The 72,089-nt window shown below is 44.1% G+C and overlaps 1 protein-coding gene across 1 annotated transcript; it reads right to left on the bottom strand.

The window, feature by feature from the left end:
- Nucleotides 1–51,638: 51,638 nt before the first annotated feature.
- On the bottom strand, nt 51,639–53,877 carry LOC306959075 (cystatin). Its single transcript, XM_079550763.1, has 3 exons — nt 53,647–53,877; nt 53,164–53,277; nt 51,639–52,029 (listed from the first exon to the last, which is right to left on the bottom strand). The coding sequence occupies exons 1-3, from the start codon at nt 53,872–53,874 to the stop codon at nt 51,952–51,954; spliced, it is 420 nt and encodes a 139-aa protein (XP_079406889.1). The 5' UTR covers nt 53,875–53,877; the 3' UTR covers nt 51,639–51,951.
- Nucleotides 53,878–72,089: the final 18,212 nt, after the last annotated feature.

Genomic DNA, 72,089 nt, shown 5'->3' with positions numbered 1-72,089 from the left:
CACATTCTAGCCTGGACTCCCAATTCACTGAAGCACTTGAGCGCATTTGATGCCACTAAATACTGGGACATCCTTTTAACTCCAGTTAAGCTAAGCATGTGCTTAAGTGCCATTCTTTTGCTGACATAGGGCTGGACAGAGATACTCCCAGGGACTGTGTTCAGAAGCAATCTTCCTCCCTAAGTTCCACTTGTTTTCTCTTTCTCATTCGTTATTAGTGACATCTAGTGACCAGAAAGAGTCATGCAGAGAATGAATGGAACCATAATTAATAAGCTAGACTCAACCTACATGACAAAGAAGGTATGTGGTCTATTAATTTAGCAAGTATTTCTCACAGCCACCAGTAGAGGAATCAGCCATGCAGGCGTCTGATGTTTAAAATGATCCTCTTTCTGTTCTTTTGCTCTTTGAAGGATGCCAAAGGCTGCCCTAGCTCCTGCAGAAGATCCTACAAAGACAATCCATAGCTAAGATTTCCAGAGTGTTTTATGATCCAGATAATAGCCTTAGGACTTATGTTTGAAGTGTTTTAAAGGGCTTGATTTTCTGGTGGTGGGTTTTCAGCTTTTCTCACAGATCAGGTTTGTCAAAGAAATCTCAGCTGGGTATTTGGTAGAACTACTCTTCTGATGAAATAAAATTATTCAGTTGCTCTGTGTATTGTCACCAACAGCTTACACCCCATGTGACAGAGTAGTGAATGTCTCTGAAGTCATCAAGCTTGTTCAAATAGGAAACTACACAGAGCAAGGTCCCAGAGATGTTTTTGTTGAAAGAGAGGCTGCAGCAGCACTGAAACCGGAACTGGATGCTGACACATTCATCTGGGAGAGAAGACAAGTGGGAAAGACATTGTGTTCCTCACACATAGGAAAAACACCACTTGAAGTTCATGTCTTCTAGTACCCAAGTCAATCTACTTTGAGGTAGAAATTTAGAAAAAAATGGGCTTGGTTTGGCCTTGTGCAAAGGCCAATTATTGTACTGCAAGAATAATGTGTACAAATAGCTTGAGAAAGCCTATGATCTCAGATCACTTATTTAAGGCTGGTACAGTGTGCCATGCAGGATATGAACACTGTCATTCTGTGTGCATACTCTACTCCTGACCATGCTACAGTGAAGGATATGATGTGGAACCAGAAGAAGTGGAGGGACCTGCAGCTGTTCAGCCAGTGCTTGTTGCTGGTGTATCCCTCCTGCTTTGGGAAGTCATTTTCACACTTTTTGGAGTGTGAAATGCTAGAGTAGAAGATGTCTACCAAATACATGGAACCAGAGAGCCCCAGGGAACATGGGGAGCTGAAATAAGATACAGCAGAGCAATGAGGAACAGTAAGCAGGGCAGGCAAAGACCAGTAGCAAGACTCATATTTCATTTTTCTCTGTGTCTCTGCTGTCCTGCTGAGTCCCCTGGGTTCACATTGACCTCAGGCTGCTGGAGGGGTGCATAAGGACCCTGTTCTACAGACCCTGTAGAACAGCAGCAGATCTGGCCTGCTCCAACCCGCAGGCAGGCTGGGTGAATGTCTCAGCATCATTTCCTCTGACAGATGCTGCAAATGATATGACTAGTAACAGACTGAATACAAAAAGTGTTGGAGCCTCGAGCAAACCCAGAGCTAAAATGGCCGCACCGTTACGCTATTAGTCAGAGCAGATGCTTGCAACAGTCGCAGTGACCTGAAACTGCTAATCTTGTTGCTTAGGGAGGGCCTTCAGCCATGGGGCTGGCAAGCACGGAATAAATAAACCAGGCTCTTTTTCCTTCCCTGAGCTGCCTGCCACATTCAGCTTTCACTTAAGGCAAAGAGAAGAAACAGTGGTGGCAGCTGACAAGCAGTGCCCTTCACAGCTAGCCCGCTGGTGGAAACAACTGCTGAGACAATTTTCAGGCCAAGTTGACTTAGCTGGGTCTCCACACTGAAAGGCTGCATCCTCCTGACAGCTCCAGTTTTGCCTTCTTAACTGAGGCTCTTCCTCTGCCTCTTTGTGAGGTTTCATTCTTCAATACCACCAAGCACTTTGGGGCAGTGACCCCAGGCTGTGACCTGCCTGTCTGCTCTCACAGGCAATTGCACAACTAGAAAAAGCTACCAAAGCTTTTCTGGAGCATGGATGCTTCACAACTTCTGCACAACTACCTCGTGCAATGGAATTAGGTAGCAGGTTTCGGTGCTGAAGGGAATGAGGTTACTGTTGAGATCTGGTCTAGCAGTAGTTTTCCACATATGTTTCTCAGTTAGGGAGCTGTATATCTGCATCTGTTGCTGTGATGGGAATAAAACAGCAATGCCTTTCCTGGTTAATCCCCAGCACTCTGATTCATGGGCTGAGTGCCTAGATGGAAACAGTTGCCTGTATTTTCTCTTTTAGGCCCACGGCTGCTCTAGGGCTGATGCACTTATGTAGTTACATGAAAACATCCAAACCAGTTGCAATTAAGATAGACTCAGCAACCTGAACGTGCCTCTATGTCCAGGGAAAGGGCAGCTAGAAAGATTATGCTTTCCCTTCTTGGAATGGAGGCAGAGGCAGTGTCTACAAGTCTACAACTCTGGGAGTAAAGTGGGGTCTGATGCAGAAATTCCCATCTTGTGGTAAGTTGGGAAGTGGTTATCCCCTTTACACTCCTATCCTTCATAGCAAGTGTCATCCAGGGTAGAATTTGCAAGGCCTCGTATAGTAGGTAGGGAAAGATCCTTCATGCTCTAAATAAATAAATAAATAAACAAACAAACCTAAGACTAATCCAAACCACTTTTTAGCCACACCAATTTCTCTTGAGCATGGAGAGACCTAGGAGGTTGGTTCAGATAGATGCATCATGCTTTGACAGATATGCTAACACATTTGTGCTAACACCGATCTGTGTGGATTTCCACAGCATCACTTTCAGATGCCACATGGGATGCATCTGCACGTGGCTTGCAGGTTGGGCTAAAGAACAACGTGGTTCATCAGCAGAAGTAGACTAGCCTTAATACATAGACAGGCTCTATACAAACAGTTGTCTGTCCTGGTGGACGTTTCATTTCAGTGCTGATCTCTCCTGTGTTCAACAACAGAATAAGAGGTATCGAAGTATGCGATAGCCAAGGCAAGTATCTGGAGGGTTGCATTTCTGAGCGCCTTCTTGCCAACTCGATCCCATTCCAGTTGGCTTGAGAGTATCTCAGAGCAGCAAAAAAGTGGCATGAATTAACTGAAGTGGTAGACCCAAGGACTTATTGCTAGCTGTTTTCAGATAGAGAAAATGTGTTGGTGTAGAGCATAGGGAAGAGAGTAAGCATCTTTCCAAGCTGTGCAGCCCTAATGCAACATGAGCAACATCCCAGGAGTTGGGCAGGATGACAAGAAACTCAGCACTTCCTAACATCTCACAGGGAGAACAAGGAGGGAGACAGAACAAGACTTCTGACACTGTTCTTTGCTGGGTAAAAAATGTGGGATAGATGAAGTTTGAGGATGTGGAAGATTCCAGATAGCTGCAAGCTTTGCTTCCTGCGTCCAAAGATGGCTGAGCAAGAATGGGGCTGTGAAAAGTGCCAGTTTAGAAGCATGCTGTTGAGAAACCAGGCAAGCTATAAGAAAGAAGGGAACAGACTGTCTAGCAGGGTCTGTTGTGATATGACAAGGGAAAATGGTTTCAAACTAAAAGAAGGGAGATTTGGACTGGATATAAGGAAAATGTTTACAATCAGGGTGGTGAGACACTGGCCCAGTTTGCACAGAGAGGTGGTGGGTGAATCTGGAGACACTGAAGGTCAAGCTGGACCTCTGAGCACCTTATGGAGCTGTAGGTGTGTCTGTTCACTGCAGGGGGGTTGGACCAAATGGCCCTTAAGGGTCCCTTCCAACTCAAACAATTCTATGATTCTATGATTTTAAGGAGAGAAGGAAGGGCTTCTTTTTCCATATTCTTTCTTTAAAGGTTTCTCTTTTTCTCAGTGTTTCAGTTCCTTGGAAAGCAAAAGAGTAACTTTGGAAACTTCCAACTATCCCCAAAGCTCTGCTGAGCAAATGGATACAGCTGTGACAACAGCATGACCACTGGAAAGTGTCATGGACAACTGTTGGCATCAAGAAAAACCAACTGGAATGGAAATTGAAATTTTCTTCACCAGTACCTCCCTGTCTCCCCATCTGCAGTTCAGGCAGTGGCTGAAAGCTCTAAGCAAAGTTGTAAAATACTTGGCTACAGCAGGCAGCATAAAAATGCCTTTTTGGTCTTCATTTAAACAATTCCCAGCCATATGACAGAGACGAATCTGCACAGGTATCTGTTTCAGAGGAGCTCTGACATATAGCTCTTGGCACGCATAGACGTTATTTTCAGACAGAAGGCAAGAGGATGTGTGGCTGGGAAGCAGGGGCTGCGGCAGGACCTTGAGCATACCTGAGGCAGTGGATGAGCAGATGCTCAGCTACACCTCCTGCCAAGACCAGTGTCTGGACAGAGCCTTGGGGCACTCTGGGAAACACTTGACAGACCTGCCGTGTTGTCATGGATGCCTGCATCCATAACCATGGAGAGAATTATCAAATTGCCCTCTCCCTGACATCCTGCCTGTAAAGCTTGACCCCAGTTTAAAATCCTAATATAAATAGGCAAGCATTTAAATGCTACCACTGCAACTTTGTCAAATTACATGGTTTATAATTACCTTAATTATTTATAATTGCTTCACATACTGCTCATTAACATGGCTGAAAAATCAATCAGACCAAAAAACCTTCTCATATTTTACTGTGTACATCAAGAATATAGCCTTATAACACACAAAGACAGCTTTTTACCCTGGTTGCCCAAGAAAATGTGTGTGTGTCTGCCAACAGCTACTGCTGTTTTTCTTCCCTTGAAACTTTCCCAGTGCAGTGTCTAAAGTTGGCATGATATGAAAGACACACCAAAAAAATGCTTAACTCCTTCAAATACCATGAAAATTAGGCAGGTGGGTAGAAGACAAAAAATCTACTGCTGAAAAGATTAGTTAGATTAGACCTTTGACAGACAGCAGTGTCCCTGTTAAAGAGGGCACTTCTGTATAAAACATCTCTCCTGGCTTTGCTGCTCCCTCTCTGTGATTACCCCAAGTGGTGGAAATGCCATCTGGCTGATGCCACCAGGGTCCCTTCAAAGGAAAAGGCACTCCTAAGAGCCCAGTGTAAAGCAAATAAAGCAGAAATTGCATGCATTTAAAGATATACAACATTCACAGACCACATCCTGGTCCCATGAGCTCTTCAGCTGCAGATCCACTCTGGCACCACATCCTTAGTTGACTGATGGCTTCCCAGGACTCAGTCTCTTCTGTTGGTAAGTTTCTTTTTCCTGGAGGAATAATATTTCCATGCATTACAAACATGCTTTCTTAAATCATCCAGATTGTTATGGATTCCATCCCTCCTTTTTTCATTCTTTACCTTCCTATCACTGCTGACAGCAAGGCAAACATTATCAGCAATGATTTCATGTTTGCTTAAAAAGCTATAGTGAGAATTTTTAAAAGTGTCTTGCACATCAGACTGGTCTCCTCCAAAGAAGTGTTGCGTTCCTCCTCAGATCAGAGGTGCTGAATTTTATCCCACTGCCTGAAAAAGGCACAATTCCCATGGATGGCAGCTGAATGTGCACCAGGGAAAATCCATATGGATTTGTATCTCTCCAGGTGCTATCATTTGCACAATGCACATGAAATTTCAGCTTGACAGGCTTACCAAAAATCGCAACTATTTTCAGGAGTTACTAGAAAATCTTCTTTCCTCCTTTACCCAAAAGCTACTAGATACTGCTACAGTACACAGAGAGCTCTGGAAAGGCTTTTAGAAACATCTGGCAAGATGAGGCTAATTTTCAGCCTGTTAAGCATTGTGTCTCCATTGGCATCAACAGGCCACATCTATTGACATCAGCCAGCATCAGGTCTGGCACTAGGAAAGTATTTAGCTTTATTTCTATGAGAGCTTAAGAGATACTTGTGGTTCATAACAGAATTTTGTGCCAATGCTGCCAAGCAAAACCCGATGTGTTAGTTTTAACATTATTAGAAAATCCTCAGCTCTGCTGCAGCAGCACTTTGTGGTTATTTAATACCTGCAGGGACAACTTTCTTAAAATAATAGGTGAAGGACTTGGACTTGAGAGCGTTGAGTGTGGTTCTCTGCAGTTCCAGACTCAAGGCTAGTTAAATGTGAACATGGCAATAAGTCTGAAGTGTTTCTAATCTTTCTAGGTAAGTTTGCTGTAGACACTGTAGGTGGAAAAGGAAAAACACCCCTGATTGGAAGAAAAAAAAAAAAAAAAAAAAAAAAAAAAAAAGAAAAATACCGTACATTTGCTAAAATATCTTTTTTTTTTTCTTCCTACTTCCTGCTTCAGCCTGAAAGTCTCTTTAACCTCTTCTTAGTCTGTTTCAGAGCCAGTGGCTGTTGAGAGCAATGGAGAGCATTGAAGACAGCCTAGCCATCTCCAAAACCCCCAAAAGGATCTGAAGTTGCCTTAGATCTCAGGTGCTGAGTGGTTAAAAAAGGACCAGGAATCAAATCCTGAGCAGAAACATCTTTTGGTCATACTTAGTTCACTTCTCGCTGCTTTTTCTTACAGGGTCCCCAGAATACAGCACAGAGACAAACATCCCAGGGTCTGGGCTGGAGAAAGACTTATTTCCACAGGGTCAGTGTGTCCCTGCTCATCCTGTGAGGGCTTGGTTTGACATCCAGTCTTTGGGGTCTTTACCCCTAAGCCTAGTGAGCACTGGAACACACCACAGATGCAAAGCTTTCAGACCTCCCCAGCTATTTATAACAGTGACTTTACTCACTGACTGCTTTTGTCATTCAGCTGTCCACACAGAGCCAATTTCCTTGGCAGGAAGAGGAAAATGTTTCAGAATAAGAATGTGATTAGATAAGAAGGTAATGTCAGGCAATCTGAAGGTGGGAAAGGCTACAAGATATTCAAGATCATTGTCAGCATTATTATTAAATCCAAAAGACAGCCTTCCATAAACACCTTCATTGGGTGTTTTTTTTCCACACAAGGGAAAGTGCTAATAGTGAGAGGATCTCTCCTTTCACTAATTACTATCAAACAACTTGGCACCAAGCTCTAGTTTGAAGATAATTATATACAGCAGACAGTATGAAACAATATTTATTTTCCACAGATATCTAAAACACCAGACACGTGGCACTAAAAATCCATCTGAATTTGATGGATAGATTCAGAACACACTGGACTTCCTACATACACTTATTTCTCAAATTGGATTTTATGAATACTTTTGTATCGCAGTCTTTCTTTGCCCTTTCTATAAAATGCTTTTATGATGACAACTTTATTGGTGCTGAAATTATTCCTTTCCTGACTTTCAGATCATAATAACCTTGTTTGCCTTTTGAATATTACCTGTTATTTTTTCCCTATCATAATGATATTCATTATTTCCCTTTCTTTTCTTATAGTTTTTTCCATAGTGACATTTCCTTGAGAGAAAGAGACACAATAATTAAAAGGATGGGATGTCTTTCAATGTCTCAAGTCTGTGATGTGTGAAATACTCAGAATTATTAAGGAGAACTTTGGCAAGTTAGCAATGTCTTTGAAAATACAGATGAGAATCTTCTGCTAAGTCTTTTTTACTTCCAGATAGCATTTATACATGCTTTCTAAAATAGCCTACTTTCTAATATATTCCCCCAGGGAGCTTAAATTTTCAGGTTGCCCCATATGTGGCTGTGGTGAGCTGCCTGGCATGGGACAATGGTGAAGCTCGGACATCTCCCAAGTCAGTCAGTAAAGGCTGCAACTGCTAGAGAACACAGGTGCTCAAATTGATATTGTAGAATCATAGAATGACTAAAGTTGGAAGAGACCTCCAAGATCATCAAGTCCAACCCCAACCCACCCTCACCATGCCCTCTATCCATGTCTCTTAGTGATACACCTCCACCTGAACACCTCCAGGGACGGTGACTCCACCACCTCTGGGCAGCCTGTGCCACTGCCTCACCACTCTTTCTGAGAATAAATTCCTGCTGGCACACAACCAGAATGTCTCTATTCCTTCCAAGTGTCTCCATTCCATTCATGGGTACCCGTCATTTCAAAATACCTCTGCTCCCTCCCCATATTTCCATCCCTCATCCCAATGCCGCATTTCAGCCTCCAGCCCTGGGATTTGTATCCAATGGACCATTGGGACCCTCCTGCCCCAAACCACTGCAAGCTCCTGTAACAAACTGAGGAACTCACATCTCTTGTACAAAGACAAGATCCATATATTTCCAATTTGGGGCAAAAAAGTAAAAATTGAAGCTCTGGGACTCACAGAGCCTCCATAGGGCCTCAGTAGTGCCTCCCCAGGGCTGCCCTCTTGCCACAATCCTGAGATACCTTCACATCCTTTCTGCCCAAACAGCAGTCCCCTTACAAGTCCCTTAAGGTAATTCTGCTTCTTGAATGAATGTCACAACCAGCCGGACAGGGATGGCATATTTTATAACCCAGGACGCATTTGGAAAGTTACTGTTGCACAGGAATTTCATTCTTCTTTTCCTCGGTGTGGATGGAATGGCAGCCCTTTCCTGTAAGTAGCTCTTTATAATTACACTGAACGGAAAGAGAGTAGATAGAGAATAGGTATTAGATTAATAAGCCTCCAACAAAGTAACTCAGGACTTGGGAACAGCGTCCAGCAAAGCCCCTGTGCTCTCCCAGCAATTAATTTCCACCACACTGAGTAACTGGCATGATGTTATTCCAGATTTGTGCAGAATTACAGATTGGCTTTGGATGGAGAGGACTTAATGCCCACCCAGCCTCAACCCCCAGCCATGGGCAGGGCTGCCCCCCCACCAGCTCAGGCTGCCCAGGGCCCCATCCAACCTGGCCTGGAGCACCACAGCCTCTATGGGCAGCAGAGCCAGGGCCTCGCTGCCCTCTGAGTAAAAAAAAAAAATTCTTCCTAACATCTAAATCTCCCCTATTTTAGTTTAAAGACATTCCCCCTTGTCCTATCACTATCAGACCATGTAAAAAAGTCAGTCCCCCTCCCACATATAAGCTCCCCTCGAGTACTGGAATGCTGCAACGAGGATTCCCCACAGCTTTCTCTTCTCTCAGCTAAACAAGCCCAGTTCCCTCAACCTTTCCTTATAGGAGAGGTGCTTAATTCAAACAAAATCTTAATCTTAATTGAAGCAGAATTGAAACAGAATCTTGACAGAGGAAGATTCAGCATTCAGCAAGTGTGCTATGCTGTGCTTTTCAGATCTTCTGAGTACTCCCAATTTACTTCTGGAACTCCCAGTAGATCTTATTCCCCTGCAGGATCTGCTGAGACAAGCCCTCAGCATTGCAACCAGTTCATCCATCCTGCTGGCTCTGGCAAAATCACTCCTCCTTGCTTAGTCTGGCCATTGGAAGATCATAGCTGTACTCACTGTGCACAAAGAAATACAGAACGAACACAACTCAGAGGCAAAGAGCTACAGAGAACACCACTTCTGAAGACCTTTGGCTTTTGTCAATTGATAGTAAAGGTTTTCATGCACTGGGGAAGCTCCATGCATAAAACTAGCAATGCATCAACAAAGTACATTTTTCCACAGTACTTGTAGTTTTTTTCCTTCTGATCCTTGCCTTGGAGCTATGGTAGAAGGCAATAACTTTCTTGTTTTTTAGTTTTCTAGCCTTAAGGCCACAGCCGAAGACTGACAAGATAAATCTCTAAAGGCTTAAAAGCCATTGGTAGGCAAAAAATTAACCTACATGCAGTCTTTTAAAAAAAATCTCACAAGTCATTTTGTGGCAGAACTCTGGACTCACATTATAGCTCTGAGAGCTGATTAAATTGTTCCTCTGGCCAGCACACATCTCTCTATTTAAAGTGACGTGGCTGGAATCACAAAACAGGAACCAAGGGGAGATGATGCTCTGGCCCTTAGCAAAGAGATGGATATGTGTTTCAAAGATAGCTCATGCATTTATAAACTATTAGACATTGCTTACGTTTGGCAAGCCGGAAAGCACTTCCTGACCCATTGTCTACTGAGCTTGTCACAAAAATATCTTTCTGTAGCCACATCTGTAAGTGATTCTGCCTTCACTCCCCTGCCTCCGTCTCATCTTCTCCAATCACATATTTAAGGCTCCAAAGGAATATTTATAAAGGAAATGTCCGGTTAGGAACTGTAATTTGGTCTCATTCTAGATTATGGATCTCTTCATGTTCAATTCATCAGCAGAGAGAAACTGTTTGGAGCACCCCAGTCACTCCCCGTGCTAGTGACAGTTCAGTCTTCTCCACCCTAATTCGGTGTGCCAAGGAGACCTTTGTTTCCATCATCCTTCTCAGCAAATGTAAACTGTGACTTCCATCTTAATACATTTAAACAAGGATGTAGGAATGAAGACCAAAGTAGGAAAAGACCTGGTTAAAGAATATCTAGAGAAGTAACAGTGCCCCAAGGAACAGCTGAAATTCTCCCTTCTACACTGGGGACATCCCCAGGCCTTCAGGAACTATCAGTATGAATTCCCTCTACCTGAGCAACTGAGGAGAGCAAGCAAAATTGTTCACCTTCCAGGAGACAAGGAACAACTCAGGAAATTGAAGTAAACTCATACTCAGAGAGACAGAAAAACAATTTTAAACAACACCTTTGTAGTCATCTAGGGAATAACAAGCTGATAAAAAGAGCCAGAATAGATTATTCAAGAACCAGCTCTCTCAAAGCATTTCTAATTTCACTCCTTGTCAGAGTAACCAGCCAAGTGGATAAAGAGGAAGCAGCAGATGTGATATTTCTTGAGTTTATTAAGAATATGAAATTGTCTTGCATGACATTCTCTTTGCAAAGAGGAAAATACAGCCAAGAGAGTGAACTCATAAAACTTGTGGATGACTCTGTCTCAAGAACAGTACCAAGCACTTTGGGGGACAGGATGGGCTGTGTCTGGATTAGCTGGAGAAATAAAATAAAATTAAAAAAAAAAAAAAATTAATGTAGATAACTTCAGTGAAGTGCAAAAAAACATGGGCAGAAATGGATGGCTTCCATCCTCCACAAGATGAAAGTTTTTGCTGTGGCAGTTCTTTCAGAAAATTCTGTCCCATTGCCAAAAACAAATTGTTTGGGGTTTGGGGTCCCTTCTCCCTCATTAAAGGTCAGGGGAAAAGTTCAAAACTTCCAGGTTGCATTTCTCCAGAAGAAAATCGAAATTCTCCACGCTGATCTGTTTCTCTCCTCAATTATTTCAGCCCCTAACCAACTACAAATTTCTAATCTAAGCCTCTAGATCTCATGGAAAACTGCATCATTAACAAAATCAAACTCTCCCATGCCAGCAGAAACAATGATGTCTTGGAAGAAATATTATAGAGCATTCAGTGACATTCTCCAGTGCTAAGGGTCCCCACTTCTGATCAAAGAATGGAAGAAGGTGAATTACCATGGAGTTATATATTTTTTTTTTCTTTTTTGTACTGCTGTAGATACAATCTATCCTCTGCTCATTTGCTAAGGATGTTGTTGCACTGTGCTACTGAAAGAGAGGATGTTGTGAAAATTAAGTACATCAACCAGTAAGAAAGTCTCTGGCTTCAGTAGGACATTATCAAAGAGTTTAAATACTGAAAACACTGATTTGCTAACAAAGCTATATAAACTCTTACTAAAATATGTTACAAGGGCTTAGAACATCTACAGGGGAAAAAAAAATCTGTAAAAACTAAATCCTGTAGCAGGTAGCTTGTCTGGAAGACAATTAAGCATAAGGCGATTTCTACAGTGCTTGTGTTAGCACTGTATAAAGGGGTCAACCAGCATTGCAGCTGAAGAGGAAAGAATGCGACTCTAATTTATTAACATCCCAGGAAAATGCCTGCAGAATACCCAAGGCTCTGTATCTGTGCATAGAGCTGGAGGTACAGATGCTTAGACAAGCCCATGTGTTCAAAGCCATTCCCAACCTGCCTATCATAAAATAATATTGCATAGAGAGATTAAAGAGAACGCAAAGAGAAGAAAAAAAGCACAACTGTAGGAAAAGACATATTTCAACAACTTGAACGCTTAACTGAAAACCAGCCCCCAGACCAGCACATTCTCTGTGACTGAAACATTCCTTCTGACCTGTTTGCCCTGTTGCAAGTACAAGAGTAACTGCAGTTGCAGGTAAATCCAGCACGAGGTACAAGGGGCAGCAACAACAGATGCATCTGAAGAGGAGGGATGGTGAGCTGAGTTCTGTAAATGTGGCTTTCATCAGGTCTTGCCCCTGGATTTGGAGACTGCTGCTTGCAGACCCAGCATGTTTCCAAGCTGGCAGCTATGTATGGTATGTGTATCATAAAATGTTCCTATGCAAAGTTTACACCTTCCTTCCTTACTACTGCTGCTGCTTAAAGACATAGAAAGCAACAAATGCAATTGATTGTAGAACTATACTTCTAAGGGAAATATTTAGATAAAAACCTTCATATTTTTTTTACCTCTGTGCCTTTCAGTAGAGGAGGGCAAGGAAGGAATGTTGCAGGGGAACATGGAAATTGATTATCTAGTGTTTGATATGTTTTTGATACATCAAAACCACAAATAAGAAAGCCTAACTATTTCAAAGGCTATGTTCCATTAAAAAAAAAAGAAACAAAAATTACAAACAGGCACCAACACTATGACTAAGGAATTTTCTTTTGAGTTCCATAAGGGTCATTTTAACATTAACCAGGAAAGGCATACTTTTTGGTTGCTGGACCGCCTGTTCTTCATTTTCTTTTGTGGAGAAGGTAATAGCCCTGGAAATCAGTAGTGCAGTGATATAAATAATACTTGCTATGCAAGGCAGAGGCATTCTAAATTAATCCCTTCCAAACACTTGGAAAAGCATAATAAAATGTTGCACTTCAAGACATTTTTATTATGACATATCTAGACATAAAAACCAGTAACTCATTTTTAAGTTTCCAGCAGCGCACACATCGTGGAGCTCAGGTTAAACACATAGGCTCTGCACGTGATTTCCTGTATGAATTGAAAACTTGTTTTCATCATCTTTTTTCTCTCAGGGCCTTTGAAAAGTTAATCAAGCCCAAACTCATTTTCCCCGGCTTTCTGCCAGTATTGCCACAGTAAATACAATAAAAAGGCATTGGCAAACACTTTGCACTGTGAACATGCCAATTTTAATATGTCAATAAGTTATTTGCCTGGAATCATCATTCGAAGACACATTCACAAAAGCTGATTGATGTAGATGAGATGCAGGACCTACAGCTGATTCATCTCTAGTTCAGGGCTATTACAAAAAGCAAGGTATCTACTCAGATTCAGGATATAGCCATGACTTGCCTTGCTAATTTCACATAACACCAAAAGCAGGATATTGTTCCATGACAGGCAGCTGAGAGTAAACCTGTGAGCATCTTCTGCAACTCAATTCCATTTCATGAGAAAGTATTACCATTCAGAGGACAAATTGACCCACGTTACCTTCCCACATCTGATTCTATGATACTTAGTGGAAGCTGTCTTGCCCAAAGATCCTTTGCAGGTCATGGAGAAGGCAGACACTTCAGGAGGTTGATTTGCACCGTTTTTCCTCATTGTGTCCCAGGATGGAACAAATCACTCTGTGGAGGAGTTAACATCTCATGACAACTATAAACAGGACAGCCATTTTTCAGCTAGATACCCTTTCTGTGTTAGGCCCATCTGGTAAAACAGATAACTACCTCTGTCTTCAGGAACCCTGTCCAAGTCAAGACCAGTTACGCCTAAGGGTGGGCTCCACACAGAAAGGAAGAGAAAGAGCAACATCGTATGCTCACTGCACTTGCTTCCTCTGGATCCTGAGGTCCCATGATATTCCCACACACTCTGTATCCCAGCTCACATATCTGCATGTTGCAGGCTTCCAGCCTGTACTGTCGCACTCAACAGCCTGTGGCCCAGGGGCTCATGAATTGTCCTTGGGTCACCTAACGCTTTCCTACAGCAGGACATATCAGTAACCTCCTTTCTTTCATCTCATTACATTCATCACCATGGACAAGATGTCTCCCTGAAGGCTTGCCCCAAAATAACTCAGATAACAACTCAATTCCTTACCAAATTATGGCTGAGTTAGATGCTCATTTCCCACCTTTACTTCAGCGTATTTTCATTGCTGCTCATACCTATGTCAGCTACACTCTCATTTGTCAGCTTTGCAATTTCTTTGTCAAAAATCTCCTCCGCCATTTCAAGGTCAAAAGTGTCCCAGTATCACAGCAGTTTGTATGTCCAAGAGAATGAATTGTTCACCAGAAAGATGCCAGAATTCCTGAAGCACAATTAACCCTTGTTGTTTCCTGTGCTGGGCCACGTTTAACCAGCCCCAGATGAAATTCACCTGCTCTATAAATCCCAGTTATGCTAACATTTGATGTTATAAATGTGTGCAGTCTGACAGGTGTATTTCTATTATGCTGGGTACAATCTCCATTTGCATGGTAATGAAGCCTTCCAAAGGGATTCAGCAGGCAAGATGAAAGATGACTTCCTTCCATCAGCACCACTACCTGCACCTTGTGACCAGTGGCATTTGCCAGAAAAAGGAAAAGCTTATTAAAAAACAAAAAAAAAAAAAAAAAAAAACACCACCAGTTACAGTAACACACTGTTCTGTTACCATTATAGTACAGAACTCTTCAAAACAAACTTTGAGCACAGAGCTAGGACCTGCCACAGCCAGAATATGCTGCTGCTGAATCTGCTTGTGGGTTACCCAGCCCAAAAAGATCTTATTATATATTACTTCATACTCACTGTTACCTTAATACTGGAGAACTTTGCAGACCTTAGTTGTTTTATGCTCTAGCATGCTGCCTTCTGTAGGTGACTCTAAGTCTTCAAAACAAGAATTTTCCAGTACCAGACATCAGAGTTAAACTCCTTGTAGCTGTGAGGCTCGCTTCACGGGCAGCACCTAGCATCAGTGCAGTGGAGACTGCTCTAAGGCAAAGCTCAGACCAACAAGAATAAACTTCTACAGCAATACCTACATCCCAGCTGTGGGGCATCATTTTAAAATAAAGGCAACAGAGAGATCTCGTTAAGTCTATTTTGAACCCACATTGGCTCCTCATTTGATTTGTTGTTAATTGATGCAATCAGGGATGCAGCTGAGGCACATCGGATGTTCAGCAATTGTAATGCAACAATTTCTGACAGCACATCAGTAGGAGTGGCAAGGGTAAGCTCTGCGTCCTGGATATGGCCTGGCAGTGGGGAGCTTCTCAGGAGTGTGTGAGAGGTTCAAGCTGCAAACAGCAAAATTACCCATGTGTATGCAGCTGGAGAATCCCCTCTTTGGCTAGGTGTGAGAGTAGACATGGGTGAGATCCCTGCATCTCCTTGGGTCAGGCCAAAAGTTTCAAAACTGCTGTCTCCAGATTTCTTCCCTTTTTGGCCTGGTGATGTAAGGGCAGTCTAGCAGGCCTCTTCTGGTGCAGGACTCAATATCAGCTGTTCCCTCTTGGCAGAACCACATGTAAACCTATGTGCCTGGGAGCGCTACCCACTGGCAAAGCATCCTGGCACTTCTCTGGAAAATGAAACTTTCCAAAAACCGCTGCTTCTTCCTTTTGGGATTCCTGCTGCCCCAGTGCTTTGGAGGACAGATTTGAGGTTTGGCAGAACAGCTTTTGTGTTGGAAAGAACATCACCTACTTCCCTGTGAGAAACCACCTGCATTTGTCAGGAAGTCCCCAGTGAGAAAGCGCCATGTTGGCTGTATGGCGAGGGGATATTTATGGCTGGAACTGAACTAACCAAGCAAAGACGAGATCCTCACCAGGCTAGCATTCAGCATTGTGCTAGCATTCAGGCAGCTTGCATGGATTTTCACTTGTAGGGAGCTCCATTGGGTCCTGTCAGGCTGAGCAGCGTGGCCAGGCTGAGGGGCACCACCAGGAGCAGTACCCCTGTGTCAGCACATGCAAGTGCCACGTGGCATTTCTTTCTGAAAATATCCCATTAAAAATGTTTTTCCCCTGAGTAATTGTATTTTAAACACGTAACCACAATAAAAGTAATGATGTTCCTGGCATTCTTTTACTAGACTTTGCGTAACCATCCTCCTTCAGTGTTTTGAGATGATTTCCGACTCACCAAAGAGACTATTTTTACATGCTAACCTAGTTTCCGAAGCATCCAGAAATACAGAGGTGTTATTTACCGTGAGTAAAAATTTCACGTTTTCTGATTCTAGCTTGGTTTTTCATCATCTCAAGCAAAGCAACTTAAAAGCCCGTCATAACTTTAGTAAGAAGAGTAGACATGCAACCAGAAATAATAAGGAGCCTATTTAAACTAAGCTCTGGTGGGCTCTAACCCCACTTTCATAATGAGACAGAGTTTGCACACTGCATACCTTATCTGCCTGTCTGCCTTCTCACAGTTATTACTGAAGCGCTTGCCCAATTTAAAGCTCGTCAGACATAATTTGAGCTCCTGAAGATAATTAAACTCCTCTAAGTTGTGTGAAAGTGCTGGCTGGATAGAAAAATGCAAATTGAGCGTGTTCTCTGAGGGAAAATTACCAGGAAGAACACAGCAGTTATTTTTATTGCTGGCAAGTCCATGGGCACAAAGGCTCCCACTGGCCACCAGCGCAAGTGGAGCTCAGGTCAAGCGGAGGAGGTTGTTGCCTATTACTTCCCTATGCACTGCCCGGCCCCAGAGAGGAGCTGTTAGATGGTGTCCAAGGTGCAGCCTAGCAGGAACCTCCATCCAGTGCCATAAAAACAGTGTTCTCTGAACCTTCTTCATTCCTTCTTTAGCAACTTCTATCACTAGATTTATTTTGCCCTGCATAGGTGGCATTTGTCCAGGCATCTTCTAATGCTGTCGTCACATCTTTCCTGGCACTAGCGCTGGCCACTGGATGTTTTTCCTGATTTGAGATGGTTCAGAAGATTATGTTTCAGCCTCTTTTCACAGTGTGTGGAGATTAGGCCAGACCCATGGCTCCCATGCATTCTCACTGTTTCATTACATTATGTTGGAAGTTAAATAAAGATGTAACATTGCACTGAAATCCCTTTCCCCAGACAGTGATTGAATTTTGCTGATGTCATAAAAGGATTTGTTCCTCCTTTGTTTTCTGTAACATCAAGTAATTCCCATTAAATAGTAAGTAATTTATTTACCATGTTTGCCCGAGGCTTTTTTTAAAAAAAGTAATTGATTTATTTAGTCATTGCAATTACAGTAATGCAATTAACTAAAAATAATGCCAAATAATTAATTTACCTAGTATTTAAATATTAGAAATTGCCATGAATGACTACAAATTACTTGCAGACAAGGCACATTTTCTTATCACTTGCAGGAAATGGTATGATTAATTTTAAAATGTTATTTATATGCGCTGGTTTTGGTGGTTTGCCACTGCTGTTCCACCTACTGAGCAATCCACAGGGAAATCCACTGACAGAGGCTGATCCCAAAGGACTGGTCCCACCACCTCTCCCTTTCCAACCTCTTCTCAGCTGTACATAAAATTCAAATGACCCTTAAGAGAGGAGTCTGGGTACCTTGCTAAAGGGCTTAATCTCTCATCTGCAGATTCTTTGATGCTTAATAAATTTTAATATGTGAAAGTCCAACATTTTGGCTTGCCTGGGCCATGCTGAGTGAAGAGGAATTGTCTTGAGCCACATATACATGGGGTACCCCAAAATTAATACCTCCTATTTATTTCCATGGAAATGACAACAGATACAAAGAGCACAATAACACTATTTACTAGAGCACATTCTCAGTTACAAACTCTATTTTTGACCATGGTCATCATCATTAGCTATGAGTTTTCACCAGAGATAAACAAGAGCCTGCATGCCACACTCACAATAATCTGCACCAGTGGAGGTGGCCCACTGTCCCTGTCACCGCTGCTGACATGCAGCACCCACCACCTCACTGTGCTCACGTTCACTGTTTGTTCACCAGAAACGTTCAGCAAGTGTCAGTGAATGTCAATGTTTCTGCATGGGGGAATAAAATTCTACATCTTTGCTCCAACACTAAGTCAAACATCATTGTGTTGGACTGCCCCTCTGCTGCCATCAGTCAAACGGAAACAAAATGCAAAGTGATATTGGTGGAAAGGTTCAAACTCTGTTGCCATACCACCAACATCCGCCTCTTACACCTCGAGCCAGCATCTTAAAATAAGAAGCATTACTTTTGGAGCAGATCTCTTAAAATATGTAACATCATTCATGTGTATAAATTACAAAACTTGTTTTAATCTTGGGGTGGCCACAGGTGGGCTGGGCCAGGCCTTGGCTTGGACATGCCTGTTTTCACTTCACATTTCTGTTGTTCCACTGGTGACTGCTCCTGCAATGTCTCGCTATATGGCCATCTCACTGAAGGGGTAAAACTTTGCTTGAATACTGTGAGATCTCTTTCCTACTCTTAAATCTGGTGGAAACCGGCTAGGAGAGTTAGAAAGTGATGGATAGAAAAGCGAGACAGATGCCACAAAAGCTGCACTATCCTTGCTGCTGTGAGGAACCGTGTGAATAGAGAGATTTTGTTCCTTTCATTTCCTAAGATGCTGAAGTACCTCAGCACTGGGGAGGATGGGATTAATGGTGCGTGCTGCTCCAAAAGTGCTTCATTCCTAGCAACCTGTCCTTAATTGCCACACCTGCACAGCAGAGATAACAATTCATGCACTTGGCTGTCACAAAGCAACCCTCAGCTGGTATGGCACCAGAAAAAGAGTGACATAGAGAGATCAGTCCTCCCTATTGGCTGCCTCAGTCCTTTGGAGCAACCAATAACCATTAGCTATATTTAAGGATATTACTCTGCACACAATGTTTCTTGAGGAAAAATCCATGCTTCCATCCAGATTGTATTTCTTTAAAGCAAGTAAGGAAATATAATTCCTGGAAATCTCTCTATGAGGGAAATTTGTGTGCTTGAAGATGGAAGCATCTGAGATACTCATTGGAGGAGAAATATAAGAGATCTAGCAATGGGATAGTCCTGACATGGGCAGGGAAAGCAAGCTTCCCTCCCTATGATTGTTAGGTTACATTTGTGAGGTATTTAACTGTGATCAGAGGGTAAAGAGCCAAAAAGAGAGAGGTGAGATGAGTCAGTGTGGTATGACCTGAGGACAGGTCAACCAGGGGATTTTCCAAAGGCAGCCTAAGTAGACTGGAAAGAGCACACCTATGGGCTATCTGGGGACTCTTCCTCCTTTCTTTTCTATATTTATTTTAAATATTATTGCAGTTCCCTTTGGAAAGTTCAGCAGATGCAATCTCACACAGAGATTTGCTCTTCCCAAGAGGATCAGCAATGCCATGAAACTAAAAATAACAACTAAAAAATGATAATGTTCAGGCACCTTTCAGTGTCTTCATTTCAGTTCAGTGTGCTCATAGAGTAGGGATCCTCAGCACCAATCATTTCGTACCACAGAACCAAGTCACTTTTATGTCTCATTTTCTTTCTTCTTTGGGATACTTGTCATTTCGGTGGTCAAACACTAAAAGAGATGTCAAGAAAAGTGAGGAAACTTCACCACTGGAGACATTCAAAACTCAATGAGAGACAGCCCTGAGCAACCTTCTTCATTGGCCCTGCTTCCAGAGAGCCAGAAGTTCCTTCTAGCCTAAATTATTCAGTGGTTCACACACATGCATTACATATTAAACCCTTTCTGCCTCAAAAGGCCCAGTAGTTGGTATATCTCAAAATTTCCAATCACAAGATTTCTCCCTCTTCATTTCATCTGCCGTGTGCTTATGGGGGTGTTAGAAATCCAGATTCATTACTTCATTTCAGCACGTCTAATTAACTCTAATTGCACCATTCTAATATTCTCACCAGTCTCACTGACTCCTTAAATTGGCTTAATGCCTTCACGTTGGAAAGATGCTCAAGGTGGGACAAATTGTGTTTAGAGAAAAACAAACCAGAGTAGTAAAAACTCTGCATGGATCGCTTGTCATTCTCTCCCTGTTCTCTCTGTCTTCATAAAAGCTTAAAATAAGAATGCAAGTGGGATTTTGTGGTCAGACCAGAAGTGCACCTGATGCAGCACACACTCTCTTGCACTGAGAATACAGATGACTAGGAAGAAGGATAGTAGTCAGATGCACATGCAGCAATGCTTTCCACCAATTTCTCTTGCCTCCAGCCTGTAGCAGAACCTTTCCTGAGACAGAAGTGCCATCTCTATGCTTGACCACCTTCAGGATCTTTCCTCCCACTTATTCACCCAATTCCACTTGGAATGCATACTGCATTTTGCCACAAAACTACCAGCCCACAAAAACTCATCTTAGAAGTTTTGCTTTTAGTGCAATTTCCTGAATGCCAGCAACTGAGGGCCATAACATTTCCTCCTGCCTTGCTAACAGGGCCTATATACAACATTAAGAAGAGCGTTCAGATCTCTTCCCAACAAGAATGGTCTTAGTATTTCCAACAAGCATGAACATGTTTCTATTATTTCAATGAAACACTGAATCAACAGGGAAAAGATTTTTCTGTTCATCAACCATTTCTCCCTTTTTAAAAAAGAACAAATGAAGGAGAAAAATTGGAAGTTAATGTTTCATTTCAAAATACCAAGAGGGAAATTTCTTCTTCCTTGCTTTCCTTCTGATATGAATATTGTGGCAAAGACAAGAGGAGTTTACGTGGTGTGGTGGCAATGATGGATATACTTTGCACTCTGGGGAAAAAAAGTTCCAGCTGCAAAATTGCTGCAGAGCTTTACTCCAAGAAGCCTCTCTGGCTGCTGTTGCTTTCCCTTTCTGCTCAGTTCCTTTGTCACCTATTTCACTTACAATCAGCAGGAGATTTCTCCAAAAGCTGCCCAGCTTCCAACTGTCTTCTCACCAGGTAGTCGTAAATCTGCTGCTGCTTTGCCTTGTCCTCGGTGTTCCAGCCCTGGTGGGTCCCTCCTTTTCACAATCCTTGTCATGTTCTTCTGTCTCTCTTTGGCTTGCCTTCAAATCATTTTCCCTTAATCTTCATCCAATTTTCAACCCAGTAAGACAGAAGGAAAAGAAATTTGAGTTGAAAAAAGTACGAGAACTCTACAATAGTAAATATTTGCCAGGCTAGCTGAGGAATATATCATTAATGAAAATGAGGTAACATGAATGTGTCATTAAAGAAAATACTTGTAACAAATGCAGGACATTTTTCTTTTCCTTCCTTTCCTTTCATTAGAGATTCTTCCCAACTTGAAGCAAAGAATATCCATTTCATTACTTCTGACAAGATCTGGCATGAGTCCAGGCCCAGACTTTGATAATGTGCTGAGAACTGAGACAGGAATAGAAGAGTTACTTCTATTTCAATGACATTTGATGTTCCACTTGAGATCAGCAGATCCTTCGCTGGTGTCAGTGGGAATCAGGGAACTTGTTACTCTTGGAGCATCTCAGAGAGACGCCGTTGGAATCTCTATTTCCAGATGCCCCCCCTTTTTTTTTTCCTCTTTCACTTCTGAGTTTGAAAAACAAAACAAAACAAAACAAACTGGCATTACATCTTAAATATGAAAGTTTGGAGTTTACCATTCCAGGACTGTTGCAGTGACCCGTGTGAGCAGGAATTTGCAGGGCATGTAGGAAAGTACTGCAATGAATCTCATGCCTGTTCAAGCATTTGCTTTCCTAAATGGAGACTGAAGTGTTCCCATCACTCCTGCTAACGAGGCCAGAGAGTAACAGTGATTTTAAATGCTTCCACACAATGCCCACCCTGCCCGGAAATGGCTGGGTGAAATCTTTTTCTCAAGGGAGACAAAATGAAAGAAGCCTGTTTTTGCAGAGTGGCATATTACTATGGCAACCAGCACACTTCCTCCCCTTCTCTCCCCTTGCAGCACTGCTGCAAGAGGTCAGGGATAAATTTCAGCTGACTCTGCACATGCCTTTCCCCACATTGCAGTGACCACGCAGGCGATGCTGAAAGTGAAATTGAAATTAAAGGGAAGTCCAATTAATCAACATGCCGCACAGAGCCACATATCTGGACAGCTTTGCTAATGAAGCACCCTCTGTGCTACCTGATTGCTGTGGAGTGAGGAGAGCCTGAAACAGGATTTCTCTGTTTTGCATGACAATGACAGCCACACTCTGCTGCAAAACCAGAGCCCAGGATGTGCAGCCCATGGAAACACCTTGCAACAGCACCTTTCACTTTGGGGAGAGGCAGAGGGTTTGAAAGCAAAGGGCTGAGCTTGGAGTACAACGTGTTTGCCAGAAGGATGTGCAGAAGTTTAACTTGCCATGGCAAGGAAAAGTAAGCTTCTGCTTGAGACTACTTGCTTTCACAGCTGCTTAAAAAATAAATAAATAAATAAATAAATTAGATTTTAAGAAGGAAAGGAGTTTTTTTCCCCCTTTCTAGCCAAAGCAAACAGAAGACAGAGATGAAGCTTCACTTTGGGCAGTCAAAGCTGCTGCGGCATTTTACTATACGGTATCTGCAAAGAGTGCTGAAGTTTTAAATGCTCACCTTCCTGCAAAAACAGCCACAAAAGAACTCTTTCTCACCAGAGAGCTTGGCTTACCCTTTCCTCCTGCTCTCAGATGGCCGATGTTTGCAGGTCCATCAGCTCTGGCTGCTCCTGCAGCCTGACTGCCTGCTTATTTTCTGATGTTTGCATAGAACATGCTGGTAGTCCCTTTCCTCCCCATGGAACATACAACGCAGTTGTATGCTCTGGCCATCCAGCACTAGCCACCTCTACATCTATACCTGAAGTTAACGAAGGGGCAGTCCTGAGACAGTGAAGCTTTTATGCACCCCCAATCTGTTCATGTATAGACCCAGGTGGATCTCAGGTCTTAAAGATACACTCCACATCTGGGCCCCTCACTACAAGACAGGGAGGCCTTGAGGTGTGTCCAGAGAAGGGCAACAAATCTATTAAGGGTCTAGAGCACAAATCTTATGCGGAGAGGCTGTGGGAACAGGGATGCTTCAGCCAGGAGGAGGTTCAGGGGACACCTTATTGCTCTCTGCAACTGTCTGAAAGGAGTTTGCAGTGAGGTGGGGTTTGACCTTTTCTCACAGGCAACATTGATAGGATGAGAGATGATGGCCTGGATGTCAGGAAACGTTTCTCCTCAGAAAGAAAGATGATTCACTGGCGCAGACTGCCCAGGGAGGTGGGGAAGCCACCATCCCTGGAGGTGTTCAAGGAATGTGGAAATGTGGCACTGAGGCATGTGGGCTATTGGGCATGCTGGGGAGGGATTGGTGGTTGCACATAGTGATCTTAGAAGTCTTTTCCAACCTTAATGACTCTATGAGTCTATGATACTTACAGCAGAACAGATAGGAGCTGTAGGGCTTTAAAAGAAAAAGCAGAGATTTCTGGCATTAGTTGGGAAGCAACGTTACTCTTTTATATTCTCTTTCATCAAGACATCTGAAACAGCAACTACGACAGGAGACATCCTTCAGAGGGATCGTTGGATTTCCCTGTTCAGCTCTGCAGTCTGGCTGGCCATGTCAGTCTGACTCTGCTCTTGTGCTTTGTTAACCCAGGTTGCCTCTTGGCAGGGCTTGCCAGCTTGCACCAAGCAGCCATGCCCTTCCTTCACCTACCAACCAGGCTCTTTCTGCATCCTCCCAAACTTTTGCTACAGTATTTTATCCACAATAGGCATTAGACTTCGGGAAGTACAAAGTTGACAGAAAATCCAGTGGCCAACAATTCTTCACCCAGATGCTACCATCAGAAGGATAGCAGAAGCAGTGGTTGTGCTATGCTTAGGAACTGGGGCAAACTTCCTCTCTAGAAAGCACATAAATGAAAGGTCAATTCATTCTTCTCCTTCCAGCAGCTCTTTCTGTGGAATGGATCCAAAACTTGAATCTCAAAGTCTGCTCAAGCTCAGCTCTACCAGTGCTAGAGCAGCACAGGACACCACAGGCGGGTTCTTTCCAAAACAGGAGGGAACACATCCAACCAAACTCAACTTATATCCAATTATTTTTTTTTTTTAAACTTTCACCACAGTTGCATAGCTGTATTTCTAGACCCCTTAGCCCACTGCAAGGTCACTTCCCTGAGCCTCAACTGCATCACAATCCAGAGCGTACTTATGGCACAAGATATTATCTTCTGTTCTCGGTAAAATGTTTTATTTGGCCCAAAATGATTTCATTTGTGTTTGCCTAGCTTTTAGTTTGCCAAGCATAGTGTGAGAAAGCAAGATCTGAAATTCTCTCACCTTAAATCCTTTCACAGGTCTTTACAACAAAATGAATTTCAAATAATGGTTGTTCCAGACTTTGCACTTGAAAGTTGAAGGGGCCTTCTTCCAAATCATTTCTTAAGTGCTTCATTTATGTTTGAAAACATAAAAACAGCTTGGAAAAATACCATGTAAAAAATTAAAAGCAACCAAGAGGTCTGAGCAACATTTAGGGGCTTATTAACAGACATTTTATACCAGAGATAGCAAAAGAAATATTCTGAGTATTTCATGGCCTTCTTGGATTCTGCTGTCTAAGTAGTGGCACTCAAATCATCTAGGCACACTGAGTGGGCACTCACGTTGAACACACTCCACAGTTAATTGCAAGTAAAAAGGAGAGACATATAAATAATTGTAAGTCTCTCAGGCAGTCTTTAGCACTGCTACATCTTGACTTGGCAAAGTATCCTTCAGATGGCAAGAGTGCAAAAGACAGCAAAATTGAGAAGAGGACAAACAAGATCTGCAAGATACTTTGATAGATTAACTCTCTTAAGGGTTTAACCTGTTTCCCAGACAGCTGATTTACAGCCCTCAGTTTTGTATACATTTTTGCCATTTAGCAGCAAAATTGTGTCTCTTCTCCCCATGCTGGACTCTTTTCTTCCCTTGAAGGTTAATTCATGAAATCCAGTGGTAAAAGCAGAATTGGAGATTATTGGATAACCTTAAATATTTAAAAATGACTATGTCTCAAAGGAACCCAAGCCAGCATTTTGCTCCCCTTTTTTTGTTCTGATCTTGTCAAACACATAAATCATGAGGCTACATGGCATGGGCTGATCAGAAGCCAACAGCATTCAAGTACATCGCATTTCTGCTTTATATAAAGCACTTTCAGTCAAGAGGAATCTATGTATTCAAATTCAGCCTCTAAAACACTGTGCAGAAAGCCATATGGATACCAATTAAATTGCAGTGTGAGTCTGAGATACATCATCTTTCAGCTGGAGATAAGAAAAATGCCAGGCTAAGGCACTCTGAAAGCACACAGTTTCTAGTTACAAGTTGGTGCTTTCATTAGGAAAAGATTTCACTCGGCCTTTCATTAGAGATATTTTCAGCTTTTGCTGGAAATCCTTGAATCTTTCTCCTGCCTACTGCTGATGGCTCTTTCTAAAACTTGATCGACAGCTCATTGTCAATAGCCATTATGCTCCTGCCAGAAAAATGAGAGACATGAAATAATTTGATTTCAATAATTCAACTTCTGTTGCTAAATTTGAGAAAACAGACACTGAGATGAATGGGGACAAGATAGAACCTTTTGGCAGAGAATGTATGTCTTTTGTCTGAGTTTTAACACAATTGGGAGTGCAGTGACATCAGTAGACTTGTAATCCAGAGGTAACATTATTCCACTGCTGGTTTGAGCGCGGCAAATAATCCCACATGGCACACATATCCTGTTAAGTCTGGAGATTCTCCACAGGAGATTTAGGCATGCTCAGTCCTCTGGTTCACTTCTCTTGCTTCCAAGTCAACTTGGGACTGCAAGAAGCAAAGCAGGCACAGACATCTTACCCAGAATATCAGCCCATGTACACATGAGGCGAAGCAAATGACCTGCCTTTGTCTGTCCATGTCTGTCACTAGGTGGCAGGTAAATGTCAAAATCTTTAGTCTAGCCCTAGGACCATCTGTAGTATGTCAAGGGAGGGGAAAGAGAGGAATGGGAGCTGGCTGACCTCCAGTCCTAACTGCTCCTGTTTGTTGTGGCCATTAAGATGAGGTTGCAAAGTTGGCTGAAGCCAACAAGGTTCACCCCAGGGCTGATGCACTCTCTGCAGGGAGCCATGCTTCTCTACTTGGAAGACAATGGAAACAGACTTCAGGTTACAGTTCTCTCTTTGTCCATGAGCAATATTTTACTTCCCACTTGGCACTTGCTGAATTCTACGCTGCAGGGCCAAGGCCAGCTTTTGAATAGACTATTGATTGGTAGTTTAAAACAGAGAAGGCAAGAAATTAACATAACAGATGGAGGAAGCCTGAATTCAAACACACTAGTGTGTCTTTTTCAGGTGGATTTAATAGACTTTCACCAGCTGACACCTCTCCTGGAGGTAGTTACACTCCTGGGGAAATCAGCTTAACTGAAGACCCTGTGCTGATTCATTTTGACAATCATTTGTCACTCAGTGTTGCCACCAACCCAGAACTTGTGCCTTTGTTTCTCTCTGTGGGAACAATGCTGCCCAGTGTTTTCTACTCCAACAGGCATCTTGGAGCAACCGATACCACTGGTAACGTACCCGAAATGTGACCACTCTGCACAGGCATTGTTGACTGGGCACCTTTACAGCACCATTAACGTTACCCACGAGTAGATAAAACTGGACAGATGAACCATGCTGCCACATAACCCATTTCCCTCTAAGGGCTGAGAGAGAATGCTGTGCTGCATAGCTCCACTGGAGGAACAGAGATGCTGAGTTCAAGGTACACTATCACCTCTGTGACACGAGTGAGACCTCAAAAACCTAAGTTATTATTTTCCTCTCTGCAGGGCCTGAATAGTCCAGAGATTGAACTTGTCACATCAGGAATGATACCACAATGCTCAAGTGCTGTACTCTGCAAGGGCAGTAATTACTTGACTGCTGGCAGCTCTCACGCCATATCATGTTTGTCAGAGCGTTGGGGCATAATCAGTAATCCTGTGGCCCAAATACCCTACGTGAACAGGCCGTATATTATCTCCTATCAGAGCAAGTCTCAACCCCCTTCTTAGAGGGCAAGAGTGATTCAAATTCTCTGACAAAGGACAAGAGCACACTTGGTAGCTACAGACACACAAAGAACAGCTTGAGCACCGGCTACCTTGTCTTCACCAGCTGTGTGGATAGTTTCTAAAGGCATCTGAAAGGCCACGTGGGAGAATCTATCATGGAAGATTAACTGCTTCAGTTTGGAAGTTTCTTCTCATGGATGCTTCTATGGCAACTACCACTTGAGCGACTTCTTGATTTCCCAGTCAGATATCGTATCCTTTCCTTCAGATGGCATTGGCATGGTTGCTTTACTTTAAACTAACACTGTAAGATTTCCCACTATTTTTTTTAAATTCTGCTGAAATGAGGCTCAAAGGTATAGATCTGAGATGCACAAATCTGCATGTGCAAGTACACACACATATTACCTGCTAAATGCAATTTCATAGGAAACTAAAAACCTACTCAAAGAATTAGTGTTCAGTCCCATCCTTAGAAGGTAGATGATATAAGGTATATAAACATATAAGCTTGATGAGAGTTGAAACTATGATCAGATGTTTATGCTTCCATTAGGATCACATACACCTACCTGATGTTCAGACCTCTAAATTGATGCCTTAGGGAAGGAAGAAGCCTCCTGCTGACCTAACAGATTCGGGATTATCTCTGCAAGGAGCAGCCCAAACAGCAGGTGCATAATAGGAAGAGCACTCTCCTCATCCACCACATGGAGCCAAAGCAGGTGCATGACAGCTTCTCCATTACCTTTCATGCTCAGATATAGGGCTGAAAAAAAAAAAAAAAAGCATAATATATTTCCTCTTCATGGCTCTCTGATCCCATTCCACTTTGATGATGGACAGAAGCATTAGCAAGAAAGTGACTAGAATTTTAAATGGCAACAGGAGGATTTCGCCAGCTGTCTCCTCTTCAGATACGCCTTATCTTCTGCCAAATTTCTTCTACCCATTTTCAGAAGCAGTTGAATTCTTATCTTCATAAGTGAGTATTTCTCAGGGGCTCACCAGACCCTCGGACCAGGGGTCTGAGATACCACCATGGAAGGTTCCCAAGGAACACTCTTGCAGGTCAAACTGGCGGCACTGAGAGCCAACAGGACACTCCAAGTAGGAAGCAGCACAGAGCTTAGCTTCTAGCTGCTCAGAAAAGCACCTCTGTACAACCTCTCATTGCAAATATATCCCTCATCTCCAACCTCAACAAACTTATCAGATCAGTCCTAGAAAATGAGAAAATAAGACACAATGCTTCCAAAATGAACTGACCAGGAAAAGAGATCTTGCAGTTTGATGTATCCCATGCCCTGTAACCTCTACCTATAGCAATGAAGACATCAAAATTTTGAGATAGCCAGCCCCAAAACCTGTGGATGGATAGAGATTACAAGATCAGGACAAACACATTTGCACTCCCTTTCTCCAGCCACTCTCCTCAACGCCCATGATTTCCGACTCCCAGTTTCAAACCAGAGTACCTCTATGTTTAATTGCCCCCAGTTACTTTTCTTAGGTAACTAAGAAATTTCTGAGCCCAAGCACACATCTTCAGGCTACCACACCAACCAGGAAGAGGTTCCACAGCATAACTGGTTGGAGTCCAACAACTTCAGTACTTCTGTTCATCTATCCACACAGCCATGTTGCACTTGGGAACACATTGGAGTGAAATTCTGAACTTATCTTTCACAAGGAATGTTTTGAATAGGTTCTGCTTTAACATAGCTGTTAAATATCATTTGCTTTGGTCTGAGGAGGAAAATCTAAATTTTCTTGGCAGTGGATTTTTACGCATGCTCGATCTTCCAGATGTTATGGTGCTGTTTTCTTTTAACATCTGCAGAGAAGTCAAGGCCAGAATTTTCAGGAGCACATTGGTGTTGTTTAAAGGAAAATGACAAATTAAAAACAACTCACTGCAACCTTCCTTCCCATTTTGAGCATAATCAAAGTCAACATAATCAATGTTCTCAGAAAAGCATTTGCTTTCCAAAAATTGTGATGGCAAAAGCTGCTCTCTGGAAAGCTTCCTGTTTTACTACAGTTGGAATGCAGAGTGAGGTCCTGTGCTCTGGAAGTGTTGTCAGAAAATAAACTCCTATCTGCTCCATTCCTGCTGTAGAAATGTCAGGCACTCCATGTACTGATTTGTGCTTGACCCCATGAGATCATTTAGGAGATAACTGCGCAGATTCCTGCAATGATCCTCTTACTGATTTTGCAAAGCTGGGGAGAGGGTTAAGCCTCTTCATTTAAGAATAGTAAAAGGGAGATGCAATGATACAGTCAGCACCACTGAGTGGTTTTAGTAAGCACAGTAACATCAGGGCTGTAGTGTTAATGATTTGCAGGAAAGGCTGTGGAGCACATACTGCTTTTCTCTGGGAAGTTCTCTGCTTGGACTTAAGAGGCACAAATATTATTCAAAACATGCACGTTTCACTGTTCAGCACATGTGTAATTTCCTCACGTGCTTGAGCCAAAGATTTGCATTTGCTCGTTGCTGGCTAAGTTTGCACCCAGCTGTGAACACTGCAGGGAGCCACACGAGTGTTTGTTAGGTCTTTAAGGAGAAAACTGTGCATTAAAGAATGTATCTTGAGATACTGAACCTGAAGTCCCAGTGCATATACTGAAAGCTTTTGACCCCGGTTCATTCTAGGACACTGTATTCTTGAACTAGAGGTATTTTACTGTGGGAATTCCCTATTTGTCCATGCACAAAAATTCCAGTCTTTCATCGCTGAGCATTCATTGAGCAGGAGGAAAAGCAATGGGAGGCACTCAGGATGGTTACCTCTTGGTAGGTGAGTGATGCTGAATTAATCAGCTCCCTTCCCAGCCAGCACAGCCACTCCTGGGAGGCAAAGAGTGGGTACTGCAGCACAGTGTTTGTTAGAGATCTTGGTTTGGTCCTCACTAGAATTAGTAGTGAGACAATCAAAGGCATCTAAATAATTTAGGAGCCTAAATCATTAAGGATAAGAAAAACGAAATGTCCTTCTAACAAACCTGAGGCACTTCGAAAAATCCCACCGAAAATTATTAGATCTGATGTCCTGGTTAGAGGCTGTGTCTCGCAAAGAGCCTTTTTTAAGACTGAGAAATCCTAAAGGCTATTCAGTAGGGCTGCCAGATCACTTCTGCCTATCATGGTTATATTATCATGGTTTTAACAAATCATCTGCTTTCATAACTGCATTGCCTGCACATGAACACAGCAACACGAGTGTATGCGTAAGATCACAAAAGCTGTAACTGATGAGAAGTTTTCCAGCGTATGAAGACACACTAGTGTTGAAAGGAATGACCCCTCAACCACCCCAGCAACCACTGGAGCCACAGGATGAGGGACATATTTTCCTCAGGCTGCCCAGACCACAGATGGATGAATGCAAGAGCTGAAGAACTGACGCCAGATGCAGCATCTCCATCCTCTCCTCTTTCAGATCTTCTAATTTGGAGGCAATAAGGCACCACCACTTGCTGTCAGAGTAGCTGGAAAAGGAAATATTCTGGCTGTAGGCAACTGAGCATCTCACAGTGGTAATTGACTTCTGCTGTGTTTTGGGTGATGCTCAGTTCCTGCTTGCACCAATACAGGGAAAGCCCCAGGAAGAATCGATCAGCTGCTTAGCTGAGCATGAAGAGAAACATTAATGTGGCCTAAGGGATGTGAAGGAAAATAAACTGGGATCAAAATTGCTGCAAAGGAAGCAATCCCGCCTGATGCTAAAACAGTGCTAGCAGTAGAGAGCAACCTCACTCCAGAAGGAGACACCTGAATTTCTTCTGAGAGAATCAGTGCTTCCAGGTATCTTGCAGCAGAGGTCATAGATGAAAGGAGCCATCTCTAGCTAGCAGTTATTTCTTTCTTACTTGCTTTTCCAACACACAAATCTCATCCCCCTTCTGTGAAGTATGGTTCTCCTCATCGAAGCAGGGAGCTCTTTGATTCAACACCAATATTCATTTCTTCATTTCTGCCTGGCAGCCCACAACCACAGCCTGCTGCCCCCTGCTCTAGCCCCTGGCCTCCGCCAGCCCTGTGTCTGCAGCCCCCTCTATCCCTCTGATGACTTCCTTTCTGCACTGCCACCTCCCTTCAGAGCTCAACCAGCAGTGGCCAACCTACTATCTCTGCAAAAAGTTGCAGGGAGAACGTCACAAATTACACCCCTTAGACCCTCACCTGTCCTATCCACACTGCACAATCTCACTCGCCTGCCTGAGATGAAGGGTATAGGCTGAGAGTTATTCCCACTGCAGTGATATCTGGTGACAAATCAATGTGCCCTGTTGATGACCAGGAATGAAGACAAACTCTGCGTGCTAGAGAACTGCTCTGGGGAGAAATCAGCTGTGATTTTGCAGAGGTTGCAAGCTGGGCACTCCCAGTTGATCAATTCAGTGGCAGCCCTAAGATATTAAAGAGAAGAGTCATTTATAAATAAGTAATGTAAAAGAGACAAGGTGGATTCTCAATTAATAAAGCTCCCTTGATCTTTAAATTTTAGGGAACTTCCGGCTGCTGTGCAGGGGACTAATGCATCCTCACCTGCAGCCTGAGCTCTGCATCTTCATTTAGTGCTTGCTTTCCAGCCATCTCAGTCTGCCTTCTCCTGCACAAAGATCCACAGAATCCCTACAACCCTTTGTACATCTGTTCGTAGAAAGGTAAAGAAATGTAATTTTTATACAGCTTAGATAACAGAGCTTTCAATCCTGTAGAAGACTGAGACTTCCATGTTATCATGCTTAATACCTGGCACTGTTAGCTTATAAGGGCAAGCTAGCTGGAATGGGTTAAAGAGAGCTGATGCTGCCTAGAGGCAATGGAACAGGGAGTGACCTCCTGGATTTCTGTCACAATATTTCCTGAGATTATCTCCTGCTGGTAATGATCATCTGTATAATAGTGATCTACCTGGTCATAAAGGGGACAAGCAGAAGAAAAAGGCAAGGAAAGAAAAGTCATGGTTAGATTGCCCTTGTCTTTCTTCCTTCTCTGCAAGCATAGGCATGGAAGGATTCACCAAGAGTTCTCTTAGGTACATATTGATGAATAAGCAGCATGAACATGGAGAAGTCTACAGAGATGGGGGAAGAGTCTGGAGGACAAGGCATGCAAGAAGTGTGAGGCCCCTGGGGATGCTCAGCCCAGAGCAGAGGAGCTGAGAGGAGGCCTCATGGTGGCTGCAGCTCCTCACAGGGAGTGGAGGGCAGCGCTGAGCTCTGCTCTCTGGGGCCAGCACAGAGCTGCAGAAGGGTCAGATAGGAATTAGGGACAGATTCTACCCCAGAGGGTGGTGGGCACAGGCCCAGTGCCGGAGCTCAAGGAGCATTGGGACACTGCTCTCAGACACCAGATTTGGGTGGTGCTGGGCTTGGTGATCCTTGCAGGTCCCTTCCAACCTGGGGTATTGCGATTCTATGAACTCATAAGCTAGAAGAGGACTCAGATTCTAGGCAGACCTGATCTCCTTCTTGAGGCATTTCTCAGCCACCACTGACCATCAGGCTGGCCCACAGTTACCATCCTCCAATCATAGCCAATGTAGCTCAGCATCCTGCTTGCAGAACTCAGATCCATGAAGCTTAAAACCACTACATCCTGCTGCTGCTCCAGTGATGCAAGCTGAACACCTTCCCTGCACACAAACCCTTCTTCCCCTTGGAGCAAAAGCAGGCAGCTAAACATGTTTAAAGTTCCCTGTAATAACCCCGAGAACTACTCCTGCCTCCCAGCCTCCTTCCTTCTCACTATCAGTGTTTTCTGGCTGGTGAAGGAAAGCAGACTAGCACTGAGAACCCCACTACAGCAGAAGCCACCAGGAGCACATTCATCACAGTCTTTGGACAACATTTGCACTTTCACACCTGAAACAACACTAGTCTGCCACAACAATCACCACAGCCCAAAGAACAGGGACCTCCAACCACAGAGGTCCTCCACCTTCACAACGCAGGACAGTTGTAATACATAAGGCTGCAAGAACAACCATCTGACCAAATTACCAACTCCACAATAAAACTAGGGCCATTTTTGTTGTTTATTTCTCCTTAAGCACCTGCACTTATTAGTTTCCCAGTGAAAGTCAATTTACACTGCTGCCTGGGGATGGATTTTCCAGTTATTTCAAAGATGCCACTAGAATATGGAGAAGCAAACTCTCCGTAACACCTCTTTTGTTAAGCTTTTCTAAATTTCAATGCATGTCTTCCTCATACAACTGTATTAGATGCTACAGAGTTGCTCCCCCTGGATGAAAGCAGCTTCCCACTTCATAAAAATCTCTAGCTGGTCTGTGCTATTTGTTCCAAAGGCATAATGCAATGAGTTTTCGTTGCTCTTCTCCAGTGATGCACTGATTGATCATTTCTCTTATAAACTTATTTCTTGCTTCAAATGAACCAGAAGTCACATGGGAAATAAGTTGGGATCTATACAATGTTCATAATTTATTTGATACAAATATTTGATAGTTCTGAAACACAGCTGCCTGAGCAAATTGCAGAGTATTTCTCAATACTTATCCAGAAAACTCTACCCTCTCCTCCCCCTCCCAGAATTGGCCCCCAGGGGTCTCTACTCCTAAACTCAGCAGCAAATAGGCATAACACTTTCAGGAAGCCAATTAGTTGGTTGCTTTTTTGTGCTGTGTTGTTGGGTTTTTTTGTTTTGTTTTTGTCTAGACTCTTTTTCAAGACTTGATTTTCTTACTCATTGGTTTGGGACTTCGCCAACAGCTACTTTCTGAAGAAATGCTCGAGCAGTGTCACAAAAACAGAGCTGATGTGCAAGTGAGTCATGTGAAAGCTTCCTGTGAAAGGCAGGAAATTAACATCAACTCTGTGGAGTTCTGGGTAAGAAGTCATTGCTTTTTTTGCTATTTAAGTTAAATGGAGAAATGATCTCTCTGGGGAACACTTGCCCAATGACTGTGTAGCCGTTAGTCATATCTGTAAGGTCATAACCTACTAAAGAGAACAGAAATACAGGTATTTAGTAAAAGAAGTCTCTACATATCAGTGTTAAAAAAAACTGTGACTGGGAGTTTACTTGAAATAAAGCAAAGCTGACAGCTCATATACATAGGAAGCAAACGCGTGCATTACTTCCAAGCTTGGAGTGACTAATAGTTGTTGCAAAGCTACAAGAGATATTCCCTGCTCTGAAGACCTCGCAGTTTAACAGGGCACTGAATTAGAAGTATTAAATGTGTGGACTGTCACCATTCTTTAGAAATAAAAAGCCATGATACAAGGAGGTGAAGAGACCAGGAGCACATCAAAAGATGTGGATAAAATAATGACTGCCGCTCAAAGACAAGAGCAACTTGCAACAGTCATAACTTGGGTGTCATCCAGGCTCACTTGGTGGCTCATCAGACTCAATCATCCAAAACTGCTCCATAGGTCTTTAAAGACTGTGCAAAAACTCAGCAAAAACTCTAGACAATTTAAAGAAGAAAATGTGAACCCTGCTTCATTTGGGTTGACTTAATTACAGTTGGTTGGAGCAGAAGGGTGAAATCATTAGTGAGGGAATATTTCTTGCAGTCTAAACTTCTCCTTTGAAGGGTACACTTACTCTATTCCCTCTTGATGTGGAGAAAGGCAGCTATTCCCAGCACACATTTAAGCTTGCCTTTCTGCTGAGCAGTTCTTCAGCTCATCTGGAAACACACTTCAGCAAAAGGCAGGGATGAACAATTGCCTAGGTTCTGTAGATGATCTGCCCTCCTCCCTCAAGGCATTAGATTTGAACTCTGAGCTACAGCTCCTTCTCCAGGATGACGGATAACCTTTTCAATCTGTAAATCAGAGTTGCATCACTTCAGGCTAGCTCCTGAGCAGCCCTCCTCCCTCCCAAACAAAGATGAATGGGTACACATGCTTTCACCTAGAGGAACTCATGGGAAACCAAGGAAAATGCTAATTGTCACAGCATGGTGAGCAGCTTGGGCACTTCTTTTTTCCCAGCAACATGGAGAAGAAGAGAGAATCAGAGCTATAGTGAGGACAGACTAGAAGTATGTGTGCTCAGTGCAGGGCTGAGTGGTGCATTCAGAAGCACCCTGGCAAGAACACGGGAAGCAAGGTAGCAAAGCTTGCTGGTAGTTACAACAGATCCAAGTGCTGAGTCCCACATCCCACCTCCATCAACCCCCTGATGCGGGTGCAGGAGAAAGACAGGAGACACTCAGCAGCTGACTGCACACTGAGAGCTTGTGCCCCAGAGCTGGTGTTCAGGGCTAGCCAACACCAAGAGTTGCTTGCATCTCTTCTGCATACGTTCACTTTAAAAGTAGATGATTTCTCCAGAGAGTGTAATCAGCATTCTGGTGGCAGTGTACAACCCTCTGTGGAATTTTTCATCCTCTAAAGGAAGACTTCACCTTTAAAACCTCAGGGAAAAAGAGGCAAAGATGTGCCATTATCCCTAGGCCAAGCTTTAGAAAGAAATCTAAGACAATTTCCTTCCCTATTCTCCAGTGTTTCTGAGGAGCAGGCAAGAAGCAGAATTTGTACATTTAAGATTCTCATCACATCTTAACAACGGTTCTGCCTGACCCTAGTTTTACTTGTGTAGTTAACACCAGTTGTTAGAAGCAAGAGAAGCAGCACTGACCCTCCAGTATGTATGTTGGTGCTACTCATTCTCACTACAATTGCAATGCACACGCACACAATGCTGTGCCATATCAGCCCTTTTCTAAATGCATTTATTGATATTTGTCAAAGATCAGTCACATTGCATAATGACTTTCAGCCAGTATATCCACGCATGCACAGAATAAGTCACTGTTTTCCCCAAGTCAATCCCTAGATCTTTCACATTCAACTGGCAACACAATTATTATTGACCTATAGAGGTGGGTTTACCAAGGGACAGGCTCAGAAGGGAACTGCAAGTTTAAATATTTGCAGGAAGATTAAACTAAATGGAGAGTAAGAAACATAACCAATTCTTAAAGAGTTTAAGTAGTTACAAAATAAGTGAATAAATAACAAATACCAAAAACTCACAACTCTCCCCTCTTCCTTAGGGAAAACAGGAATAAATGAACAATTTATTGAAGTAGTAGTTCCCTATTTCTTTTCTCTTAAAAAAATCTCTCATATGATCTTTAAAGTCTCCACACAGATATTCTTCTCTTCTATTACTGAGCCACCTGAAGTTGATTTATACTGAATTATTTCTGCCCCCACCTCTGATCTCACCTCTCTGCCTCAGCACCACCATATGAAATGCAATTTCTTCCCCAAACCATTTTTAAAAATCCAGATCCCAGGCTCATCGCCCTGAGGCTGTGTCTATTGGCACGGTCCACTTTGCTATAATAGTCTAAATGGAAATGAAAGGAATGGACTTGCCAGCTCTGTGACCAGCTGCCCCAAACCACACAGCAGCTGAGCAGCAGAGCCAAGTGAGAAGGTCATGGCTACTGCTTGCTGCCTATGCCTTCCCATCAACACTCATCCTGTGCTCTGAAAAAATTTAGTGGCATCATAGAGACAGAATGAACAAAGAGAATCCAAACATCTCAGGCATCAGTGACCCAGAGAGGAAAGAGTAGGAAAGATAAGCTCAGAAGAAATGAGCACCAAGAAGAGTGGCAAAAGTGCGTGCCAAAGTAGACCTGAGCTATCATCAGAGTCAGACAGATGCTATGATCTTGCACAAGTCAGCTAGCCTCACTGACCTCCTGGACAGAAAATATTTCTCCCATTTTCTGGAAAAACATGGAAAAGAGACAAGAGATTGTCTGCTCTCTTATCTGCCCATTTTCAGACTCCTAGAGAGCGAATGCTGCAAGCTAAGAGTTAGGCTGGCCACTCTGTGCAGACTGAAGGAGAAATACTTTGTTACTGCTGCTGTAGCTGATATCATGCAGAAACATGCTTCATCTCATTGAGAATTTGGGAAGTGGGGCTCCTGCACCAGGTATATAAACTTACAAGCTGGTGAGCAAATTGCCGTCAAATGGTTTGTAGCATCAGAACTCAAATCCTACATCAGCCTATGGCTGGGGAGGCACAGAGATGTTTAATAGTTAAAGACATCATTCCAAAGTCAAGCAGAAGAGAAGACACGATTCTATAGCACCAAGGGACTATGTTGGACATCAGTGTAAATTGAGAGAGGAGTGTTCCTGAAAAATCACAGCAGTAACTGCTTACTTTCCCCCAGAAATTAATTAGCAGGGTAGCAAGGAGCACTCCACAGCCCTGCTTACAGGCAGTGAGGCACAAGAGAAGCTTCCTAAGGACTGGCATTGTAACAGCACACTTCTTGTTAAAAAACTCTCTCCACAGAGAGAAGGAAGTAACATTGGAAAGACCTCTCCATCCCAAATTGTCTGCCAGCATCTCCAGCAATGCACCCTCCAGCAGCCAGATTCTGTGCTTAGAGACACACAATAGCCAAGTGCAGCATCAGCTGTGAATCACACAATGGACTTTCTGTGAAACAGTTGTTCTGATAGGGGCTTCTCATACATTCACATGACAACTTGGGTTGGAGGAAACCTCAAGGAAGATGTGGTTTCTATCCCCTGCCAGGGACAGGACTGTCACCCATCAAGTCGGGCAGCCAGAGGCCCCATCCAACTCAGTCTTGAACACTTGAAGAACCAGCCATTGATCACAACCCTCTAGCTATGACCATCCAACCAAATCCTTACCCATTGTATAGTCCACCGCTCAAACCCATAGTGCTGCAATTCAGGTGTAAGGATACTGTAATGCAATGGAAAGGGTAACAAAACAGCAAAGTAACAATATCTTAAACTACAGAGAGAAAGGAACTGCTTAGATATAACAGCAGAAATAAAGGAAAGAGCCTACTTACCTTTAACAGGCCACAAACACACAGGGATTTTCAGTGAGACCTCCTTCCCTCCACTGCCAACCCTTAAATAAGGCCTGGGAAGGGGTAGATCCTGGCTTGGTCACTCAAGTATATTGCATACACCTGAGCTTCCCTGGGCTGGCCTTGCCTTCCCACCAGGTGTTCAATCACTGGTTCAAGCTAGAACTTAGCATTTGGTGTGGTGTGGGACCACATCAGAGGTCTTACACAAGTCCCTGCAGACAACATCAGTTGCCCTCCCTTTGTCTATTGTTGCCATCAGCTCATCATAGAAGGCCACCAGATTGGTCAGGCACGATCTGCCCTTGGTGAAGCCATGCTGGCTTTTCATGAGGATTCAGCCCTGCATGACAGCAGATCTTGCAGGAAGAGGGCGAAAAAGAATTGCTCAAATGAAACACAGTTTCTGCATTTCTCTGAGTGTTTGCATGAAGGAAGCAAAGAAGGCTGAGCTGCTCAGATGCACTCCAGCATGCTTAAAGCCAACCCCTGCAACCCAGTGCTGAAGGGCTCTTTCTATTTAATGGAGAGAATATAATTCCGAAATTGGCCTTTTGCTCTGCAAGGCTACTAGCTGCTGTAGGATTTCTACCTCCACAGGTGGAAAGCACTGCATTGTTTTCAGCTGCAGCTCCTGGTTTCAGTGCTGCAGACACACATGAGGTGATGCACCGACAGGCAATGCTGTGTATACATCATTATCAGACCGCATACCAGCTGTCAGAGGTGGCTTTGTGATTCAAAGGCCCTGAATAGCTGAGGCAATAAAACATACAGCGATCTTTTTATTGTTATTATTATTTTTAATCTGAAGAACCATATCTAATCTAAAATCTCCTTTTTAGACACGATCTTTGAGTCCTTTCCAGTTTGGTGTGTGTTGTTGTGAGTGTGCTGTACACCTCTGGGGAGAAGATGGAAAGAACACTTCAGGTTGGGTCTTGGACCCTTCCTTATGGCAAGCTCAGATGCAGACACATCTTGGCACCAACATCTCATGCCTTCATTCAGCTGTGTAACCTCTGTGCCCATGCATATCTTTAGTAAGAGTCTGGATAATGCAGTTTGCAGTGTGAGTGTAATGGACTAGCTGTAAGAAGGTAAAAGGATGCATAATAAATGTGCTGGAAATAATGCAGTTTTGAGGGTGCTGACACGAATTACAAACTGCCAGAAATTTGTTCAGTAGAATGAGTGGCTTTTCTTTATGCAAATTTTCCTTTATTCCTTTGGAAAGGAGATTTCTATTTCAGTTCCATATTTTTAAAGGAATGATAGACAGAGTTAAATAATCTGAAAATGATGTGAGATGTTTTCTCACGAGCCAGGTGGTGCAAAAAGAGAAGAGAGGAACCGTTTTTCCATATGGTTGTTAGTTTTATCCCTGAGCACAGGCACTTTGAGGTCCTTTTCAATTCAAACCATTCTATGGTTCTTTTGAGGGGGCGATGAGGCCCTGGCACAGCTGCCCAGAGAAGCTGCGGTGCTCCATCCCTGGAGACACCCGAGACCAGGGTGGATGGGCCCTGGGCAGCTGAGCTGTGGGGGGCAGCCCTGCCCATAGCAGGGGGTTGGGACTAGATGGTATTTAAGGTCCCCTCCAACCCAAGCTATTCTATGATTCTACATGAGGCCAATGACTGACCTTCCACGGGGGTAAACAAAAAGCCCAAAACGTTTCTCAAAATGCAGAGCACCTTTGTAGCCCTGGCACTGACCCCAGCACACCAGGTTCCCCACAGCACTGCAGGGCATTGCCTAAATGCGCAGCACAAAGCCTAACCCCTACAGACTCTGTGCTGCAAGAAACACTTCTGACTTGTGCTGAAAAAATGTAGGCATTGATCTGTGCTGATAAAATGTACGCATTGATACATGAAACTTGTGGAGATGGAGAGAAAAAATCCTCAGAAGGATAAATTTCGCATGACTGCCCGAGGCAGAGCAAATTCTCATTCCCTACTGATCGATGCAGGACTGTTTTGCTGAGCTGATGCTGGTTCAGGTGATGGGGAAAGGCAGAGGGAGGGAAAGCACAGCCAAGGGGTGGTGGGGAACAGAGCTGCGCTGGGACTCAGCTGTGTGGGGGCATGAGGACACCGAATGTCTGCAGATGTGCTGCCTAGAGCCCAGCACAGGGTGTGGAAGCCCAGGAGGTTACTGGTAAAATGTTCTGCTCTCTGAATGCAATTCATAGCCAGAGCATTACCCAGTGAAAGCAATCCTGGCCTTCCCTATGTTTTGTTGTTGTTTAAGAATGGATGGACTTAGAGCTTTTCAATAGATGCACTCTGCCTTCTGCTCTCCTCCTTAGGAATGTGTTAGAAGGATTTTTTCACCTCTGCAATACTCAGCACATATGAAGTCTGAGCATTTGTAGCTCAGGCCAATAGCAGAAGTGAGCAATTGCTGCAGCAGACGTTATTGCTTCCTCTGCCTTAATGAACCAGAACTGTCCAGAAAAGGATTTCACTCCTTCCTGCCTCTTTCTCCCTTTCCCAAAGTAAAACAATTACAAACTACATCATACCAGTCTGTAACAAAAGTGGCAACGTAGGTTTGCGATCACCTGAAATCAGTATTTTGAAGAATTACATTGTTTTCACGTTAAAGCCTTATTAACGAAAAGGAAACCTGGTGTAGGGAACCTGCTTTGGCAGGGGGGTTGGACTCGATGATCTCTGGAGGTCCCTTCCAACCCCTATAATTCTGTGATTCTGTGAAACATTTATGCTGCAAATCATTTATTTGCAATTAGAATCTTGATGGTACTTTTTGTTTTGGTGTCTCCCTTCAGTTGAGCAGCAAAGCTGCTGCCTCCCTTCTGCAAGCTCTGGGAACAACCCCCTGGGTGTGAGAGGAGAAATGGCTTCAAACCCATCACCCTCTGCACTAGGGAGACCAAAGAGCACTGTAATCCAAAGGGCTGTGACTGTTATTAAACTGAACATTAATTAATGTGCAACAAATAATGTGCTATCACACTTCTGCCTCCAAGACTGCTGCTGAATCCGCCTCCCCCCTGCCTTTGGGGCTGGCTCCTGTTCTCAGTAAAGAAGTGCCTGGCACCAGGTGGGAAGGTATACACAAGTCCAACAGCCCTCGCTCTGCACTGCTGCTTGCTGGGTGGGGATTTTGGCAGTGCTGTGTATGTCTTGCAGGGGAGAGCCTCTAGCATCAGCTTGCCCATGCTGATCAGCAGGGTGACAACAGGTCCTGGTACAACAGCAGAATGCAGGGCAGGTCTGGACAGGGATTTGCCAGTTTTAGACATGTTTCTTTTAAAACCTGGCTTTCAGACCCATTTAATTTTCAGTTGGCTTGCTTGAGGCCAGTGGCATTTCTATATGGATGTAGGTGGCTCCAGTACAAAGCCGCAGACCCTTGTGCCTTTGTAGGAGCTCAAGCAGAGCAGTACCTTCTTGAAAGCATGCGAGGAAGGACAAGCACAGGCTGTGTTTTCCAGCAGCCCCAATGGAAAAGCCATATTTCCTCACAAAACTGAAGCTCAGCTGTTGTGCCAAAGGCACATTTGGAAAGAAGAAGCCATTGTCAGAGCACAACAAACAATGCTGCCATTATTCAGTAAGTTCTTTGTTTTAGAATCTCCAGAACCAATGAGAAAACAAGGTACAGCATGGCTCTTCTCAACACCAGAGTCTGTAAGCTCTCTGATAACTGTTGGCATGTCTGGTTCCTCAAGAAGACGCAGGAAAACTTCTTAAAGAGATCAAGCAATCCAATCCCTGAAACAGTGAACTCCTCTGATGAAGCACGTGGGGCTGAGGCTCTGAAGGCTTATTTATCCTGGGGTAAAGCAGGCAATTAAACCCTCAGCATTTCTGCAGGCTGTCACAAAGCTGTCGCTCCCAGCACACCTTGGTTGCACGCACTGGTGGCAGCAAAAGGAATGCATAATGAGCCCTTTTGACAGCAAGGCAGGGAAGTGTAGTTTGCTGGGGAGGACATGACACGCCAGCAGCAGGTTATCCTCTGCACCTGTCTGCATGGGGCAGTGAAAAAAAACAGGTGTAGAGTGATACCTTGCTGTCCTCATAGACCCTCCTCCAGCAGACCCTCTCTTGGCTAAAGGGGCACCCCGAGACTGGATCAGCACCCAAACAGGGTCAGGAGGAAGGTGAGTGCTCTCTAGCTCCTGTTGCTTCCTCACGTTTCATACCTCTCCGGAGCAAGTTTTCAGAGGCACTTTACCTATCTTGGGTGATGAATTGCACAACCTCATGTAGCTTGCTCCATGCAAAACTTTGAAATCAGAAGAAAATTGCTGAACAAAAGAAGTAGTTTGACATTCTTGCCTCACTTTGTGCAAATCTTAGACTTTCCCCTGCCTGAACCTATTCATTTCCTTTATGAGAATGAATAAAGCCTATCTTCTAATCATTTTTTAATTCACTGAGAATTGGGAATGCTTGAATGGGAAAATAAGGCGAGCAATTTATAGTCAAATATTCATTGAAAATTGTCCAGGCACCCGCAGCTTTATCTGAAAAAAATGATCCTAAAATTTCAACTCTACAGGTAGGTTCACTACAGAGAAAGTCAATATAATTAATTTTTAATGTTTCTTTATAGAACTTCATACATAGTCATAGGATTTTGTATACCAGCTGGAAAGCGCATAACCAGCAAGGCGCTGATGCTGCATGGCACAACTCATTTCTCCATGTAGGACATTGACTCATGCGCCATGAGGGACAGACTGAGACAATTAGAAAGTGTTCTTCTCCGTAAGCATCCCATTACTACCACCATTTTACACACTGGGGGAAACCAAGGCACAGAAGGATGGAGTAACTCCTGCCAACAAAATGTGGACAGTGATGAACAGGAAGAGCATGTGAGTAAACAACATTAAGAAAAGGAATAACATTAAATCCAAGCAGTCCCAAAGCCAAGGAGGAAAGGACCTCCACCGCTACACTCAATCCCCTCCATGCCGAGATCTCAGGATCATGCACTGTGAAAGCCCAATTTCTCTAGAGGACGCAGGCTGCAGTCCCAGTCATAGGCCCCAGAGGTGGAAGGGTGAATGTGGCAGTAGAAAAGGCATAAACAGTGAAAAGATTTAGCATATAATATATTTTCTCTCTGAGTTAGGGCAAAGACCTTTAGTAAAGAGGATGTGCACTAACAACAATAACACCTTTTTGTGATATCTGGGTTATTAGGTTTCTGTAAAGCACTACAGACAGCACAGTTCAGGCATCACCGAGCTTGTGTGTCCTTGCAAGAGCAGTAGCAGTCAGCTGGGGAGAACAACTGGCACTGTCGCCCTCACTCTGACCTCTTACAAACTGTTGTGAATGTCCCACAACCCAGCTGCATCCCTCTCCATCTCTCATAGCACAGGAGCAGCATCTGGCCGGCAGTCTCCCCAAGGCAGCTGTGAGCACCCCAGTATGCAAGAACCAACCCTGCAGTAAGATGCCATCCGGAATACCTCTCCAGGCAATGAGCTGCAGTCTCAGTCTTTCTCACTTCTTCAGAGGAATGTGAGAAGGTGCTTCCCCTCTGCTCTGGCTGTGGTCAAAGCACAGTGTTGGCTCTGACCATGTGTCAAGCAGTTCTGGTCTGAAAAACTCAGCAGCGCCAGGCACGGGACAAAGTCCGTTACTGACTTCAGAAACCTTCAAACTCGCTACAGTGTTGTCTCCCTGAATTGAAGGGAAGCTAAAATAATCATCCGTCTATCTGCTCTTTCTGAAGGTGGTTTTACACACCCACTAACTTAGGCTTAAGATGGAGCTGACAGCAAGACAACTCCCAGCAGAAACTTTCAGAGCTGTTTAGATGTCTGCTCTGCCTCAGTGGAAGTGAGAAATGCAGCCCTCTGCTTCCCAAGCAGCTGCTGGAGAGAACAGAACCATGGAGCAGCACTCCCTGGGGACTCCAAAAAAAACAGTATTTCTTCATACGTCCAGGGGCAGGCTTGGAGGGGACGTCCTGGCTCTCCCCATAGCCCCAGACTATGCTACCAAGTACCCCTTCTCCCAAACTCAGCTCTCACTCCCTGCCTTGTTAAGCTCCATCTGGTCATCCCATGTACCAGGGCTGGGGCATTCAGCCATGCCTGAGCTGGGCAGTCTCAGCACCACCACAGCCAAGTGCTCCCCTTTAATTGTTGTGCCATCATGACCTTGTCCATTTGACAGAAGGCAATTAGCAGCTTTCCCAGCCTTGCCACAAACAAGGGGCTCTCATCTGGGCACAGAACAAGTCAGATTCTAATTGATGGTACAAAACCCAGCAACATGGAAGGAAGCAGCCAGCAAACAAAAAACAATTTTCATTTCTTCTGCACAATGATCCCAATTATACCACACAGCGCATCATTTGCATGGCCACAGCACAGCCCTGTGTGCCTGCCTAAGCTGCAAGCCATTTAATCTCAGCCTACGTCTAAAAAAGGCCTGCTCAGAAATACTTGCTCTATGCTGATGGTGTTTAAGGAAGTTAATTTCAATTCTAAAGCAAACAAGATTTATGTAAGTTAGTAGCCCTGGGGGTCAAGGGGCCAACTAGATCAAAGCTCCTGTTGTTCTATTTTAATAATCCATGGGACAATCGCAGGTATTTACATAAATTGAATCCTCTGGATCATCCAATTGCCAGACAATGGTTTCCTAGAGGGGGGAACACTTACTGCTAATTTCTGAAGTGTGCTTATGACTTTTACTGGCTTTGCACAGTGCCCTGAAATGTATTTGGGGCATCAGAAAGGTAGTTTCCCACTTGGCGCTTCTGTACCAGAGTTAAATGTCATTGGTATCAACAGAGGATTCCAGAGGCAGTGCTACCCTCCTCCCGTTGGCACAAGAAGCTGATACTCAGCAGCTTTGCTATTTACAATCAATGTGGTGACATGTGTCAGCAGCTCTTCCTGGAAAAGCTACACCAACTGCTGCAAGAGCATGAGAGACTACGTTTCAATTAGGCCAGGAATCCAGATAATCACTAAATTAATTTAATCTATCATGAATACGCTATGATTCCTGCAGTTCATTGAGCACACTGGAGATACATCCAGTTTCCATCTCTTCTTTTAAGGAAATAGTCTGAAAAAGAGAATATCATTTCATCACTGAAGAATTTGAGAGCAAAGCAGGGAGGTCCTGCCTTTACTCCCGGACTGCTTCTGCATTCTTAGTGCATGGCAGGGGAGGAGTTTGCTGGCTGCACTGGCATTTGTTATTCCTTCGATAAATCACGCCAGGTGAGCACGGTCTGTTGTGCCCATCTGGAATGCAGGTGAGATGTTTCCTCCTGGCTTCAGCCTGAGTCAATGAACAGGAATGTCCCCGTAACACACTGAGTGTCTTTGGGGCCTGCCACGTGCTAAGCTCCAAATTACACGTTCGTTAAAGTTTACTGTTAAGTGCTAATTATTAAAATACAGTACGCTAATATGTTAACATATTGTTATATGTTTGGGGGCTCACATAGCATCAGCTGGGGAGAATAAGTGTGTTCACATTCAGTGTTCCTCAAAAGATGTTGAAAAAAGAGCTGAAGACGAAACAGCATCATCTTAGCTTCATTTCTAGGAATATGCTAAACTCCCCCTCTCCACATAGTGGCAGATCCATGTGATTTTGCCCTATGCAATTACAGCCTAACTATGTGGTGAGGCACTGGCAGAGGTTGCCCAGAGCAGTGATGGATGCTCTATCCACAAAGACACTCAGGGTTGGGCTGGATGGGGCTCTGAGCACCTGATTGAGCTGTACATGTCCGTGTTCATTGCAGAGAAGTTGGACTAGGTGATCTTCAAGGGTCACATCCAGCTCAAATACTCCTATGAGTCTGTGAGGCTAAGGGCTGCCTGTGAACGAGACACTGAGAGGTATCTTGTAGCACTTTGTATGTTGGCAATGGAAATACCCAGGCAAACAGCCACAGAAATGGGTTTCAGCCTTGCAGGAGATGTCTGCTTGCAGCACCCAAGGTTTTGAGGACCATACTGAGACAGTATCATTCCCTTTCCTGTCCTTATGTCCCAGTGATCAAAGGAAAATGCAGCTCTGATTCAGACATTCCAGGAGGCACCTGGAAGGAAGTGGCCATGTATCTGCTGGCATAAGGAACAGGGCTGTGTCAGAGGTCATGCAGAAGATGAGAAACCAGCCCGTTTTGTCCCCAGTCAGGTCCTGCATCCTCTGTGAGATGGTGACCCCCTGTGGAAAGCTTTCAGGTTACACATGAAAGGCTGCAAGGCATGAGAGCTCAGCACAGGAAATAGGAAGAGTTTACTACTGGGACAAATTTTTCAGACTGGAAATTCATCCATTCTTTCACTTGCCCTTCCTCCTAACCGTGCCATATCACCTTCCTAAGGAGCTCTTCGAGGTGACTAGAGAGGGGGAATGGCCTCAAGTTGAGCCAGAGAGGTTCAGGGTGGGTATTAGGAAAAATTTCTTCTCTGAAAGAGTGATGATGCACTGGCACAAATGGCCCAGGGAGATGGTAGAGGCCCCGTCCCTGGAGGTGTTGAAGAAGTGTGGAGACACGGCACTGAGGGATATGGTTAGCAGGCATGGTGGGGATGGTTGGGGTTGGACTTCATAATCTTGGAGATTTTTTCCAACCTTAATGATTCTGTGACTTACTTGGGGTAGATTACTCAGCAACCAAGCTCTTTCCATGCTGTGCCTGCCTGAGGCCTGTTCACAGGCAGCACCCAACTCCAACCAGGAGAGAGCACAGTGCTGTGTGGGGCAAAGCCTGGATGGAACACAAAAAGGGAGTGAGGGGTGATACCTCTGACCTTTGTATGGCATAGAGCCCAACGTGAATGCTGATGATAATCCTGAATGTTGGCAGTGAGATGTTCTGGTCACATCTAAAGCTTGCAGGTTGGTTTAGGCCCACTTCAGGCAGCACTGACTCCAAGGATAGCTTAAAAATAAAGATAATAAACTTATTTGCCAGAGCCTACTTCAGACAAGGCACAGCTTACTCCTCGTTGGCTGTCAGCTGAAGCAGAGCCCTGCAGAGCCCATGGGAAGGTTTTAAAGGTGTTTGGGCAACTGCAGAGCTCCGCAGGAGAGCCCACCTGGAGATGCACAGCCCCCTGCACATAGCAGCACCTGGCTGACTGCTGCGTAGGAAAAGCAGGATTAATGAGAGGCCACCACCGAGAAACCCTCCGTGACTCCAGCAGGGTTAAATACCAAAACTGGCTTGCAGCATGTAGCACAGGCCCAGAGGCAGGCTCTTTTCCAAGCAAGTCACCTCGGTACATAGCATTGCCTTGTTCCAGCTCGTTTGAGCCATGCAAGTCCCCAGGGAACCCCTCTGAGAAGCTCTGAAAACATACATAATCTGAAGGGCAAAAAAAGCCCCCGAACAACTTCAGTGGCTTTGACGCCACAGATTTTAAGCCCTTCTGATCTGCTCCTGGCATGAAATGCCCCAGGGGCTGACCTGCCAATGGGCAGCAGGATGATGGGAGCAGGTCAGCGCTGTGCTTGCTCCCTGCTTCCACCCCTCAGCCACAATTGTTGTGCCCAGCTGGTCAGTGTAAACATCACTACTTCACCTGAAATCACCTTTTTTTGCTAACCTTTATATTCAAGGAATGAAACTGGTTCCATGGCCAGGCCTCAGGTCCAGCTTCCTCTCCAGCTGGGGGAGTGCCCTCTGTGGTACCTGTACTCATTAGGGACAGAAAGGAGAAAATTTCAGTTTAAGCACTCATGCTGGTTCCTAACTGCTTACATGACATTACTATTTATTATTATTGACATAATGTTGAGAGCCCAAGGTTTTATTTTAAGTTTCTGTCTCCTTCTTCATTCCCCAGGTTAAGGAGGACAAAGTGATTCTGTCACAGTGTCCCCTGCAGACTGCTGCTGCAAATGGCCAGGATTAGGGAACCAGGACACCTATTTATAAGGCAAGAGACCCATCTGCAGGAATGGGCAGGAAATAAATACAGAGAGGAGAAAAATTTGATTGCTCAACAATAACCTGCATACTTAAAAAGGTGGAGATGGCACAACAAGAGGCACTGAGGGCACTACACAGTGTCGTGGGAAATAATCAAAGCACACACCCCGATTCTCGTGCCCTGGCTTATCATGGAGATGGGTACGTGAGCTTCTCCTTTCTCTCTCTGTTGCAAAATCCTACAGTCACAGAGGCTCACGCAATTTAAGCAATGGGATGGGAGTGACGATATGGAAGAAGTTTAGCAACCATGTCACCTCGAGTCCCCGGATCTGCTGTGGCACTGAGCCATGAGGGCACAGCAAGGAAGGCCTGCTGAAGGACGTGCTGCAGGGAAGGCAGGCTGCCTGCTCCTCTCACCAAAGCCAGCTGAACACCAGAACGACTCCTTAGCCTTCCTTGTCCAGCCTAGGGCCACCCAGCTCCAAGGCAAGAAGCACCTCATAAAAGAGGTCTCTACCTTAAGCTGAGAAATAGACATCCACAGTGTATACACATTGTGAATGGTTCTGGACACCTCAGCCCTAAGTGTGCAGGACTCCAGGGTGGCCTGAATTCTTACATGGTCACTTGCCTTCATAATTGCAGAAAATTGCAATTTAGGCTATGTATAGAGCGTCTCTGTAGCTGGTAGGAGCACTGGTGGCTTCAAGGATCTCAGAAAGACCCAAAGAACTGTGTGGCAGATACTGCTAAGAAGGGCTACACTTCACAGCCTGTCAGCCCTCAATCTCCCCAAGTTTCAGAGCCAGTAAAAACCTTTGAGTTCATGAGCTGCAGCAGCCTAAAAGCATCTCTCCTAATAGCTTACCAGGAAAACGCTCTGGCCTGATTTTAAGGAAGTGCAACCCCAGAACTGATCCATCACGTGCAAGCAAAGCATAGCAAGAGACAAAAAGAAATAAGCATGACCCAGATCGCTTGTTCACACCTGTCATTCACGCCTCACATTTGAAAAAGTCAGGCAGTGAATGCAGCTAAAAATGAGGGCTTGGCATTCAGGCAGGTTTTGACACTGATCCAGCTAGCACCATCCAGCCAAGCAGAAAGACCTGCCAAGCAGAATGCTCTTGGCATGGGAACTTCCATTAATGCTCTTAGCCTGTTGCAAACACAAAGTGAAACAGTCTAGAGCAGAAGGTGTTTAAATTAGGTCAGGCTTTTTTAGCATTTACTCCAGGTGGAGTGCACACAGGGACAGTCACAGAGACTGACACTCAGTAGTTTATGAGGATGGGGTAATCCGTGCCACTCATTTGTGTCCTTAGTCATTGGAATTTTTCAGTGTAAAAACACAACACCGTTGAATGCAGGCGCTTGTCACATCCAAACTCTCATTTTCTCTGGCACATTCACTGTTTTTCCTACATGTTGTTTAGAGCTGCTGTCTAATAAATACAGATAAGGTGGTAAAATGCTTGGCTTTCCTCCCAGAAAGAATGGTGAGATATTGGCACAGGCGGGAGTGGAGTTGCTGTCCCTGGAGATGTTCAAGGAATGTGGAGACGTGGCAATGAGGGACATGGTTTGTGGGCATGGTGGGGTTGGGTTGTTGGTATCCTGCTAGCTATCCTGCTAGCACTCAGCAGGAACAGGGGTGTGATAGAGTAGAAGGAAGGGAACCAAGCATGCCCTGGATGAAGATCTTTGGTGGCAGGCAGCCAGCTCATTCCCTGTAAGTTCACCAAACCCCAGCGATGAGGGGACGTGCCATTGCCCTTGGAAGAAAGAGCAGCCCACAGAAGATGCACTTCCAAGGAAGGTATGTAATGAGAGGTCTTGCAGTTACCACAACCTCATTTTCACACAGCTCCACTTGCTGTGAGTACCAGAACATGGATTGGGCTAAAGCTGATTTTCCTTGAGCTCTCATCTCCGTGGAAAGGCAACAAAGCAACAGGAAATTCACTCCTTCATTAGGCAGCTGTATTTCCCATTAGAAACATTCACTTTCTAGTCACGTACTCCATTTGTTCTCCTTCATTAGATCCAAGTCACTCCATACCCAAAGATGTGATTGCAATCGCTCTCACTAAAGTTTTGTTTTGTTTTTTTAAGAAAAGAGTAACAGCATTCTTACACTTCTCATCAAAAGCTGCTTTCTTCAGATTACTTCTACAGCTCTTCTCTACACTCCTTTCAGTTTACTCACCTTCAAAACAGGACCACCAGACCTGGACATACCGCTTCCATGATTGAATTCCATGATTGAAGGAGTAACACAGGGCAAGACACAGCTTATTTTGTCTTTGGGTAAGACATACACCAAAGGGTGCCTGTTTACTTCAGAATACAAAGAAACAAAGATACAAGACAAATTAAGTTCATTAGGACCATGCAAAACAAGCAGCATTCTCATTGCTCAATCTCAGCACCTTTACCTGACAGCTTCCTCTCCCAACTAAAGATGAAATTTCTTTCAAGAGGATCCTGTTCCTTCCTTCCAGAGTTAAAAACAAGACCCCCTTAAAATGCTCCATTCTTACTTACCATCTGCTCAGAGAATCTTTCTCTTCCACTTCATCATGAGATCACATCATAAGGTGTTGAAAAAGTAGAATTTTTTTCTCCAATCCAGAGCTGTCATTCCCTGTGACACTCACACAAATCCCAAGCATTGATGGCACAGGCAATGAAATCAGCAGCAATGTGTTCAACTGAAAGACCCACCAGGCTCATACACACACTTAGATTTGGAAGGCTGCGGATGTGGAATGTCTGTGGAACACCCACATTTGCAGAACAAAGACAGGTTTTCCAGACTTGATCCATTTGCTGTAAAACCACTGACGGATGTCTCTTATTCATCAGTTATTCACTCAACACCAATAACTTTCCCATTATTTTAGTGCTAGACTATTCTCAAGTTAAGGCTATTGGTATAAGTGTTATCACATGCCTTTTCAAAGCAGGTATCCTCAACTGCCCCACAAACTAATGAATTTAAGGAAACACTTTAGCCAGTTGCCTTCAGAGTTCCTGGGCACAGATCCTCTCCACCTGCTGACTCAATAGCATGTATCCTGATCAGATATCGCTCAAGTTTGCCCTGGTTAACGCATAGCCAGACTACAGTTCCACCTCTCCTCCAGCCAAGCTTGCTGCCACTGACTATCCTCCAGGCTTTTCTGTGCCTGTAACTGTTTGCAAACAGAAGCTATGATGGACCAAGCACAGGTGCTGAAGCAGCTGTTCCGTCAGCTCTAGTGGAGATAATTCAGGTTATAAATGAAGTTGGCCATACTATTGCTCAAACTGGAAGTAAAGTCCTGGGGATGCCTACTCAGAGCTTTCATCTTCGAAACACTACAGAACTAAAGATACAGTAGGATAACCTGTAAAGACAATGCCAGAGGAAGTCCGTGTTTCCCAAACACCTCCAATGCAATACAAGAGACATCAGAATGGCTAATTCTTACACGGCACAGCTGCATAAACAGATGGAGCTCTGCAATACAGCAGCTGACAGGAGCAGAATTCCAGCAGAAACTGATCACACACTTCACATAAGTTCTGGTTAACCTTCCCAAAAGATAGCATTGCAAGCTACAGCATTTTCAAAGTCCAAACACTTCTTCAGTCAAAACAGCTAAACACTTTCACCAAACTTACTCCTGCTGTAATTAGACCCTGCATTTCTTCTCATCCCATCATTTAGGCATGGGAGATTAGCTGATAAATAAACACAAACCCTCCCTCCAAGACACCAGACACTCATATAAAGGCAACCACACACAATAGCAACGATGAATTGAGTTTTAATGTTTACAGTAGTCACTTCACAGGGACACCAACTTTATCCTAAATTCTGACACTGGAGTTGCTTTATTGGGAAAGCTGTGAGAAGACAAACAGCTACTCCAAAATATAACTACAAAGAGGAAAAATAAAGTTGAGATCATACTGTGCTTTATAGGAAGATTACATAGTTTTACTTGCATAGCACAAGCATACAGAAGTATGAGTTAACAGGCAGTGATACAACCCATCTCAATTCACGTTATTGCTTCTTTCTTCATCTGAGTAACTGGTTGCTGGTCACCGCTGGAGCCAAGAGAGGCTTACTGGCAGGTACCTTTCAGTAGTTTAATTTGGTTTAGCCAAGGAATACTGTACACTACAAAGGTGCATATGGTATTCTGAGGAGAGAGAAAAAGAAATCATATCATATATCATATTAATTATTAATCATATCATTATGATTAATTATTAATTATATCATAAATATCATATTAAGAACATACAACAGTATCATTGTTCTACACAGATCTATTCCATTTTGAGATTCTTGACTATATGCCACTCTTGTGACTCTGGATTTGCACTTTCCCAGCAGTATGTTCTGGAACCCCAAACTTAGAACCTGCTCAGGATCATTTATCCCAAATGCTAACACAGAAGCCAAGCAGTCAACATTTCACAATATCAAGCTGCTTCCACTCACTAATTCCCAGTGCTGCAGAGCTTTCAGCCTGGGTAATTCTCCAATATAAGCTTTGAGAGCAAAGGCAGGCAGGCCCACACAGCTAACCATTTGTTTGTGCTTGCCTGCCTAACAATGGCAGCTGTGTTGATGCACAGGCAAGCTTCCACCCATGTGCTTAGTGGATCATTCCTGTGCAGTGTCAGTTCTCATGGAGGCACAAGGAACATGCACAGAGAAGTACAGCCTATTACCAATCAACACCAGTAATGAAATAACAGGCAAGAACTAGACACTGACCAAAGACAGACAGACAATTTGGTGTTAACTTGAAAAGCTAGATTAGTTCTTAAGAAATCTGCATGCAGCATGATATAGTAAATCTAGAGAACCAGGGTAATCCAGTTGCGATCAGTGCTTAGCCCATAGAAAGATTCACAGAGATGGGACTGTCTCAAAAGAGGACTGAGTTGAGCTTGTTCACAGGTGTACAGGAGGAGCTGAGAAGGGTATGAGAACTTAAGGCACCAAACTGATAACCAGGAGACCCCTAAGCAATCCCTTTTTAGCAAAGTTTCCTCTGCATATCCCACATGCACTCATAAGATTGAGGCACATGTACTCCTATTGTGCACCACAGCCTGAACTCTCCACTTAAGCATGCTGCAATGTCTCCCTTCCTCTGTGAGCATTATCTGGCAAGACAAGTTCTGCAAGGACAGCATCTTGCACAGTCTAAAGGCATGATGCATCTCATCTTATTAGAAGCAGACAGGTGATGCTGCCCACCTTCCCAGAGGGAAGGGGGCAGTAGGAACCCAGGAAGCAGCACATCCTGCTTAGAGCCTACCTTAGCCATCTCTGGCTCATCGTGGAATTCGCAGCTCTGGAGATCAGCTGATGACTTGGGGCAAGTTGTGCGACCAATCTCAACCTCCAGGATGTACTTGATTCCAGACACGAGCTGCAACAAGATCACAGGCAGTAGCAGTTTTATTTGCAGCACATACCTAGGAGCTTTCTAAAAAGAAGAACCTTACAGGAAAGAAGCACAACCAGCCAAAAAGTACAGAGCAGGCAGTGTGTGGCAACCTCCACAGAAAACACACTCGGCATCCCTTACCAAACAGGAAGCAAGATCCAAGTAAACAAACTAGTGCAGCTTCCTTAATCAGTAAACAAAGCTGCATTAGCTCATAAGGCAACATTAGCATTCAGAGCCGTATGCCCCAAGCTTTCATCCACCTCCTGCAGCAGAACAGCCCCCATTAACCTAAGAAATCCCAACTCCCGCAGCACTCACGCACACAGAGGCAGGCCGCCCCGCACCCACCTGCCGCTTGGCGCTGATGACCCGCACCACCCGGCTGGAGTACTTGTCATTGCTGGCCCTGTTGTACTCGGCCATGACAAACTGCAGGGCCCGCTGCATGCCCTCGTCGTTCTCATCCACGGGCACGGGAGCCCCCAGGAGCCGGGGGCGTTCCTCGCTGCCCAGGACAGCTCCGGCGAGCATTAGGGCCGCGGCCAGCAGCACCACACAGCCCCGAGCTCCCGCCATGGCTCCGCACTCCGCGCCGCGCTCCGCCGCCGCACTTTTAAGGCCTGCGGAGCGAGATGGGCGGCGGCTTCGGCCCACACGCCCCGCCCCGCCCCGCCCCTCCCGGCCGGGCGGAGGGTGGAACTCGGCAAGGCCGGGAAGCGGGACGGTTTAGAGAAGCAACAAGTAACACCCACGGTGACAGCAGGAAAGAGTGCGCGAGGGAACGTCGTGCCTCAGAATCCTAGAATCCCAGCCCTCGCACGGTGGGCTTTCAGAGCAGCCCGCGGCAGGCTGCAGTCAGGGTGCGCTCACGCAGACAGGCCGCGGGTGGGGCTGGCACGGCAGGGCTGCGGCTGCCCGTCCGGGATTACACCACCCACAGCCCTCTCTGTGGATCCGGATGGAGGAGGCTGCATCCCACATGGGTCCGGGAACTTGGAGGCTTTTCCAGGCTCTGCCTCCACGTGATTTATTCTAGCACTTATTTTCCCTTACTGTAGAGAGGTGGCAACAAAACCACACAGCATTTTAGGTTACTAATTTGGCTTTTAGTACAAAACACCGTGTGTCATTTCCTATATCTGCCTCCACAGCATTGGTGTTTCCTCATCTACATTAATTGCTCAAGGTCAGAGGGGTATCAGTGGCAAGGTTGGCTTCCCAGACAGATGGCTTAACTTCTAGTTTCATCTCATAACCACAAGGTCTTTTTCTCCTGTCAGGAACCCTAAGTTTGGCAAGACAGGACCTAATATAGCACTACAGAGCTAGCATGAGTGAGATTTAAGGCCTTATGCAGTTATTAGATCAAGAGAGCGTGACATTTTATGCCTGAATATTCTCAACACCTCTCATAATGAGAAGGAAAGGGTTTGTGGACTGACTGGAAAGGCTGATTTGTAGCCTGCTGAGTGCCAGCAATATCCAGCATGAAAACCGTCAGAGGAAACTCCCCTGCAGTTGGCAACAAGATGTGCAACTAATGCTGCAACCACAGGACATTATGATAGCTTTTACTGGTAAGAGAAAGACATGAGCACTACTGCAGCATCAGGTGCTGCCTGTGACACAGGAGGAAATATCAGTGCTGTTGGGATTGAAGGAGCTTTGGCTACTTCTTCAGAGCCAGTCCGAGCTGATGCTGGGCAGAAAAGGCTTTACAGTTGCCCTTCGTGTATCCGAGGGCAAAAGCAGGGGGAAATAGCCCTTGTTAAGAGCTAAATACTTTGCCTGCAGTCCAGGTAAACAAGTCACCTCATTGGAGTTAAGATAAAACAAGCCATAATTGGCCTGCGTCCTCCTGAGTTATAGCAGCACACACTTCAATGCAGAGCTGCCTACCCAGGACCACATTCAGGTGGCTTTTGAAGAACTCAGAAGAGGAGCCTCCACAACTCCACTGGATAGCCTGTGACAATGCAGTGGCACCCAGACAGCACAGAAGGACTTCCTGATGGTCAGGAGGAACCTGCTGTGTTCACCTGGCCCTCCAGTGCTCACCTAGAATTCCAGTTTCTTCTCAGATGCTAATCTGTCACTGGCCCAATTTATAATTGACCCCACAAAGCCACTCCAAGAGAAAAGACTGAGGAAGTAGAGGAGGCTTGCATCAGTTATGTTGAGGGATGGTGACACCTTTCGTAAGGGAAAGGCTTGTTGCCCTCCTTAGGCAGGTAATCATTCACATATAATGGAGGAGGTTCAACACTGAGGGTGACCATTTCACCCCCAGAAAGACCACAGTCTGGGCACAGGTGATGAAGAGTCTCTGTCTTGAGTTTTAGGGAGCAGAGCCTTCAGCTTGGGTTTTGTTTCTCCTGGAGAAGTTCCTCAAGAATTGCTCCTCATACTGGGGGATTGGCTCCGTGGCACTTCAGACAAGTAGCTGCAGCTTCCCAAAACTGCACCCGAAACAAAGGAACATCTGAGGAGTGGCTGTCAACCCTTCCCCACTCTACATACAGGTTTCCAGAAACACTTTGCCCCCCTGCTCACATCACCAACTTTTGAACTTAAAGGATCACAAGTGGTTTGAAAGGGAGAAAAATCTCAAATACCAATCTCAGAATTCCTTCTTCTTCGCTTGTCCTTCCACATTCCTTCACCCATCCACAGAAAACTGAGGTATATCTGGAGATTTTGTGATTGTCTGAATAGCTTTTTAACTGCCTGAGGGGTGTTGCCTGTTGGTCAACATCGTTGTCTTCTTCCTTAGACATGGACACTATTCTCAGTTGAAGACACATAACTGCAGAAAGCAGAGCTGGTCTTTTGTCAGCAGCGTCAGAACATGTTTCTGTTTTGCCAGGATTTCTCTTTGCCCTCCTAACAGATGCATCAATATTTATTCTGCAAAATAGTGGTTGCCAGAGTCCCTCTTTGACACAGTTGCTGCCTGGCTACACTGTGCAGAACGGCTGCATGGGAAACACCCTTTGGAGTTTGAGAGTTTCCAGCCGGGGCCAAAGGCTTTGTGGATAGCTGTTCTCTTGGCCTTTCCTCACATCTGAGCCAGAAGCAAGCTGCATCTGTTTACTGTTTTAGAACTTGAACTACAGAAATTTTGAGAGGAAGGAAAAAAAAGGGGGAGGGGGGGAAGAGGGTGCAAAAAATGATGCTTTAACAGCAGGTTAATAAAAAGAACCTGGTTCTCGAAATAAAACTGTATTGATCCTTTTGTTTCTGATGGGTGCAACTAATTGCTATATCACAAGCTTTTTCTTTTAATAAACAAAATAGAAATCTTCAAATAATCAGATGACCCAAGGACTAAGGTAATATACCAAGCAGCATCAGACTCCTGACGTAATACTGGCAAAGTCCGTGACACAGTGAACTGTCAGTATTACCAGAAACAGAAACATAGTTTCAGTGTCTTCTTGTGTCAAGCCACACAGTTGGTTCAATATTGTTTGTGCAATATCTGATATATTTTCATCTATGTTTCAGTTCCAATCAGGATTGATAAGCTTTTTAAGTCAGCAGGCAGATTCCTTTCTCCAAATAACTGCTACATTCCCTGTCATTGCTGTTAACAACTTCTCTCTTCAGTAGCTAACCGAAGAGCTCTGGGATACTGTGACATGTCTTTCAAAGTGCAATTAGACAAGGATGTTTGAAAAAGCAGCCGATCCTCTAATCAAGAATAACAGTTTCTCAACAGAACTGAACTCTGAATGACCCTCAGTAAAGAGTAATTACTGTGATAGAGGCAGGAAAAATAAGCATGACTGAACACTGAACATCTGGTTTAAATTTCTCATAACCAAGGGATCAGCAAAAAAAGTGCAGGCCAAGCCTATGCTGGGGCCAGACTTTTGGATCCCACTCAGTGGAGCTGGAGCAGCGATAGGTGGGGTGCTGACATGGCTCCCCTTCTCCTTCTGTGCTGTGTAACCCACACAAGGGGATGGAAGGGAGGTGTTATGTAAAAGGAGAGCTTTCAAAAACTGAAAGCCTCTTGTGCAAGATGGTCAGCAATTTATGACACAGAGCTGAGAGTGATTCAGTGCCAAAAATAAAGCTACTGCTGTTGAAGAGTGTCCTGTGCTTATGGAAATTAGTCCATCCACACCTTTCCCACACCAACTGATATTCAGTGATACTAGGGGAGGTAAAGACCTTCTGCCTTCCTCAGAGACCATGGCCACTTCTGTCCACGCCCTGCTTCTGCATTTTTATTTTTTTTTCAGATAGTATTGGAGGAAATTTTCCACACAAGGAAAATCATGGACCTATATTCTCTTTTAGTTTCCAAAGGTCATCTCTGAAATCTAGGCAACCAACCTGAAGCCCCAAAGGAGCCAGAACCACAGTCACATCTTTTCTGCATTGACATTCCTTCACATGCTGATGAGCTCTCACCACAGACAGCCAAGGGTGGCTTTTCTGGATAGACTACAAGGCTGAGTAGACTTCAGCTGGTAAATACCGTGTGCCAGGACAGGCTTCAAAAACATCTGAACATCTTTCAGTCCTCACAGTATAACTGGCTTAGAAAAGACTGAAGCTGCCATTTTCCACCAGCTGAGGATCATTCCTCCAAGGCACAACCATGCTTTCTTTGCACAACAGCCTGGAAAGATCTAACTATTTTCTACTTCTACTAAGCCTAGCATGTTGTACCAAAAGCGTTTTTCAGGCAATCCAGTGGGAATAGACTTGCTAGAAAACATAGGCCTATGTGTTCAATTCAATCAAAGGCACAGCCCTAGATTTCTCATGAACAGCAAGAAAAAAAACACCAAAACATACAAACTTATTCAAACCAAAGAGAAAGAAGCAAGTACACGTAGCACAAAGCCCTGTTCACTCATTGGCAGTCACTTTCAAGAATGAAATGCTAAACATCTAGCAGGACTGATCACCGTAAGATCAACAATTGGCTCTGTCCCATGCTTCATCACCCTTCAGAGAGTGATTCCTAGGAGATGGAAGCAAGGTAGGGGAGTTACACACCTCTCTGCTGAGTCACTTCTGACATCATTTGAGAGTGACAGCATTGCATGATATGAATCCCTTTCCCATGTGCCAGTGCAGAAGATAATCTGCTTCTAAGAAATGGGTATTTGTCTACAAACATCTGCTTTGGTAATTACTGATGTTAATCTGCTTTTGTGTTCAGATGGAAGTTTTACAGCCAAGCAGTAAATAAAGTGATTGCCAGCAGAAAAGCTGCATTTAAGGTAACTCCAAGCAATCACTATGGTCAGATTGTGCAAAAGAGGCAGTGAAGCCACACTTTTGGCAGTGAATGCTAATTAAAGGGCAGTACTGGTGTGTTCAGGATGCTAGCGAAAAATAAAAATACAAACAACACACCAGTATTCTTCTCCATACTGAGAAACATAAATGAAAACGCTGGCACAGCGATTCAAAATAATCACAGATTTTGTCAAACTGATGTCTTTGGTCACTGCATTAGTCTACATCTGCTGAGAGTAATTCAGCCATTCTCTTTTCTTCTATATTTGTTCACCTCAGCCTGCAGGAGAAATAGCTTGCCTGCTTTAGATTTCTAATAAGTAGTTCACAGTGGCTAATTTTTGCTTCCCTAGGAATCACTTGGTTCAGAGCTCACCAAGAAAATGAGTTCTCCCCAGTCCAACCAAAAGTATAAAGCACATGTTTAAGTTAAGCCTCCGAAGAGAACCAGTGACTTCACAGAGCTAGAAATAAGCCTAAAATTAAGTATGTTTGTACACTGCACTGAAGCTGGCCCTCCAGCAGCCTGCTGGGTATGTTGTCCTGCCCACTCTCATCTCTTCTTAAAGCAGCAAGCTTTAATGTTGGAGTGATAGAGTTGGATGTTTCAATACAAATTTGCTTGTGGAGAAGCCAGACCATGAAAAAAGAGTATTTATTCATGTCAGCCACGGTCTGCACACAACAAAGGAACAACATATGGCGGAGAAGCCTGCAAAGACCACAGCTCGGGCTCTGAGGCTCCACAGGTCCCAGGGACGCAAAAGAGGAATATTTCCTCTACGTCAGCATGGTGGCTGTGGGGAGCACTGCCAGGCTCTCCAGGAGAAGAGAGCCAAAACACCTCTGTCCTCTGTACAAATTGAATCATGCCTGGTCCTCCCTTGAAAACACTCATAGCGTCACTGCTGCTACACCCAAGGGCTTTAGGACGTACAACAAATGTGGGGATGCCATAAGCATTACATCACTTCTTAAATATACATAGGCGCATTTCTGATGAAGGTCCTTTGTGGGAAGCAACACTACAACTCCCTAATGCTTGCACAAATCCACAATTAAAGGGCCATCTAGAACCTGAATTTTGTGTAGGTTGACATGAGCTCCTTTGCCATGTTCCTTCCTAGCAGAGCCAACCAGCTGGGAGCCATACATCAGACTATGTTTGGAGCTTCTTTGTTTTTTGGAGGTTTTGTTTGTTTGGTTGATTTGGTTTGGTTGGAAGACACACCAGTGGTGTACAGCCTGACTGTATTCACAGTTCCCTCTGCACTAGGTTTAAACTAGTTATGATTTCTGTTCACTCAGCACTTCTGAGCAGTAAATTTCCCCTGGTTAAGGCTTTTTTTTGGTATAGTGAAGCAAAACTCTGGTCACTGAAAGAAACATCTGAGAGCAGAGAAGAGGCTGTTCTCAAGGGGCCGGCTTGCCAGCATAATGCCTGGCTGCTACTCATTAGAAAGGACTTAAGCCCCCTTCTACAATGTGCTTGTTGGATCTGAAACATTGGGAAGGGATGCATAGAATGTTTTAACAATGGCAAGAGAGAAACCTCTAGGAAGTCAGGGCAGCTTGCCAACAAAACAAGACAGTCACCCCATAGCACACAGAGACACTTGACCACAGAGATTTTCCCTAGAGAGGGAAGTGAGACTACAAGCAACCCCAAAACTCACCCCAACAGTCAGCTGTACATACACTGATCTATACACATGCATTCAGCAATCAGGTTTCAGTAAGCCCAGACGCATCAGCAAAGACTCGCATTCAGGGTAATGCTATTATTCAAGCAAGATGCTGGTTATTTGTGAGCGAGCCAGGCTGCTTCGCATGGGCTGGCCACTGGTTTACTCAGTCGTCCAAGAGGGAGGGAGAAAGCCACGTCACTGCATGTCAGCAGCCTATGACACAGCTACAAGATGCCAACAGCACAATTTGAAGACAAACTCTACAAGGGAGTGGGGAATAGCACAGAACCATTCTCAGCACCTCGGATGTCATGGTCTGTGAAGCTGCTCACAAACAAAACCAGGCAGAACTTTTGCCCAGCAATCTGCATAATGCCTACTACGAAAAAAGGGTCCTAACACAGTGGCTGGTTAGCTTAGAAGGATTTGTTTGACTGGGAGAAAATAAACTGTGTGAACATATCCCTTCTCAGTTTGCAAGCTGAATACCGATTAGGTTTTAATGAACACAACAGCAGGGCAGGGAGAAGGAAGCTTTAGTTTCATCGCAAGTTACTGAGGGGGTTCACTGCCCAGCAAAATCAACCTATCCCTGTAGAGGAAGATGATCCTGTATTCCTACAGGCAGTAGAAGCTGCAGGGCTGGCTTCTGTAGGAAGAGCTGCATGGATCAGGCCTTACTTAAAATCAGAATAGCTCAGCCACAACTAGCAGAGCCCAGTTCCAGCCTGGTTGATTACTTTGGCTTTCTCACAAACCTCAGTGCACAGACTTGACACGGTCTCAGTTCTTTGCTCAGCAAATGCCTGCCACTGAAATAATTAAGGTCAGAATTAAGGGGCTTTGGCATAGCTTTGCAAGGAAACATGCAGAGACCCACCACAGGTCTCCTGCATCATCTGTGGCATACTGCTAGTTTCTTGGCTATTAAGTCTTTCACAAGCATTCAGTAATAAATTAGGTAACATTTTCTTCATTCTTTACCACCCCAAAAATGTATTTCTTGAGCATGAAAGCTTTGTTTGTAAAACTCTATTAGAATATGTTCATATTTTCAGAAAACCTTACCAAAAAAATGTTCTTTAGCCTCCAGCCAAAGCCTCTTGCCAGCGAATCCTGTAGAATTACACTCCTAGAGGCACCAACTATAGAAATGACAGGTGAAAAGTGTCCACCCTTGTGATGGCATACATCAGTGAGTAGTGTTGCTATGGCTCACATTCCCAAGTTTGGTTAAATAATATGGAAATAAATACAGGGCCTTTTTCTTTTTTAAATGCTGTACTTAATTGTGGAGGATTTTGTCAATTGCTCTCAGCTTTGGCAATTTCTAACTTGTACATAGAGCTATTCATCGGGCACAGAGTTTAAGATCTTGGCTGCACTTCCCAAAATAATCATCAGTATTGCGGTTGCGTGGAAGTTATCTAGCCACCTCTGTTCCAGACCCACTATCTGCTTTTATCTAATGAGAATTTCATGTAGCCCAGCCCTGCACTGGTTTCTAAAGGACTGGAAAACCTACTTGCACAGTTCTAATCTCTGCAAGACACTCAGGACAGAAACCAAAGCATGCAAAAGGCACAAAAGTTTTTTTCTGTCACTTAGCAACAAGATAGCAAACCTCAGCTGTTGAAAAACAAGTGATTATGCTTCCCATTGTTAAGTGATTACTTTTGAAATATCTCATGTTTTAAAGACAACACAATCTCAATGCTTTGATTTATCTGCTATTTAAAAAATTATTTTTCTTAAAACATATCAATCATAAATCATGGTTAAATTCTCAAGTTTTCCTCTGCAAAACTGGCAGCCAGAAAGAAAAGCAATAAAACAATTGATAGGATTTGCAAACATTCATATCACTCCAGAGGCTGGAGCTTAAACAAAATGTACAAATTAGTATGAAATCTCTTGAAGGAATTGAAATCCCCAAGAATTAATGAACTAAGCTGCCACGCAGATGTTTGAACAGCTACTTCCTGGTCAGACCAGTAGTCTCATTTGGGGAACGCTGACATTGTGACTCAAAGCCTTCCTCTTTTCAAATGCCGAGGAACTCTATGATCAGAAGGGACAGAATAAAAAGAAGCAAGGCAGCAAGATGAGGAATTAGTTAACCTCACTGATACTTGATATTTTCTTTCCAGTCATCCCAAATCATTTTGTGTCAGGTCAAACTACTCCATTAGTCACTTCAATTCTGGCCGCTAAACTTCAGGACTCCAATCAAACAGACCTACAGCTACTACAAATCACTCTACAACAAGGCCTTATTTACCGTGGCTGCACTTCACTACAAAAATAGAGAGTAGCTGAGCATGCCTTGAGGCAGTCATTACAAGCATGCCACAGCCACTTCAGCATCAAGCAGCGCTATACACCCAAGAGTCCCGCTGTGCTGAGCACAGTCTGTACACAGCAAGAAGTCTGCAGGCACTACATTCCAGCACTCTACCTTTGGGTATGAAAACACAGGCAGCCAAATAACATCAATTTGCCACGTGGGTTGATGCTTTCTCTGATGCCAACAGCAGAAATAGGACTTAACTCCTTTGAGCTCTTCATAACTTTCAAATATGAGGACTGTTGGCTCCCTGGGGGAAAAAAACAGTTCTCCAAAAGTATTCATTGAAACTACTCCCAAAGCCAACTCCCTAATTTCCTTCTAATTCAGGACAAAATGTTGCTTGCTTTGATAAGGGGGGAAAAAAGGTGCTGAGTAGGTAATGAGTGCGTTAATGGTCTGCTTTCCTCCTGCTTGCCAGTCTCTCTCTCCCTACGTCCAGCTATTCATGCACAGCAATTTGAAGCTCTCTGAGTGCTAGAAGTTGCTTCTTTCTCTTCTGCATTACAGCATTTGCAGACAGGTGATGAGTTTGGTGTCTAGCTGCCACAAACTAACTGCAGATCTCTGAGCTGAAGTCAGCTCGCATTGAGTGAAGATCTGCGTGATCCTTCTGCACCTTTTTTGAAGATTAGATCTTCTCTGAAGAAGAAAATCATGGTTCCCTGAATTCATCAATGTTCCTATATGTTGAAATTCTAGTTCAATTGATTGCTTGCAAAACCAGCATAAACAAGGTTGTTATTCAAGATCACACAAAGTAGCTGAACACATCAAATAATTTTTGAATCAAGACCCAGAATCAGGAGAGGGAGATCAGAAATAAGCCTCAATACCTCATTTAATTCCATTATTATTTCCATTATTCTTTCTTTCTTTCTTCCCTCAGCATATTTCCCTTCTTTCCTACGGAGAAAGTCCCTCCAGTAAGCCATTGCTAATGAAGAAAAAGGCATATTACTTGTAATTCTGATTGATTAACATTAACAACTCATGGCACACAATGCACTAATCCACCTTCACACATAATTAATGTCCATTTTAATAACGTCAGGAATGCAAGCTCTCTTCTTCCCACCCTAAAGGATTTGGACCGAAAAAAGGTCCAACGTTTCAAGGTCACCCCTGAAAGTCTGTTTTGGAAATTATTTACCCTTTTGCTTACACAGATTTGCAAAAGGAAAATAAGCAGTTCCAACTTTAAGCAAGACGAGGACATCCTCTTCCCAGTGCCAGATGAAGGCACTTGCTATGGTTCCAGAATTGGTTTCCAGAATTACAAGAGAAACTAAAACAGCCTCCTCTTTTCTGTTATGAAGGCTAGTTTGCTGTAAGAGGGAAAAGGCAGACCTCAAACCCCTTAACATTGGACAGAAAAGATGGAGGCAACATCTACACAGCACCTCAGCTTCTGGAACACCAGGGTCTCCAAAATCTGAATATCAACCACACCAGTTGTCTTGGTGGGAGTTTCAAGAAGGAAAAAGGAAATTGAAAATATTGTAGAATAGAGGCATGTACTTTGCAACAACCCCTAGTTGTACAGGAAGAAGAAATAAGTGAGCACAGAAAGAATTGGATCTATGAGAAACTATTTTCAGAAAAGATCACAGCTCACAGATAAGGGCTCTGATGACCAAACTGCTACATACAGGAGAATCTGAGGAGAATCCGAGGAGAATCCGAGGAGAATCCGAGGAAGCCTGTGAAGAAAAATAAAAATTGGGGTATTTCATTTGTTCTGCTGCTGAAGGTGCACCTTGCTCCAGCAAAGCTCTCCAAATCCCACCAGCCCCACTCTAGCTATGCTATCTACTAAGTCCTTGCTTAGGAATTTTAAGCAGCAGTTGAGAAATGAGTGTTTTACTAAGTGGGTAGCAAGTTGCTTTGGAGACCAGCAGTTCCACAGCACCTTCATAGTTTGGCCATGCCACCTCTAGCTCTTTATGTCTCTTACTGCCCTCTCAATTTTTTCTAATCACTATTTGCCACCCAGCAGTTACCTCTATAATGTGCATGCACAGCACTAAGGGCTGGCAAACACAGATAAGTGAGTCCGTGCTATGAGGCACGACTTGAGGTGTGGATCAAAGGAATGCCTCTCTCCACTCCTTTCCCCACAGCCGTTCCACTTTTACTTGTTTGTGAGGCAGATGCTGGCAGGGCTGGGATAGCTCAGCCTACCTTAGGAACTTCCATGGCCTCACTTGCTAGCAGGATGTAGCGTCTGTTTCCACCTCTAGCAAGTGCCTGACAACATAATTCTATTGAATTTATCAGAGGATAATACAGGTTTTCAAAGAGATTTCTGGAGGTCATCAAGTCCAGCTCCTTGCTGGAAGAAGGTCCAGTCCAATCAGGTTCCTCAGGGTCCTGTTCAATGGCAGGATTAAAATCTGTTGGCTTAAAATGGGAGTAAAGCTACCCCTGCCCTGACCTGCCGACAGTCTGTCCTACACATTGCTTAGTGCATGGGTTGGCCCTTGACTCATGTATTTATACTACCCAGTGCATACAGGGCCTTTTGAGGTTAATAAACTGGGAAAGGCCTAAACAGAAAAGATTGACTACTAACCATCTATATGGCCTCAAGGTCCTGGACAGCCACAGGTCTACAGCTCTGAAGTTCTGAAGACAAGGACTCTGACAAATCATCCCTAGCAAGCTTGCTTGCTTGCTGCTGAAGACATTTATTTCTATCTCATGTATGATGTCTGGAGCTCCAAATCTTAAACTGTGGATATACAACCATATCAAAACAATAAAAGACATCCAGAAAAGGAAAACCACACCAAAAGTAGTATATTTGTCTCATCTTAAAAAGTTTAAGGTCTAGGTCTAAAATCATCATTTTGCCCATGCATGTTTTGTGTATGCACTTAACTTAACGACATGTAACATCAGCACCATCTTTCAGATGGCCAGACAACAGTGTTTCCATATAGATAGATGCAAATAAACACAAACAAGATTTTTATAAATGCTGAACAGGAACCCAAGTAGGTTATTCATCATGACACGGAAAAGTCTGAGAGCTTAGTTTTGGAAAAGCTGAGAAGAATCATTTCTGGCCCATTTCTAACTGCAAGTAGAAGCAGCTTGCTTTTTCTCTCACACGCAGCAGCCCAGCAGTTGGCCGTGTTGACCTCTACCTTATGCTGTGTTTGTCTGAGCCAGGCAGTCTCAACTGGGAGCTGCTGGAAGGTACTGGCAGAAGTGGCAGAAAGCCTGGTGACACCACATCCTCCCAGGATCCTGAACCATGGCTGCCTGCAGAAGTGATCAGCAAAGGTTGTTGTAGAGTTCAATACTGGCTGGAAGCACTACCTACCACTCCTGGTCCTGAGAGAGAAACCATATTCGTTCCAAAAGAGACATTCTTAGAGCAAGACAGCAGTCTCTGGACAAGAGCCAGTAGCTGCATTGACTTCAAAGAAACGATTTCATATGCAGCTGGACTATGCAGAGATATATGAACTTCACACTTCCCTTTCTTTTGTTACTGCACTCATAGCAGTCATGTGTACCCCAGATTTTTCCTTAGATGGGCTGTTGGCCTTGGACAGCACTATACGCTGCTTCCTCAACTTTCTGGAGCCAGGACCTCCCCAGTGCATGCTCCCACCACAGGTTTCCTGAGTATGTCATACTCACTCCACTGTTGTTTCTTAGGACTCCTACAAGCTCTGCAGACCCTTTATTTTCATTCTGCAAATGGGGGATACACAGTTCACCATGTGAATTCAAGAGTCAGTGAGGATGGTCAGAAACTTGACCTCCAAGACGCCAGACAGGGCAAAGCCCTGGGACACAACAGGGCTTCTGTTCTCATCAGCAGCAGCAGCTAGGGTGGCTGGGGCTCGAAACATCCATGCTGGAAGGACTACACTCAGATTAGGTTCTGGAGATGGGGCTGTGCCCAATACAGTCAGCTCCCAGGCACAACATCATAAGTCTGCAACAAATGCGTTCAGACCTTCATCTTCCGCATTTCAGAAAGCACGACCATTTGGGTTAAGCTGGCACCTCAACTTGAATTGGCCTTTTAGCTCCAGGAACAGTGTGCAAAAAAAAAAAAAAGAACAGACTACAGACTGCAACACAGGTAACAACATACAATTATCATTCCCATGTCATACAAATAGGGGATAGAAGAGAGAAGGACCTCCTTGCTTTTCATCCTCCAACTTTTTTCACACCATCCAACAGTTACATCGGCAGTACGGCCCCCTACAGGCCCTCAGGTCTGCTTGGAGAACACAGATTCCATCTCCGAATTCCTGCATTATGCATGTCTTTCACCAAAAATTCAGTTATTTTCCTCTGGAAAAACAGAATGAGACAACAACTTCCCCAGTCACGAGATGATGAACTTTAATGTGATTTTGGGTAACTGGGCTGAGGCACTCGGAAACTCTGTGTGCTCATCTGATGCAAGGCAAATCTCCAGGTGCACCACTGCCTACCCAAAGTGGAATTTTCCAGCACCAGCTGAAAGCAAAGCTGGGAAGCAACAGATCAGATGAAGAAGCTAAAATGAGGAAAGGAAGAAAACACCAAAGCCAAGGTCTACGTCAAAACCTAACCAAACTGAAGTGTTCAGGCAGACACATTAAAGCCAAAGGAGAAAGAAGCATGAATGAAAGAGATTCAGAATGAAATTCTTAACTCAGAAGAAAAGGTGATGTGCAGCAAAACAAGAGGCAAAATGAGATGGAAGCAATGCTAAAAAAAACTGTTGAAAAAGAGGTATTCTAACTAAATATATATACATATATAATGAAAATGATGCCTTCTGATAAAAATCAGTATTGCCTGACCAAAGAGAAGCTAAACTGATTCCAAAATCATGTGTCCTCATTCCAGCAGTGAGAACCAAAAAGTGAGATATTGATACATTTCCAAATGACGGTCTAAATCGGTCTAGGGCTGTTTATTTGCTGTCTAGATTTTAAAGCTGTGAACCAAGTTTTCCATTGTATTTGGGTTTGATTTCAACATTCTATCTGGAACATTCAGCTCATGTTTTCATGTTTTTCTAAGCAACCAGGAGGGTTAGAAATTTACTTTTTTAAAATGAGAAAATGGAGATTCTTACGTAATACCTTCCTTCCAGCAGCTGGGAATTCAAGAAAAGATACATAAAACATCTCAAGACTGCTGACACAACCATAATGCGTAGTAACAATACACAATAAAAAAATGCTGTCCATTTCCCCTCCACAAATAACTCTTGTTTTTATAATTCATTCTCTCTGCCAAAGAGTTTACTGCAGTGTTTACTGAAGCAGTGTATTAAAATGAACTATTTGTAACTTCTTTAAAGAATTCCATCAAAGCATGACTTGGATGGCTCAACAAGGAAATATCAGTGATACTACACCTGTCACAGACAAACAAACAGCATCTGTGCTTGGATAAGATCAAGACATTGTTTTATGGAGAAGCAGTGCTCCCAAGACCGTCACAAATCCACAAGATGCCTGCAAGTGCCAGGTTTTATGTTCACATCTCAAAGTCAGCTCAAGCAAGTGGAAAATCACAAGTAGACACAGAGTCCCTTAATGATTTCATCAATTGCTTAGAAGAGTCCTGGGCTGTATTTGTTCTGGCAAGTACATGAAATATCTAGGCCTTGGGAAAATGCAACAGTGTCGGAGCTTGTAAATAAATGACGAAGCAAGTTCTCCCCCTCCAGAAGAGCCCTGGCTCTTTTTATTTTTTTGCGTGTGAATATTCACACCTGATTGCATGGTGGTATATGCTGATCTTGTGATAGGTATGACCCCAAATGCACTCTAACCTCTGAAACATTTCCCCAGACCCTCACCAAGTTTACAACTGCAGGTGTTCTACTCTTTGGAATTACCTTTTGGAGCAGAACTCCTTCCAGGCTGTCCATCTCACCAGGGCTTTGGTGCTCTCATGCAGTTACGTTGCAGCTTTGTTGCAACAGTAGGATTCTTCCAAGCTGTTCTTCCCTGTTCTGATGATTTCTGAAGGTATACATTCTTTTGGGATAAGTTCCTAGTGAAAATCTGAATAACTATGTTTCACAAAAATGAAACCTATTTCAGCTTAATATGGAACTCATTTAGCTCACAACTGCTGCAGCATTAGAAACAATTCTCATCTATGCAAGTGATCTTTTACGCTGCTCAGGACCCTTCATGAGGCACCAGCATAATTCACACCCCACATAAAATCCCAGCACACTGGCAAGAATCAGGTGCTGCACCCAGAGCAAGGAGGTCAGTGGAACAAAGAGCACTTTCCCCTAGCAAGCCTGCCCAGCCCTGCATTCCCAAGAACATACCCGTCCCAGGGTCTCCCATAAACTGCTGGAGCTGCTGTCATCTCTTGTTACAAACAGATGTACATGACCAAGCAGTACTTAGGACTGCTACTGGGATAGCTTAGGGTCATCAAGTTTATGTGGTGCTCCTCCCCAGAGCAGCTGGAACTGACCAGAGAAGTGAAAATGTTGCCAAACAGGCCTGTCTCCCCAGGTTGGGATAATGTTTCTGGACTGTTAACTCCAACTGCAGTCACAAGGAGCTCACATTGGGATCATAAGTGCCAAAGCTTTGTCCTTGACTTCCTAGGGACCTCCATCTCTACTTCCCTGGCACTATGTTACCTCTTCCAGCAGACACTGTGCACACCCATTGCAGGTTAATCATGAGCCCAAGAAGGGGGGGACTTGCCAGGCAGGTCACTGGGGATGTTTTCCCTTCTCCACCCTCTTCCTGGGCCACAGAAGCTTTTGCTGCAGATGTCCTCTGCCCTGAGAGATCAGCTGAGAACACAGACAGAAGTTACACCGTTCTTGATGGATGTTGTCTCTTGAGAACCTCCATGAAAGAACATTCAGTTCTCAAATTGTTTTGTATTATCACCCTTGGAAACATCTTTCTAATCCCACATGTCCCTTTTTGTATACATCTTGCCTTCAGCTAGCATGAACACAAGAACACACTACTTTTTCTCAGCTGACCACACATATGTTTTGAGATTGCTGTAAACTCTTGAGTCCCCACTTCCTCAGCTAAGCAACCTTCCAGCTCCCTGCATATTCCCTTGAAGATTATGCTTTTTAGATTAACACTAGCCTTTATCTTTAACTGCTGTCCCCATTTCCCCCACCATGTGGCTGCAGACCATTGCACCATGGAAGATGCAGGCAGCCCACTAAACAAGACCAGATGTGGGACTCTGAGCAAGAAGCACGACGAGCAGTAAAAAACAACCCTAAGTCTCCACCAGCATCTTTAGAGAGCCTAATCAATAGCTATAAAAACTCCCACAAGACTGAACTGTAGCACAATGGACTGCTCGAGGAAGCAGGGAGCTTGATGGTTCCACACTATCTTCTCCAGGAAAGAGCAGTGATATTAAACAGACTTCCAACTTGGCCACAGCTACAACCAAATGTGGCCTTCTCCATCTGCAGCCAACCAGGCAAATTGGGAAGTGGTCAGTCTTTGGGCTGCAGTTGCACAGTTAACACCCAGTGGTCTGAGGCTTTAGAGGTAAAGGCTTTTTCTAAATATTAGGTAGATGCTGCTTCTTTTGATGCATGGACTCTAGGAACTGCTGGCAGATAGTTCCAAAGTAGATGACAAGAGTCTAGTTCTGGTAAGATTTGACCTCTATTGACTTAGATTCCCCAAGTTCCAAAGTTCCTTTGGGATTTCTGTCAGGTATACTATGTCACAGAAAAGAGGTGCCTAAGGAAAGATGGAGTTCACTGAGCAAATTGAAAGGAGCTGCAACGATGGCCTCTTCAATCAGAAAGAGGTAGCTGAGACTGCTAGTTTCCAGATTAATTTACCCCAAGATGCCAAAGTGTTCATGTAGGGCAGATCTGCCCTTAAGCTCATGTCTCAGCTACAAGGGAGCCAGGGCTTCCTCACGCTCTCAGTATAGAAAAAGCAAAAGAGGTGCAGAAGGAAGGCAAGACATCACATCACCTCTCAGGGAAGGGAACCCAGCCATTTCCCAGTGTTTACAGTCATTTACACTGTTTACACTGTAGCATTCAGATTGCTCAGCCAGGTACAGCTTTCAGTTATCAGTTTTACATATAAGCCATTCACTGAAATAAACCAATTACCCACTTTTTCCTCCAGGAGTGAGGGGGTGATGTGAATGTGAAAGACCCAGACAGAAGTAGGGACAAAGTTCTGGCAGGGAGGAGAACAGGTAATAAAGGGAAGAAATAGACTGCCCTGATGAGTTAACCTAGTAATCAAACAGGAATTGTTATCACATGTGATTACAAAGTCAAATTAGTATCAATCAAAACCTATTTCAATTGATAACACTGTTTTTAGAAGCAGAAGCCATAAATGCAAGTGCCACATTCTTCTGTAGGATGGCTTACAGTGATGGTGTGCTTCAGGCAAATCCTTTCATGTCCTGCTATCCCATCAGCAAGGCTGTGAAAAACAACAGAGAGAAAAACTCTCTGCTGCCACCACTTTTCCACCAGCTCACTTTGTTATCTCTGATTAGCCAGTCTCAACAATCCCAATTTAATATTTCCCTCTTCATAAGAAGCCTGTATTGAAAGAGGAAGACTCATCCAAGCACTACAGTCTTATAATAATATGAACAACAGTAATAATAATGGAGCAGAGCAAACACAAAGTGTTCAGCCCTTTCTACGAGTGCAGGTTTGTGGTGGAGACCACATTCCCATGTTGGTCAGCATTTGCTCACCCTTGGACTGCTGTGAAGGATGGGAGCTCTCTGGTGGCAACGTGTGAATTTGCAAAGATGGATTTTCTGTGACCCCTCTGCTTTTCCTTGCCCATGTGAGAACAGTGGAGAAACAGTCCTGTGCTGCCCTCTCCCCAAGGAACTCCAACCAAAGCATGTCTCTGCAAAGAGTAGCTTCACTAAACACAGGACAAGATGCTTTTATCTGCAGGGCTGCCTATTTCAGTGCCTGACACTCACAGCTCATAGCCCACTCCTCACAATGCTGTAGCCCTTTCTCCTCCAGGCACGTGAGCTATGCTAGGACACATGCTCACAAGCCAGGAAACACCATGCAGGTACCTGCTGGCATTTGATTACCTAACAAAACAACCATACACAGGTCAGACCAGTGTTTCCAGGAGCTGTAGCAGCTCAAGACTAAGGAAAATGGGGGACAATGCTGCTCAGGAATCTGAGCTGCTGACGAGAGAGCAGGAAAGGCTGGTGAATGTCTCACGAGAAGGCAAGGGCAAAGTGAAAAGGAAGGGGGATGAAATCAGTCTGCTCTATAACCTGTCAGTTGAGGGCAAAAATACTCATCATCTCCATCCAGGTTTTACAGGACCCACAAGACCCACAAGACCCAGACAACGAACAAGACAATCTGTACGAAAAGCAGCTTGAACTGCCATTACTTCTGCAAAACAACAGGCCTCCACTTTTCTCCACCTGACTTTCGGCACTGCTTTCTTAAGGAACAGTCAAGCTCAAGTGTCCAGAAGCCCTCA

This window comes from Tetrao urogallus (assembly GCF_951394365.1).
Source record: "Tetrao urogallus genome assembly, chromosome: 2".
Taxonomy (NCBI): Eukaryota; Metazoa; Chordata; class Aves; order Galliformes; family Phasianidae; genus Tetrao; species Tetrao urogallus.
This window is presented reverse-complemented; position numbering and strand designations above follow the sequence as displayed.

What these genes read in the sequence shown, in the direction of transcription:
- LOC306959075 (XM_079550763.1), bottom strand. Translation starts at nt 53,874, where the DNA reads ATGGCGGGAGCTCGGGGCTGTGTGGTGCTGCTGGCCGCGGCCCTAATG. An exon ending in TCATCAGCGCCAAGCGGCAG is followed by an intron (nt 53,278 to 53,646) that starts GTGGGTGCGGGG and finishes ATCTTGTTGCAG; the next exon opens with CTCGTGTCTGGAATCAAGTA. An exon ending in ATGAGCCAGAGATGGCTAAG is followed by an intron (nt 52,030 to 53,163) that starts GTAGGCTCTAAG and finishes CTCTCTCCTCAG; the next exon opens with AATACCATATGCACCTTTGT.